The sequence below is a fragment of the Platichthys flesus genome, chromosome 5, assembly GCF_949316205.1.
Source record: "Platichthys flesus chromosome 5, fPlaFle2.1, whole genome shotgun sequence".
Classification (NCBI taxonomy): domain Eukaryota; kingdom Metazoa; phylum Chordata; class Actinopteri; order Pleuronectiformes; family Pleuronectidae; genus Platichthys; species Platichthys flesus.
In genome coordinates this window covers 3,448,180-3,520,268 of record NC_084949.1, presented here as the reverse complement: position 1 = coordinate 3,520,268, position 72,089 = coordinate 3,448,180, and positions in this window count along the sequence as shown.

Genomic DNA, 72,089 nt, shown 5'->3' with positions numbered 1-72,089 from the left:
GCAACGGCAGGATACAGTCCTACTGGCCATCTCTGGCATGCATGACTCCAGAAGTGTAGCACTCTCGCTCTGGACTGCTTTTTCATCCTCCTTTGACTCTTTGATGTTTCCAAATTCAGCTGTAGCTGGACCCCCAGGTCTGTCAGTTCTCCAGAGAACTGCAGAAGAAGCTGAAGCTAGAATGAGAGGTAAAAATAGCGGCCATCACACTCACAGACTGCGATTCCGGAAGTAGTGCAAGAGGCTGAAGCGGCCCGATATTCAAGGTGGATAAAGGAAAGGGACATGAAGGCTGAAACACAGGTCCACTGACATATACCTCGAGAAATGGTTATTTCACTGTATGCACACTAACATGCCAGCGGCAGGCATTGTACAGGGCCCTCATTCTTCATTTAAGTCACTCTTGTTTATCTTATAACTACTCATTTCCATCAGCAGGCTTTACAATCCCTACATCAAACAACCACTTCCATCTTCTGATGCTCATGTGTTCCTGATGACATGTTACTCCTAACTCTGCTGCAGAAATCTGGGAAATATAAATTCTGGCAAAAATAATTTTAATTTTGCTGAGTCGTGCACTTCTACAGAAGTCATTTAAAAATGTCTGTGAACAAAAGTTTACTAACTCAACTCACATAAAATAGATTGTCATGTAAATATAGAACACGCATAGGCTAAATTTTTGGCATAGACGCTCTGATCTCAAACACTCCCCAGTAAAAAATTAAGATATAAACACAAAGCAGAGAACAGCAGGGAATGGGGGAACAGCTGCAGACAGCTGGTTGGAGGGAGAACTTTTGGAATGCTACTGTATATGATGATGTAAGATGGTAGTAATGATGATGAAAGTCACAGATGATTTTTTTTCCCAAAGCACACACCTTTAAATTCTTTCTCCCGAATGAGGTTTTAGCTTCTTTGCTAACTTTCAGCCTCCAAGTTCATTTTTGTATTCTTATCCTTAATTTTTCTGTCATTTGATAAATGTTAGCTGTGTTTTTTTCAGCATACGTGCAGTAGGCTGACAAATGTGCATGACTAATGCCCCAAAAAATACAAAAATAAGGCCAGACCAACCCTTACCCTAACCCAGGGGTAGGCAACCTTTACTATCGAAAGAGCCATTTCGCCCCCTCTTCCCCCAAATTAAATCTGTCTGGAGCCGCACAACATATTTGATAAACCGGGTTATAAAGTTATATATAAATATATAGTTATACAATATATATAAAAACTATAGTTTGTTGCATTTATTAAATAATAGAACGACAATATAAAAAACTGTTGACATTTAACTGCTATTTTTACCTGTTACAAAATAGGAAAACACCAAACTCTTATGAGTTGGAGAACATAATACATGTGTGGGCCTACTTTGGAATAAATTAAACATAGAACTCAGCTTTTTTTGGTCATCTCCAGATTAGTACTTTTCAGCAGATGCTGTGTGCTTGCTCTGGAAATATCTTTCAACATTACATTTCTTATTGTTTGCTAATTCCTCGCCACATATCAAGCATACATGTAAGACAGCATCGGTGGCCGTGAAAGCAAATTAATCTGTCCACGCAGAATTAAACTCTATTTTCCTCCCAGATTTATCCATGATTAGTTTACCGAGGCCGGGGGTCGGAACTATAGATTAGCGACCTGCAGGGAAGAGCGCCGGGACATAATAGGATGTGACGCATATTTTAGTTGCTGAAATATTAAAACAAAACGTGAGAGCAGGTCAGACTGGAGGCCGACACATAAAGTGAAGCTCGGTACAAACCACCTGCAGCTTCTGCTCTGATCAAGAAGCTTAGGCCAGAGAAACTCGTTTTCACTGTTTCCACTGTTGAGAAGCAGCCGGTCAGTCACTGAGAGGCTGCTCCACGTGAACGAGCTCCGATCTCACTGTGTCTCTCTGAGCGAGTGAGCGGGGCTTAGGGCGGCGGGCGGAGCCCTATGAGGGGCCGTGAGGGACATTATTCAGAATATCCTCTCACACACACTACTGAAAAGCTCTCACAAACACATATGAAATGCTCTCACACACAGTACTGAAAAACTATACGCTCACACACACAACTGAAATGCTCTCACACACACTACTGAAAAACTATACTCTCTCACACACACTACTGAAATGCTCTCACACACACTACTGAAAAACTATACGCTCTCACACACACTACTGAAATGCTCTCACACACACTTCTGAAATGCTCTCGCACACACTACTGAAAAACTATACTCTCTCACACACACTACTGAAATGCTCTCGCACACACTACTGAAATGCTCTCACACACACTACTGAAAAGCTCTCACACACACTACTGAAATGCTCTCGCACACACTACTGAAATGCTCTCACACACACTACTGAAAAGCTCTCACACACACTACTGAAATGCTCTCACACACACTACTGAAATGCTCTCACACACACTACTGAAATGCTCTCACACACACTACTGAAATGCTCTCACACACACTACTGAAAAGCTCTCACACACACTACTGAAATGCTCTCGCACACACTACTGAAATGCTCTCACACACACTACTGAAAAGCTCTCACACACACTACTGAAATGCTCTCACACACACTACTGAAATGCTCTCACACACACTACTGAAAAGCTCTCACACACACTAGTGAAAAGCTCTCATACACAATAGTGAAATGTGCTCATATACACAACTGAAATGCTCTTGCATAGTATTGTGGAATATAACTGTGAATGATATTTGTTCACAAGTAATAATTACAGGTTTTGTTATTTTAACTTTCTTGTACTTTACTTACAGTTCAGTGAAGCGTAATTGTTTGCAGTGATAATTAAATGCTAGTGTGATAATAAATGACCATTTCAAATCATCCAAACCGATGGGCATTTAATTGAGTTCTTGTGATAATGTCGCCCCGACATGCTCCGCGGCAGGCACATGCACAGATACACCCCTAGTGATGCTCAAGCAGTGGCCCTATTGCCCTGGATGAGAAAAGTGCCCTTCTGCTGGAGCCCATTTTTTTCTTCATTCATCAATATTTAAGAATAAAAATGATTCTCTCTGTCATCAATTCCCCCTAAATGTGTTCTGATATCTGACAGGGCATTTATTTGAGTTCTTGTGAGAATGTCACCCCGACATGCTCCGCTGCACTCACAAGCCCCCAAAGCACATCACGAACTCTAACCCTAACATATTATTTGGTTATTCAGTGTGGCCTTGTTTTGTCTGTTTTTGGCTGTTATTCATTCAATTTGATAATTTGAGTTAGTTTGTTAACAAAACTAAATATATTAGTTGAAAATATCCTACTGTGTTTTTTATTTATTATTATTATTATTTTTAATTTCATAAATAATTTTGAGTGATGGGTGCCCTTTTTGGGGGGTTTGAGCCGCTGCCCCCCAAAATGTCTGTGCACGTTCCTGCTCCGCGGTGTTTCGGGTGCGGAGAGGAGGGACACACGGTGAGAGCCTGTCCGAGGCGGAGTGACCCTGCTCCGCCCGGTCCTGATAAAGCTACGAATGCTGGGGCCCCCGCTGGTCCTCCGGCTGGTCCTCCGGCACCGGAGCGACGCGACCGGCCAGCACCGCGTGGGGGTCGACCGGCTCCCAGAGGGTCCCACCCCCACGCGGTGCTGGCCGGTCGCGTTGCTCGTTGCGATCCGCCCCAGCGCTCGTAGCCTCATCAGGACCGGGCAGAGCCGGGTCACTCCGCTTCGGACCGTGTGTTCTTCCTCACCGCAACCGAAATGGAAACACTGCTACGCGGCGCTCACAAGCCCCCCCTCCTCACATAACTATCCTTGATCACCTTCCGTTTCAACTGAAATACCTTCCGTTTCAACTGAAATTTTCACATGTGTGTATGATAGCTTTTCATATGTGTGTGTGAGAGCATTTCATATGTGCGTGTGAGAGCTTTTCATATGTGTGTGTGAGAGCATTTCAGTAGTGTGTGTGAGAGCTTTTCACTAGTGTGTATGAGAGCTTTTCAGTAGTGTGTGTGAGAGCATTTCAGATGTGTGTGTGAGAGGATATTCTGAATAATGTCCCTCACGGCCCCTCATAGAGCCCCGGCTCTGTGTGTGTGTCGGCTATCTGGGAGCGCGCGCACACACACACACGTACACACACATTCACCCGCTCCTGGTATTTCATGATGGCCTGATACGATGATTATTTAAAAAATGAACGTGAACGTGGTTCACTCACGTTCATCATATGAAAGAACTGATTCGTTAAGTTCACCGTTCGCGAAAAATATACGCAATATGCACAGCACTGTACAGGAGCCACTGCAGAGGGGCTGAAGAGCCGCATGCGGCTCCGGAGCCGCAGGTTGCCGACCGCTGCCCTAACCCTATCCAATTCAGACTGGGGTAAAGAGAAGAACTTCACAAGTTCACAGATTTAATTCCTGATTTCAGCGATCCAGAGAAGAAAGTCTGTAGCTTATAACTGCATCAGGAGTGGCATTAAAAGACTGACTAAAACAATGCTGTTAAAATGGTGTCGTCTTTTAGCAGAATACACTTAGAAATATGTTATTATTCATATTGAAAGGTAAAGTACAGAATAATGAGTCCAGAATAATGTTAACACAATTATAATTTGTGTATTTATTTATAATTGCTCCTAAGTAATGAAATATACGATCCATTAGTGAAAAACTTGATCTGACTAATATCTCCTGAATCCTGCAACATGCTTTGACCACTTATACAATGTGTTAAATGTTAAAATGGAGCTGATCTGTATTTCTGAGTATCTTTTATGAATTGGCGTGGGGCTGCAGTGTACACCCAGACATTGGAGGTTCTCTAGTCTAGATCTTATTTTGTTGTTGAGAACAGCATGGTGTGTACTTTACCTCACTTTTCAAGCTCAGGAACATGCAGATATAAATCATCTTCTTGTATTTACTGCGATTTGTCATGCCCCACAGAGTCTGACCGAGCCTTTGCCTGAATCGTAAAACTTCTCTGAAAATTTGCTTATTACTTTGATTTAATTGCCTGTAACTCCAAAGTTTAGGTTCACCTACTTTGCTTAACATTCTCTTTATCAATGATAATGTTGCTCCATGTCTGTGTATGGATATGCAACTGGTTGCTAATACATTTACTAACTTAAAGGGAAAGATCACCAGAAAATTCAGCGTGTTACCATCGTTGTGTCCATTTTCGATCACTACTTCCGCTAGTGGACTTTTATATTATTCGTTATTTATTATCTATTTATATTTTAGTGCTGCCAGAACTGAGCCTGTTGAGTTGGCAACAGCTTCATCTACCAAGAAAGGTGAACTTGGCACATCAACACTGTAACAACAGGAAATTACTCTCCAGCTTGGCACGGATAAAAACATGATGAGACTCATGCAACCACACACACACTCTACTATCCCCATCTGTCTCTCAATCTTTCCCACTCTCCGTCTTCTTTCTCGCCATCGATTGCCTCCTCCCGGCTGTTCCCGTGGCTGTGGCGAGGTGTAGCGAGGACGAGTTTACTCGCCGTGCCAATCGCACGTGTTGAGTGATAAACGCTCAGCTGTGGTCTCCATCTTTTGTCTCTCTCAGTCTGAGTCATCGAGCCACGGCTGATTTGGTTGTTGACATTTGTGGATTGCCATAGCTTTAAGTTGTAAGGGACAGTTTGCACATGGCCAGTGCTGAGCTTACTGTTAAACAGTCTTGAATTAATTTATTTTCTGTTGTGCCCCAGCTCTCCAGTAACGAATAAGTTGTACAAACCTGCCATTTTGACATCTCCTCTGGTCCAATGTTGTTTCTCCCCTGCACTGCAGCGTCTGACACATCTTGAATTACCAGAGAAGCGAGCAGTTACCACACAACCGAGAAGGCAGGAGCAGCTCTCTCTGGAACGTCAGTAAATAACCCAAAGCTAAACCTTCATCCAACAATTCACTTACACACCTGCAACAGCAGAGGATGACCAATGTCTCTGTATGAGTGTGTGTTTATTTGTGTATGTGCGTGCATCGTTTCTATGCCTGCACATGCATGTTCATAAGGGCTCGGGAGAGAAAGAGGAGCAGCAGTGGCAGATATGTCAGTGGGTTCACACTGTGAAGATGAAAGACGCACACGGTGCTCTCATCTCAAAGTGTTCCTCGCCGTGGACGGGAGGGGGGGGGGGGCTGCCAGCAGAAAGAACTGAGCAGTCCTGGGAGTCCGGTGTTGCTTTTTTTTAGAACCCGTCGCTCCTTTGCCCTCAGATAGGTGGGATCTTAATAATATTTGACCTTTTGCAAAGATGGAGAGGCCTCTAATGTCATTCCTCTTCAGGAAACTCTCTGCCCGCCTCCAACAGAAAGAATCTTGTCGAACCTGAGGCGATGGGATCGGAGAAGAAAACCCTTTTTGGTTTGATTGTCTTGACTGCAACCACATGTACTCGCATCATGCACAGCACATAAATAACTACTCTTAGGAGTATGATTCATGCTGGAGCTTAAGTGTCATCAGCCCCCCACCCGTCCACCCCCACCTCCACTGAGTTCACATTTACAACCAGCTAAAATTGCTACCATCTTCACTTTATGGTGCTCATTGTAGAATTATGACCAGAGGCAGACCTGATTCTATACCTTCAGAGGCATAGATCTTTGAATCGTGACATCTTTATTTTAAGTATAGGTGGGAGTGAATTCTTAGATTAGATGTGTATGAGGAAAACTCACACTCCCCCTCCTCCAACACACCCCTTTTCAATGGAAACATGGCTAAAGGCTTCAGTGGACAATTTGTCAGAGGAGGATTCTGTCACATGGCCACCACAAGGGGGCACTGCGTGGACACGGTTCATCATATGCAAGAACCCAGAAAAATCCACCACATCTGCTCACATACATGTATTCCGCTACCAAGAGATGAGAGATAATGTTTAATTAAGGACCATGGAAAATCTGCTTTTTTTTAACTATACATTTCATTGAGATGAATCAACAATCAGAGCGCTACAGAGGCCTTAATGTCTCACATGAGGTGGGGGAGCATGCCAACACACCAGGCTTTTGATGTGCCGGCACATGATGTGCATTCTGATTTCACTTGAGTAGCTCTCTTCATGCTGCTGGATGATTGTTGTCTTTTCCTGTGAAGTGGAGGTACTAATTCATGAAAAAGGAGAAGGATGAGAGAGATAGAGAGCAAATATAGAGATGGTACAGACAGGGGAAGTTTGGAAACACAGAAAGCAAAAGGGAAAAAAATGAAATACCACTGCAAGAATGAAAACAAGCCATAGAAGTAATGCAGCCAGAGAGAAGGGAATCAATGTGCTAGCCCTAGTTCTCTTTACACAATAAATATCTATTACCCCATCCTCTTTCTCTATCCCCTTCATCCCTCTTTTGAAGGCCTGCCCTGCCCCTCCCATCTCAGCTGAAAGACGAACAGGTATGTCAGATGTGCCGGAAGATTTGAGACGGAAAATAACAAGAGACATCCACCCCAAAAAATGGTGTAACAAGATGGAGAGCCTGCTCAGGGAGACACTGAAACCCACATCAGAACACTGGAGAGAGGTGCAGAAGACACACACACCCACACCATAGCTGATATGGCACTAGCCTCCTCTTTGTTCCTTGTCCATCCCTTCCTGTCACAACCACAAGTGTCTCTGCGCTGGAGTCCCGCCTGACATCTTCTTGGGCTACTTCTGAAAAGGGTCAAAAACTCAAATGGGTCATGGTTAAAGGGCCATGCCAATTATTAACTATCACACTAGAGTAAAGTTGTGAGAGTCAGAATGTTCAACATATAGTTTAAGTCCATAGAAAAGGTCATTGCCAACTCAATAGTTACGACTTCTAGAGCTTGTCTTGTCTTGAGAGCCACTGAAAGTGCTTTAAGGTACAGTTCTGCCATTCACACACATTCATACAGTGCATCTATGTACAACACTGCGTCTTCAGGGGTTGTTTCCTGGTACTCAAGCTTCCTCCAACATTCCAAAGACCCTAAATTGCTCCAGCTAAACAAGATCAAAAATACTTTTTCAAGAGAGACCGGATAAAATAAAATATAACTGACTCTGATAACAATAGGAATGATGATTAACACCTTATTTATATAGCACAAAGAGGACAAATACAAATAATTATTTAAAAAAAAGACAAGAGGCATATGAGAACACTGTCTCATAAAGCAAAAGATTTGGTAAAAAGGCTTAAATCAAAGACAACAAATGTATACAAAATCTGAAATCAAAGACAACAGATACATAAGAACACTGGACTTCTAGTACTCCATATTTACATTATTTAAAAGGCAAGTTCGAAATAAAAGGATAAAAGAAAAAAAGTACTAAGTAATAATAAAGGTAATAGAAAAAAACAATCAAGGAAGAGCCATATGCAATTGTATGTTTTTAGATTATTTAAATTCTATGTTCGGTATGTATGTAGTGTATGTATATTGTAAATGCATTTTGTTGTATACGACAGATTATAGTAATTGCATATACAATATAACCCTAACCCTAACCCAATTATATACAAAAAAAACATACAGTTACTTATGCTTAGGTGGCGCTTAAGGGACAATACATTTGATTCAAATTCTGATGTTCACATTTGTAATCAGAACACAGACAAAAAGCTTTACCTCTATGTTATTTTATAGCCATCCAAATTAATTAGGCAAAAAGTAAACAAAGCAGATACGCAAATTCTTTCAAACTGATACTTTTATAACCCTATAACATTTTTTGAAGGAGATGGGAGTTAAATATATCTTGTTATTAAGTAGATATCAAAGTATGCTAATTGAGTTCCTAAAAATGACATTTCATTTACAATCTGTTGTGGGGTACTGGTGGGTGCAGCCATCGAGGCTGAAATGGTAACGAATCATTTCGGTCTAGTAGGACTCATGGCACTGGAGAGCTGCATGAATTCTGCCGAGGGCGTGTTATTGAAGCAGTCCACCTGCAAGAGCTGTACAGAGGCATCAGTGATCAGCACGCAGCACAACCTCATCACACACACACACACACGCACAGTGTGTCAATCCTCCTGTATGTGTAGAAGTGAAGGTGAGACTGTATCCTCAATCTAATTCTGCGCTCTTCAGTGATTTTATGTTGTGACTTTAATAGCAACCCGTGTTTAACTGTGCAGGCCATGACCTAGCTATTATTTCAGACAATCTGAATACTGACATTTATATGGGAATTTACAGTATCTGTTACAAGCGAAAAATTGACCATTAATGGACCATGTCCTCTGTATTCGACTGCCTTCACTTCTGCACCTGGATTTACTCCTCCTGCAGTCACGCTTCATGTATTCAAAAGTGTTTGGAGGATCTACTTCGTTGCTCCACAAGTCACGGTCCAAGAGAATAGTGCTCGTGCAGACAAGAGGTCAAGTAAGGACAACATCCTCAAACAGGCCTTTGAAATCCGGGGATGAAAGCAAGAAGCAATAGAGCAAAGAGACATTGACCCTAGACAAAGCTGACCAGGTTTAGGTCAAGACACGCAATCAAGCCTTCTCCAACAAAAGGAAATCAATACAACAGGATTATTGAGATTATAAAAACGAGTATGTTGTGGTTGCCCACCACAACACTGACGTTTTTTTTTTTTCATTTATTGAAATCAACATACTGGTGCAGCTATCCAAAGTACCAATTAACACACTTCAAACTCACTCACTTTGTCAGAGAACAAAGACAAATCTACATATCCCACAATCCTACCCTTTAAGAGAGTCAGGAGAGGTCTGCTTAATCTATTGTCTGAGTGACTGGACTGTGTCCGTACCTGACTACTGTGTTGGCCATCTGATGTTTTGATGGATGAGCTAAAAACACGCTGCCACATTAATATGCTTCCCCGAGGTGATGGATGGGAGCCCGGGAATTTGACGGGGAGGTCAACAGCCACGTTGCATTGCACGGCGACCAAAGGGAAAACGCGAAATGCCCATTTCTTATGACAACCCAGACGCTCATGCTTTCTGACACTGTATGCACTTAGCAATGTTCAGTGGTCTCTCTGTTGCTCACAAAGACGTGATCCCTTACTTGTTTCTCCCTTTTATCCCTTCATGTTGATCTATGCCCTGTCATACTTTAGATTTATGCTTTCATCCAGGTTTTTACTTTGACTCCTGACAGTTTTTTTATACTTGTCACCTTTTTACTCTTTCAAGAGATTTCTGTCTCCCAAAGCGTTCCTTTCTTTGACCATCCCCCCCCTCCCCCGTTGCATTTTTTCTGTTATGTATACTCTCATCATTTTCTGTGAGACATAAAAATAATAGGCTTTTTCTCACCACTCTAAGCTTTCTTTCAGACTTCATAGCCCACATCCCGCCACTAAATTAAATGGCATACTGGCACACTCGTCGTCATGCAAGAAAAATAGTAGTTATCAAAATGTCACAAAGCAAATTGTTTTGACTACAAAACCTACTCCCTGTCACCCTCCTTGGGCAGAGCTGAGGTTGACAGAAGCAGGCCCCAGAGACATGTTGAATACGCTATGAGCCTCACGCTGCTGAAGTTAGTGGTGTGAGATATATAAGCCTGTCACTTCCATTTACCTGTTCCCGCTTGAGCCCATATGAAGATCCTCCATGTTTCATTGTAAAGGTCACATGTCCTGCAGCTCCATGATGTAACTGTCACACTGCAACAAAACGTACCTGCCCGTGTTATTTCACGCCCAACAGCATGTGTCAAATTTCACATCACCCAATTTCGTCGCATCAATTGTTCATGAGGAACACATACAATTTGTTTACACAACACAAATGTGTCCATAGCAAAGGGACAATGTTACGCTGTCCAGGCTCCAGACCTCAGAATCGAAGCCCACATCTCAGATTTTTCTGACGTCTGTTTTCCCTGTAGGAAATGCAACCAAACTGATTAGAGCTTTGGTGGCAGGATTAGGAACGGGACTTCATCTAGCACAGCTCACAGACTGACAACAGAAAAGGCACCAAATTAGATTGACACTCATATAAAAAGCTATTCTAATTGTACTTTGATTGTAGATCAGCATCAAGAAATTCAATTTCAAGCCTTGACTACACTACTAGAGAACTTTTTTTAACAGATATTTCCCCCCATTCAAAAAAACAAAACTCTGTCCACACAAGGACGGAAAAATTACTATACAAATTCAAACAAGCCTGTCGGGCCAGTATGTGTCGATGGTGGCCAGCAGGAAGGATCTGTTAAATACCAAAGATATATATTCAGAATCAGAATCAGAATCAGAATTCTTTTTATTGCCATGTATATTTGCACATACAGGAAATTGCCTTGGTGTGATTGGTGCACTTTACAAACAACAAATTAAAAACAACAATAGCGAACAATATAACAATATAAAAAAAAAACAATATATACTGTTAAGGAGTTACGTGCGGTTTTAAGGTGTATTGTGAGCTTATTCTCTTTTAGCAGCATTAACTCAAAAACCAAAACAGCTGAAGGTCATCGTTTTATTTACTTATTTCTTTGCTCGCAGTCATTTGAAATCTGTTTCCTTTTTACTATGTGTACATGGACACAGATCTTGAAAATTTGAGCTTTATAAATCTCTGTTTTAGCGTCATTTAATGCTGTTTGCGTGTGGACCAGAGGTCGGAACACAGAGGAATATGTTAATTTAGCAAACTATCTGATGTGTGTACAGGTCATTTACCTTGAGGGGGAACAGCTCACTGCGAAAAGGTTCAAGGTTTGAATCTTGCACCCGAGCAGGGTCTCTCTGTGTTGAGTTTACCTGTTCTCCCTTTGTCTGCACAAATTTCCTCCTGGTACACCAGCAATCCTCCCACAGTTTAGAGAAATTCAGGTGCATTAGAAACTCTAAGGTGCCTATGGCCATTGTTTGTCTCTAAATATCAGCACTGTTTTGAATTGTTGTTGTATTTACCCTAGAATGGGACCTTTCTTTTAAAGTACTTAACATTTACATCAACTCTCTACGGAGGCCGCCATGTCTTTTACAGGAGACTGAACAGGACAAACTAACTACTTTTGAGGGTTTATGAAAACTGAAGGTTACCACAAGTTCTCTTTCACGTTTGGAAGTTGAGGGTGAGGTGAAGGGTATTCAGCTGGAATACGACACTTCACCACTAGATCTCATTAAATCTTACACACTGAACCTTGTGTGAAAAGGTTTTGCTCATTCTTTATTTCTTTAAGCGCAAATAAATTGCTCTAAATTGGTAACAATAACAACTAATCCAAAACAAAAATGGTTAACTTGAACTCACACTATTGAATTTAGAGCATCGCTTGCCAATTCAAGCTTATGATGGACAAGCAGATAAATATCTTAAACTAAGGGCAAATAAAAGCAGTTTTCCCTAACCACTTGAGCATGCAGTAAATCTTTGATTTCTCCTCATGCAGAAACACATAGAGAAATATATAGCTGGTGCTAAAGTACAGACCGATGGCCTACTTTTTATTGACAAGACATGGGCCCAAAAATGGTTTCTAAGTGGCTCTGACAGGCATGCTTTGATCCGGAGTACTGCTGCTTCTAAAACACAGCTCTTCAAAGTCCTAGCCATCTCCCCTCCTCATGAAGAAAAGGGCTCTAATTGCTCTTCAAGGCTCTCAGTGTAAGAAGGGAAAGGAAGGGTTATCCTGAAACAGACTGTCATGTGCTAAATATTGTATCGATTTTGTGTATAGGGAGATGACTGCGTATTCATTTTTGATTAACCTGGGCAGCGATGTGCCACACTCTGTCCGACTAAAGGAGACATGCTTGTGTGAGCAGCTTTGACATGGAGGAGAGAATAATGTTGTTCTAATGATGCAGCCTTCCTGACTATCACAATACAGGTGTTAAAATTCAATATTTCTTCAAGTATTTGCATTCTGTGAGCCATTTAAGGAAAAAGTGCAAAGAACACACCAAGACAGTGGATGAATCAAATGCCTCGTCTCTACTGTGCTGCGGCTCAGGAGGAAGATCAAATCATCCACTAACCAGATGGTCGGTGGCTCGTTCCCAGCTCCTCCAGTCGGCACAAAGTGTCCGTGAGCAAGACGCTGAACCCCAAATTACCCCAGACACTGTGTTAGTGGTGTGTGATTGATGTCTGTGCTACACATAATAACCCTGTATAAATGTGTTTGAATGGGTGATTGGCAAAATTCTGTGAAGTGCTTTGAGTGTTCATCAAGACTATAAGTGCTATATAAATACAGACCGTTTACCATTTAGTGCTATCTAGTGAAAATCACCACTGTCAGCATTAAATATACTCGTATAAATGGGTATGGTAATTTATATATATATATTTAATGTATATCTTTCTGAAGGGCTGGTTTGTGGTGACTCTACATGTAGCAATGCTGCAACTTTGTTGCACAGCATTGTTGCCTAATATTTCCAACATTACTACATCGCTTTTAATTAGTTTTGTGTAATCAGGTCACCACAAAATACTTGTAAACGATGACAGCACAGTGACTGATGTTAAAATAACAGTAAATTAGTTTTACTTCCTCAACTTTCAGACATGGACTGAACTCCAGATAATCCACTGAAATTATCCAGAGGGGCTGGAAGTGAGGACACCAATGTCCTGCCAGCCCTCTGGTAAAACCTCTTGATAAGGTCCGAATGAGTCGATGTGAGACAGAGCAGTTGATAATCTGGAGAATCACCATGAGTAAGTAGATGTTTCTCCACGAGTGCAAAACTGAAAAAACAACAGAGAGAATACAAAAATCTCAGGATGAAAAAAAGGGAGCTGCACACGGCGAAGTCACAGATGTAGATGACAACAGTGAGGAAACAACCAGACGCTGGTCTTGATGTGGTATAGACAAAAACATGTGATCTCCCCAGTGGAATTCATATGTTGTGACTAGCCTCCTGCCTGCTGCACCAGCCCTCACCTTGACGCTGTGGAGATCCTTTGTTGTCAACATGTCTGACCAGAGAATCTCCAGCTGTCAACTTCATGTGAGAAAGTCAGGACCCCAGAGTGAGCTCATGTCTGAAAACAGCTTTAGTAGCTCTTGAAGCTTCTTCATTTTAACAGATGTGTGTGTTGCTAGCTAAACTACCTTAAATGAAGGCTTTAAGTGTCACTCTCTCTTGGGGCTCCTCAACACTTCATTTCTACACTGCAATTTCCTCTGGAATATCAAACACAACTTACACTGACACCAACAGTTATGTTGTTCTACATTCTGTTTTATTTCTGTGATGTTTGAGGTCTCTGCATTTAAACATTTCAAATCACCTAAATCTGATTTGTAAAGCCCTATTCACAAATCATTTTGTTGCTGTATATGCTCAGTACCTGATCAGAGCTTTGGGACATCAGACGTGCAGCACATCAGAAAACTCAGACCTAGAAGCAGGTCAAGATTATCCTAAAGCTAAAAAATACCACAGCTGCACAAAGAGGAGGCCTATGCACATGGCAGGTCTTGCACTCTCACAGCCAAAGATAGCTCACAGCAAGGTGTCAAAAAGTCAATTTTAGCTTTCTTCTTAAGAATGAGATGGAACACAGGAACAGGAACACACGTGTCAATCACAAGAGCATAACAGATTCTCTTTCATATTTCCCCCTGTAATTGCCTAAACTTACTGACACAATAAATACTGACATATTGCTGAAAACCTCCATCTGGTACCACAGCAGCACAAGTACTGAAGAATTTACATAATTCAGATGATAGAAATTGTCGTTTAGCCCTCGAATGACTGGAGCACAATAGTGTTGCAGACTTTAAAAGTCATTCAGTTGAATTTAAAAGAAAGTGCTGAAATCTCCGGATATAAGTAATTGTGCCTAAGCTTCAGTAAATATGAATACAAATATTTGTCAGTGTGTGTGTGTGTGTTTCAGATTGCTGCGCACATCGATTTTCATTTTATATGAGAAGTTTTTAGGAGTTTGAATTTATATTAATGGCCCCTCATAAATACTGAGTGTTCTTAAAATGTAAGTCGCTTTGGACAAAAGCGTCAGCTAAATGACATGTAATGTAATGTAATGTAATATATTAGACATGGCAAGTGTCCCATGCAGTGACAGTTGGGGATGGTTATTAATTTAGTTTATTATTATCGATAGCCACACGCACACACACACACACACACACACACACACACACACACACACACACACACCCACACACTCATTGGCATAATGCATTTCCAGTCCCTTACCCTAGCTCTAACCATTCAAACTAAAGGCCTAACCTTACTATAAAACAAGTCTTAACCCTCAACAAGCCCTTTGAAGAAGTGAGGACTGGCAAAATGTCCTCACTTTCCAAAAATGTCCTCACTCTGCAGGGTCTAAGCTTAAAATGGTCCTCACGATGATATAGGTACAGGAACACATAAACACAAACACAAACACAAACACACACACACAAATCCTTGTATGAAAATAGCTTAGAATGCATGCCAGTCACCAGCAGAGGGTCTAAAGACATGCTCCATAAATTATAACATGCAGGGCGTTGAGTATAAAACATTTACATGTGTTGTCAACGAGGCAGAAAAACATGAGCAAGTAAGCTACTTGAGTTAAATATGGCAATTTATCAACGACGACTCCTGGCTGTACGGCAGCACTTTGTCTCGATTATTGGGTTCCAACGCAGACGGCTGGATGTGTTGCTACTGCAGACAGACGCTGATGATCCAAGTGGTAATGACAAAATATAGCATAGACCCTGCATTCATTCACAGTCATTTTCTCCGCCCGCCCTGCATTTGTCGACTTCATGGTTATCTCTCCGAGAGTCTCTGTGGAAGAGTGGAAAACAGATTTGGAAAGGCGCTTATCAAAGCAGCAGCCTGCAGAAAGGCTTTGTACTGCAGTGCACTGTGATCGCAGACAGCTGTACCGAGTCATTTACATTAATCGCTCCTGATGCAGTGCTGCTCTGCAGTCTCTAATGGGTATGACAATGTACGGCGAATAATTGTGATATTACTAAAAATGTTGCACCACCTTGCTGCCTAGCTTTCTTCCTCCTGTGTCATTTGTGTTTCTGTGGCAGTGATAGCGAACACCAGTTATTCTTTCTAAAGCTGCTGGTGCTCGTCTCTGTAGCTTTCAAGAGAGAAAAAGAAACTCAAAGTGTGCCTCCCCTATTTTAACCCAGTGCGGGTCAGAGTTGCTGTTTTATCATTTCCTTTTCCATCGTAAGATATTTCATTATAGCGCTGTAATTTTTCTCCCCTCTCTCCAGAAGTAGCATCAAAAGTCACTGTTCTTCTCAGCTTAGTGCTGAAATTTCACTTACATTTTCCTCGCTGCCTTCATGTTCAGCCCTCAGCCTATGTCACTGTGCATTACACTGCACATTTCTGATTAGTTTTAAGATGTCACTTTGGTCTCAAGTTGAAAAAAAGAAAGAAAAAAAATGTATTCTGCATTACAGTTAAGAATTTTAAACCCGCTGACATTATTCAGCTGGGCCACGGTAACTGCTGTCATAAAGTGCTGGGCAGGATTTCGAACCCCAGGCTCCAACTAATAGTCTTCTTTACCTCTGAGCACCTCTCAGAGTCACCCAAACACTTAAACAGACATGAACATTTTGCTTTTGTTGCTTAGAATCTGCCAGCAGTGCACAAAATGAAGCTTGATAAATCAATCCTAAACTGCAGCTGGGGCAGGCAACATAGTTAAAACAATAAAATTCTTCTCGGGCATTGCAGTACGGCTATTGATTTAAATCCAGCGTTCCTCCTTTAATCAATCATCTTTCGGCAGCATTCATTCCTTTTTCTTAATTTCCTGAGGTGACCACCTGTGGGGTGAAAGCAAACAGGATGTTCAACCCTTTTCTTTTTTCCAGAGCAGTGGGACAATAACAACTGTATCATCAGGGAGATTGACCTTCTATGAATGAGAAGAAAAATGTGAGTTTCTAACCTCATCCAGCTTGTAGACAAGCTGAGGGGTTGAGCTGAAACTGGAGAAAATATTAAAAATAGATTTTTTTCTACTCATGTCACTTGGTATCCAGAGCAGCAGCTACCGTTAAAGAAACATCCTTGGTTGTGAGCTCACACCATTTCAGGGGAAAACACACTCACAGTCAGTCCACCTCCTGGTTAATGATACCTGGGGGTGTTTTTCAATAACATAGGTTCTACAGTTGCTCGGCTCCGGAATCCCTCTCGAATAAGATCATCTGATTTTGTGAATGTTATCTTTGACTGGGGTGGAGTGAGCCTTGGCGCTCCTTGATTGGATTAGCGGACCCATGCACGCGGCGTGGTATAATGCAACCCAGAAACCTAATTTGATTTGGAAAGGATCGAGGAATGTAATTTTAAGTTTCTTATCTTGCCTTGTGTTAGAGGGGAGAGGTATTAAAAACCTCCCAGGTTATCTTGTGTGAATGCTGCATTGATCTCATACAGATTGAAAAGAGCCAAGGCTGTAAACAGAGCATTTAACACAAACCTCTAGCCATCCAACAACAATGGGAGCTGTAACATTTACATGCACACAATATATCCCCCTCAGTTGTTGACTAGAGACATAAGATAACAGACAGTCATCCTTATTTTAGCAATGGCAGCCCTCAGTCTACCTCTTTCTCTTCCTGACACATTCTTACATGCAGCGCCACTTGTCTGACACTTGTGTGCAAAAAGAAGTGGTGTTTCAATGTTAATCAAAAGGGCCAAATAGCCCAGGTTCTATAGCAGCATCACAGTCCGTTGGGGTCTTTCATGTGCAGGAACCTCTATGTGTTCAGATAAGGATGACGTGTTGTGCCATCCACAACTGAGGTGTAGCGTGTCAGCCTTTTAGTTTGCTGCCATTGTGCCAATTAGTTCCCCAGCAAGGAGGCAGGGATTTGACAGGCTAGTTGTTAAGTCAAATCATTCACGTTCCCTTCACTTCATTAAGTAAACAGGCTGGCAACTTTAAATGTCGGCCCTCAGTTTGAAAAATCTCCCAAGTCATGTTTCTTATTAGGTCGGGCCTGCTACGATTTCCATATCACATCCAACCCTGCTCACATACTCATCAAATGTGTCACACAAAGCAAGAGGGAAATATGAGCAACTATTGATGATTCTGGACGCTGTAGTTGAAGACTTACAAAAATAACAAACTGTACGACTACGAAGAGTATATAACTGCACATAATATGTCATCAATCAACATTGTTAATTGGTTTTAACATAAGCTAGATCATTGGTTTTCACATTTTTTTGCCATAGTGTTATATCACACTGAGCCTCTCACAGCTCATCTGTGCCCCCCAGTGTTTTCCCCTCTTCCCTTGTTTGTCTCCCCTCGCCAGTTGTGTGCCATCTCCCCCTGATGACTCTGCGGTGGTACGGCCAGGGACAGCTCACCACCTCACAAATCACCGGTAGGATATCTACCCTGGTTGTTCTCTCAGTCATCGCCACTTCGCCTTCAACGCTACAGTGGTAGTCGCTCGTTCTTGGCCACTCTGAATTGTGTATTTAGAGTATTACTCCCCGTAATCCGCGTTTATCTCAAAGTGTTTCTACTTTTGCCTCAAGGAATCACTCTCCGGTTCTCCTGCCTTCCCTCCTCGCCGACCGGATCCTGCAAATAAAAGCGTTCGCGCTCCGCTTCCTCCTCACCTCCTTGTGCCACCTTTGATCGGACAATGAACACCCATAAACTTTTCATTCTGTGTAGTGCTTTGTGTCTGCGCTGGGGTTTAAAGACACTCTTAAACACCACAGAACCTCTGTTGCAATCATGCAGTGATGGTTTGTTGAGGTTTAGGAAAAGGATTGGGATTTGGTTTAAAATAAGCACTTCCTTGAGGCTAGAGCAGTGCCTCCCAAATTCTTCAACCTGAAACCTCAAAATAATGGCGCCATTGTGACAGTCACTATACTTTGAGCTACTTCTCAAAAAGATATTTATTTACCTATTTGATTACACATGTTGCGATGTGGCCCTGTTACGGTTGATTTTTCTATTTTATCTTCTGTAACAATAACAGCCGCTATGTGCTATTTCAATGTCACCACAGCCCATCAAATGAAAACAAGGGTTATATTATATTGTATATATTATTGTAGGGTTTACTACAATTAATAATAATAATACATTTTCTTACTCAGTCTTCAGCTCCAAACAACAGTGGCTTCAGTGACATCACGCAAGGCAAATAAACTGATTTCCTTTGGAGCCACACAATTCTGGTTAAACAACTAATCCACATACCTTTGTTGGAGCTTCTCTCATTATGTAATCTATGACACACTTGTGAAATCAATGCTGTGACACACATGTAAAGGCTTCAGCAGCACAGGGTTAAACAGGCACAGAGAAAGTTTCAGTGCCCATGTTCGGGTTAACATTAACTTTAGGAGGATGTCATTTGTCATGTCCGGTGTTTACTTTTTTCACTGACAGACAAAAAATGAAGATCAAAGCTGCATCGATCAAAGCTTTTGGAGGAGATACGGGACAAGATGAGCAGCTGAGATGAAAAGAAAGAGGGGAGTTGATGGAGATGAGAGAGGAAGAGCAACAGCTTGGGCCCCAACCTGTGTACAGAGAGGCAACATGTCTGTCCGGATAACCTTCAAACAACTGAGGCCTACTTCATACACATGTTGGGCAAGAGTCCCTACAGAACTAACCATGTGGTAGGATCCACACACAATGGGTCGTAAAAGCGGGGCCTTTGAGCCAAGATTAAGCCAGCTAAAGTCTCCCTCTAAGATCCAGCATGGAGATTGTATCTTCTGGTGTTAACTTAATCCCTGGGGTCTCCCCAGAAACCCCTGCTCTGCTCCTGGCCCCTCCCACTCTCCTTTGACCTCTGACACTCAATTGGCTAAAAGCCAGCATCATCCCATGACCAGCACCTCAAGGAGGCAGAACCTCTCAGGTAGAATAAAACCACTGAGACATCAATGCTCGCTGCCATTTTTACCCTGCTCTGAAGACATCATGAGGCCCCTTCGGGGCCTCCCAGCTGTTTTAGTTGCTAAAGGGGGTAACCTTAACTTCTAGTTTATCAGCCATTTTTACCCTGCTCTGAAGACATCATGAGGCCCCTTTGGGGCCTCCCAGCTGTTTTAGTTGCTAAAGGGGGTAACCTTAACTTCTAGTTTATCAGCCATTTTTACCCTGCTCTGAAGACGTCAACAGACCCCTCCGGGTCTTTCCAGATGATTTAGTTGCTAAAGGGGGCAACCAGAGTTATTTTCTTTCATTTCTTTCATTTTCTTTTATGTTAAGTCTGATCTTACTTTGATAGAGACTATTTTTGTTTTTTTAACTTGAAAAGGCCGTGCACAGGAACTCACTCGCTCGCTGGCCGAGCTCAGAGACTTTCTTTCCAAATCCACAGCTGCGTCAACCGCTGCTCATCCCTGCAGAAGAGACGAAGCCGAATCCCGTTCCAAGAGCAAGAGACTTCGCTCTTTTCGGTCCAGCGCTGACCTCCGTTGCAACCACGAGACCCACCGGAGCACCGCTTAAGAGACCAGGACACTGATTTGTTTTCCAGGAATCCGCCCGTTCGCACGCATCCTGAGGTTTAACGACAGATTCACTGGACTTCCGGGAAATCCGCGCCCCACGCGCAAGCAACACCGTGGAGGTCACAGTAAGAGGCTTTATTGTCTGGGCAGAGACTAGTTTAAATACTTAGCGTGTCATTTGTTTGATTGTATGTTTGTTTGTAGATCGCTGATCTGTTTTTAGCCGTGCTACACGGCGGGCCGAGACGACACATCCGGTTCCTTTGTTTACTGTGTTTTTGAGAAGAGCGCGGTACAGAGCCGGCGCTTCCTTTTTGCGTGTTACCGTCAGAGATATTGTGCGGAGATTTACATCTGTTAAAAGATAAATCTCACGTAACTAGACTGCCTGCTTTGCTAGTAGTTGTAGTTGTCTCTGACGATGTTTCTCTCTCTCTCTCTCTCTCTCTCTCTCTCTCTCTCTCTCTCTCTCTCTCTCTCTCTCTCCTCCTAAACCTGTTTTTACACACGTCCCGACCTACATTTATACATTTCATGTTACATGGAGAAATCTAGATTTAACGAGCATTTATACATCTCGACGCCATTCGGCGCCAAAACCACGAGATAAGAAATCTCTTTGTCTTAAAGATCCCCTTTGTTAAGGTCAGTGACCGGCAGCCATTTTGCTTTTCGCAACGTGGCTTCACTAAGGTAACCTCCATCTTGAAAGTACGTGAATGTAACATCACTTTGAATTCGGCCAGAGGACGTCACCACGTCTCGACGCCATAGCCACTCCCCTTTCTCTTTCTTACACACACACACACACACACACACACACACACACAGACAGGCAGACACACACGACCACACACACACATAGATACTCCGTATTACATGTGTGACAATTGTGATAAGTGCTGCTGCTGTTACCATCTTTGAAATATTGGAGTTTGTTAAATGAAGAATCATTGAAATAACATTAACTTTATTTCCCCTTTTTAATAAATACTTTTGTAATTAAAGTATTTGTATTTCTGTGATTATTTGTGCATATGTATGTGTATACAGCTGGATTACTATAGCCTGTGTTCGAACTTAAAACCCTTCATTGTTTATTATATAATCATTAATACTAAATATTGAGATTATTAATATAACCTATATCATTGAGACTGATATTTAAAGATTGAATTGTTGGTCCCTGTAACCAGGGTGGTGCCCCGCGACAATAAGCAATGATTACAGATTTGTATTATTCTTAATTGATAATTTTATTGTTTTCATTAATTATTTTAACTATTATGAATGGATAACCGTATCATTTCTAATTAAAGGTGTTACTATTCTTAATTAATAGCTTTATCATTTTTTGATTATTTTTAAGAAATAATTGTTATTTTAATAATCATATTTCATGATTATTAATAATTAGCCAACGTCAATTCTACTCCTACTATTGCACAACATAAATGGATCCCCGTGTGAGGGCGGAACGCTGCACCTAATTAACATAAATGGTGCAGCCCGTGTGAGGCAATCTAACTCCAGCTGTATCATAATACTGTGTACAATAATCCAGATTCATTTTCCCCAGAAATAAAAACATTTTTTTTTTTTGAAAAATTCATTTTTTTTCCCCCTCTCATTTTGAATTGATCATGATTCGTTGTTAAAGAAGAAAGAAATTTTCGAAATTTCTTCTTTGCAAAGTTTTATTTTTAATACATTTGAACCTTTACCAAACCGGTATACCAGTGCCTGGTGTATCCATGGTTGGCTGCAGATTGCAAGCGGTGTCTGTGTTCTCGATGCACAATAATCATAAATAATTTTAAGAAAAAGAAAGATAATTTTGGAAATTAATTTCTCTTAGAAAGTTTTTTTTTAATCCCGTTGCACCTGTCCCAAGCAGGTATACTAGTGCCTTGTGTATACGTGATTGGTTGCTTATAGCATATCAGTGGTTGTGTCATTTCAATGCACAATAATTATGATTAATTTTTGAAGAGAGAAATAGGTATAGAAGTAATTTCTCTTTGAATTTTCTTTATTCTTAATTCCCTTTGCTAAAACAGACTTTTGTGTAATTATGGTTGGTTGCTAACTGCGTTTCAGTAGTTTGTAATTTTTATAGGAGATTTTCTGCATGTTTTTTAATTTTAAGGAAACAAACTAGATTTGAGAGACTTGTTTTGTTGAGATTTGTTGGTTAACCAACTAGGTCTTAAGGATTGAGCCATCGAGCTATCCTTCAGTGACACTATATAGACACAGGGTGAAGCTCACCTCTGCATCTTGTTGTGTAGTTTTAATTAAGTGTTTTACCCACTTTTTCTAAGCAGGCGTGAGCAGTCCACCAGGTGCCTTTTCGCACTCAGAAGATGAGTAGCATGTAACACCATGTGGCAACTGCTCCCTCAGGACCAGACGTCCTATAAGAGACTGTAGCAGTCTGATAAATTTTTCTAATGATGCGGTGAGTGAGTTGAGTGAGTATGATTTAAGTACCTGCGATCATAAGATTAAAGAACTGTCCATTCACCTGATCAACCCCACTGGCCCGCATCCAAAAATACCCCATGCTCTGGGTCAACTGACACTCCTCTACCAGCAGAGAGCCGAGCTGCAGGCCCAAGAACATGCGAAGGAGCTCCAGGCCATGCAAGCAGCATGTCGAGCGGAGCAGGAGAAAAACTCCCACCTGCGGCATATCATCGAGACCCGCACAGAACAGGACCAGGCGGTGCCGGAGCACGAAACTCTGCACGCGAAGGTCAAAGGTCAGCAGAAAGGGGGGCACAGTCAGACAGAGTTGCCCCCCCCCTCGAGCTGATATCCCTGATGACAGGGCCAGGAGCTGACGTCATTTCCGGTGGAGCCAGCGGAACAGAGACACTGAGAGAAAAGCTGCGAGCACAGCTACGCAACCCTCATGCAGAGGCAGTGTTTCCCCCAGTAAATCTGTCAGTCAAGGTGGTAAGCAGGTGGTGGTGCTGTTGGCGCGGCGCGTAGCGGCGCGGCGAAAATTTTTGGGGGTATTTTGCTCAAAGATGCCAGTACGCATGAATGAAATAAACAACTGTTTATTTCAATATAAATAAACAACAGTAGGTACAAATGTTGTGGAAAACATGCAGACACTACAAAATAGGGTTTAAGCCGGTTTTTAAGAAAAATCAAGCTGCCTCTGAAGATGACAGTTTGTGATGTCGGATTCCGTTCAAATTAACCGCCTATTCATTGTGGACGGCAAGAAAAAAAAAGTTTTCGCGCATGCGCACCTGATTCTGTATGATTTAACATGTACGCAAATAAGCATCATTCTTTGTGCCTTTTTTACGTAAATGGTATGCCACATAAGCCTTTACGTTACATATCATTCATGGACCAATTAAAATCGAGATATTACTAGACATTTACGCAGCTTAAGGCCAATGTATGCTACTCCGAGTCCGTTGCGGACTGACGGACGGACGGAGCGGACGGACCCTTTTTGATTTATAGTTCTACGAGCCTTTTTGTTGTGAAAACAATTCACCGCCAGAACAGTAGATGGCGCAACTGAAGTCGAGCTTAGAGAAGCCTACCTCATGAGGTATATAGAAGAAGTCCACGCTGGTTTATTTACGTCCTCCCGGCTCCTCACACACAGTGAACGATGGCAGCTAACAGAAAAAGGATGTTGATGACGCGACAGTTTTTGCTGAATAAAGTGACACCCAGCGGGTCATAATGCTTATGTTATCGTGTCTTAACGCAGCGGTTCCCCGGTCTTGTTTCCAAACTGCGTTGCTAATTCAACAGCTGCAACAGCTTGAAGCTACACGGAGGCAGCTAGCTTCCCCCCAGCTTCCACACACAGTCAGCAGGGACACCCGATACTAACTACTACCGTTAGTTAGTATCGATCTAAAGTGTTTGCTTCTAACCTGACGGTGTTTGAGAAAGTGTGTCATGAGCCGTGGGATTAAAGTCAGCGGGTTTTTGCGCTGTTCCCACCGCAGTTAGCATGGTGGTTAGCCCGCTAGCCACGTTATGAAAGTTCGTTATAACAGTATGTGACCGTACACACGTGCCGTAAGTGCTCTAACCAGCCACCGTCAGCTGGACAACGCTGCTGGCTTAACACACTTGTCACACGAATTATAGAGTCGTAGTTGTGATTTTGGTTTATTGTGATGTAGGGAATGGAACAGGAAGTTTCCATTCCGAAATGCTGGCGTTAGCGGACCAATCACCAATATTTTTTTCAGTACATTGGTAGTCAAGGCGGGGCCCTAGTCTTGTTAAGGCGGCCGCCTTAACAAGATAGTGCTGGGGGAAACCCTGAGAGGAAGCTTTGCTCTGGAGAGCCAGACACACCCAGCAGTCGACCGCTCCAACCCCCTCGACACAAAAGGGGGGGGGGGGGGCTGGACTCAACCCCTAGACGTGCAGTGACCTGGGACCGTTATGAGGCACTCCAAATGCCTTTCCAGCGGACACACAGCATCCACTCCAGCCAGAAGGAACACGTCCTGCACGGAGCCATGCTGATCCACACCACAACGACAGAAGGAATCCGTCCTGGAGGGCTGAAGGAGATTCCCAGTCTGCCACTCAGGCAGGGGCGCACCATGACTCACGGTCGCGTCCTGGATGGTCCTCCACTCCCGGTGCAAGAGATGGTGGCCACAAAGATGAACACTGTGGCACACACGAGTCAGAAGACCCTGATGACTCAGCACCCCCTCAAAGAGAGGAAATCTGCACCCGGCAGCTAGAGCCCCTTAAAAAAAAAAAAAGACATTTATCGCTTCGACCCAGACAACCGAGGGTTCAACGAAGACGACACCGTGGTTCTGGCAGTTCAAATCCAACTAAATGTGGACCCGGCGCTGGAAGATGACAACTTTCCCCGCTAAGATGAACCCCAGCAAAGAGAACCAGGAACAGCGACCCTTCCAGCAGGGCGCCCCACAAAACCAAGGGGGTGAGGATTTCAACCAGCCCCACAAACAGTTTCGACCTCAGCACCTGAATCCCTCTCAACAGAGAAGCAGGGGCTGGAACAGACGGAAACCCTATCAGTACCAGGAGTATAGATGTGGTGACCGAAATCCAACACATGGGATGCATCCTGGGACAGAGGAGTAAATACGGAGATGTGTGGATGAAGCAATGAGAAGACATTGTGCCACGTGTTCCTCCAGGCTCCACTGAGAGACCAGACACTGAACCCCGTTGGCGAAACAAGGAGCAGACGCCCTCCTTCTCCACTCCCAAAGATGACTTCAATGACGGGGAAGGACCAAGGCGCTGCCAGAAACCCCCTCTCACCTCCACATCTGAAAAGGGGGGGAAGAAATCCCAATTTTAAAACAAAAACCGCTCAAACCACTCACTCCATCAGTAGCTGCATGCTTTAGACCCTCTGTCAGTAAATTGTATAACATAGTTCAGGTAGTGAACCTCCTTAGACCTCGTTGAGGATTTTGAAGTCGTTACCACTACGGTTGTGCAGCCCTCACGGGTACACTTGGCAATTCAGTCTTGGCAGTGAAATTCCAATATCTGTAGATCTGAAAACCTAGAAATAGGATTTATCATAAATTCACAGATTAGCGAACAACAGAACGTGACTTGCCGTTCTAAATGTTTTGGTTTGACAGGATAACACATGTTTACCTCAAAACACCAGCACCTACTCAAACATTTTCTTCTGTTTGTGTTTCCACTTTTCTTTCATTTCACTCTTCACCGAAATTCATTTGGTATTTTAACAATAACTGCTGATAAGCATTATGTGAAATTGAAAATGTGTGCCGTGTTTTAGAATATATGTTAGTTAGCCTGTCTGCCCAGACAATTACCTCTCTCTGTTTAGACTCATGCCTCGAAGACATTTATGCCTCTCTGCCTCATAATGAACTAACTTTCAATGCTTCAACTCCACTCAAGGATTACCTCTCATGGATTATCACTGGACTCTCGACCATAGTTTGCCCTGGAGACCGGGGTCACAGCCCACTCTCCAGACCAAAAGGGGGACTGTTGGGCAAGAGTCCCTACAGAACTAACCATGTGGTAGGATCCACACACAATGGGTCGTAAAAGCGGGGCCTTTGAGCCAAGATTAAGCCAGCTAAAGTCTCCCTCTAAGATCCAGCATGGAGATTGTATCTTCTGGTGTTAACTTAATCCCTGGGGTCTCCCCAGAAACCCCTGCTCTGCTCCTGGCCCCTCCCACTCTCCTTTGACCTCTGACACTCAATTGGCTAAAAGCCAGCATCATCCCATGACCAGCACCTCAAGGAGGCAGAACCTCTCAGGTAGAATAAAACCACTGAGACATCAATGCTCGCTGCCATTTTTACCCTGCTCTGAAGACATCATGAGGCCCCTTCGGGGCCTCCCAGCTGTTTTAGTTGCTAAAGGGGGTAACCTTAACTTCTAGTTTATCAGCCATTTTTACCCTGCTCTGAAGACATCATGAGGCCCCTTTGGGGCCTCCCAGCTGTTTTAGTTGCTAAAGGGGGTAACCTTAACTTCTAGTTTATCAGCCATTTTTACCCTGCTCTGAAGACGTCAACAGACCCCTCCGGGTCTTTCCAGATGATTTAGTTGCTAAAGGGGGCAACCAGAGTTATTTTCTTTCATTTCTTTCATTTTCTTTTATGTTAAGTCTGATCTTACTTTGATAGAGACTATTTTTGTTTTTTTAACTTGAAAAGGCCGTGCACAGGAACTCACTCGCTCGCTGGCCGAGCTCAGAGACTTTCTTTCCAAATCCACAGCTGCGTCAACCGCTGCTCATCCCTGCAGAAGAGACGAAGCCGAATCCCGTTCCAAGAGCAAGAGACTTCGCTCTTTTCGGTCCAGCGCTGACCTCCGTTGCAACCACGAGACCCACCGGAGCACCGCTTAAGAGACCAGGACACTGATTTGTTTTCCAGGAATCCGCCCGTTCGCACGCATCCTGAGGTTTAACGACAGATTCACTGGACTTCCGGGAAATCCGCGCCCCACGCGCAAGCAACACCGCGGAGGTCACAGTAAGAGGCTTTATTGTCTGGGCAGAGACTAGTTTAAATACTTAGCGTGTCATTTGTTTGATTGTATGTTTGTTTGTAGATCGCTGATCTGTTTTTAGCCGTGCTACACGGCGGGCCGAGACGACACATCCGGTTCCTTTGTTTACTGTGTTTTTGAGAAGAGCGCGGTACAGAGCCGGCGCTTCCTTTTTGCGTGTTACCGTCAGAGATATTGTGCGGAGATTTACATCTGTTAAAAGATAAATCTCACGTAACTAGACTGCCTGCTTTGCTAGTAGTTGTCTCTGACGATGTTTCCTGATCTCTCTCTCTCTCTCTCTCTCTCTCTCTCTCTCTCTCTCTCTCTCTCTCTCTCTCTCTCTCTCTCTCTCTCCTCCTAAACCTGTTTTTACACACGTCCCGACCTACATTTATACATTTCATGTTACATGGAGAAATCTAGATTTAACGAGCATTTATACATCTCGGCGCCAAAACCACGAGATAAGAAATCTCTTTGTCTTAAAGATCCCCTTTGTTAAGGTCAGTGACCGGCAGCCATTTTGCTTTTCGCAACGTGGCTTCACTAAGGTAACCTCCATCTTGAAAGTACGTGAATGTAACATCACTTTGAATTCGGCCAGAGGACGTCACCACGTCTCGACGCCATAGCCACTCCCCTTTCTCTTTCTTACACACACACACACACACACAGACAGGCAGACACACACGACCACACACACACATAGATACTCCGTATTACATGTGTGACAATTGTGATAAGTGCTGCTGCTGTTACCATCTTTGAAATATTGGAGTTTGTTAAATGAAGAATCATTGAAATAACAGTTTTACAGCTGGATTACTATAGCCTGTGTTCGAACTTAAAACCCTTCATTGTTTATTATATAATCATTAATACTAAATATTGAGATTATTAATATAACCATTGAGACTGATATTTAAAGATTGAATTGTTGGTCCCTGTAACCAGGGTGGTGCCCCGCGACAATAAGCAATGATTACAGATTTGTATTATTCTTAATTGATAATTTTATTGTTTTCATTAATTATTTTAACTATTATTAATGGATAACCGTATCATTTCTAATTAAAGGTGTTACTATTCTTAATTAATAGCTTTATCATTTTTTGATTATTTTTAAGAAATAATTGTTATTTTAATAATCATATTTCATGATTATTAATAATTAGCCAACGTCAATTCTACTCCTACTATTGCACAACACACAGTATGAATTTAATAACAGTGGAACCTATAGTCTTAGTTAACCCAGGTAAATTAACCCTAACCCCACAACAAATATAGTTTTATTATATTGTTTATGATATGAATATAATGTTGTACTAAATATACTTTGCCTATCTTTATTTTGAAAAACATTTCTATGAATTCTATATCTACTATTTGCATAAACGTCTGTCTGTCTGTGTGCGGAATGCATGTGTAAGGAACAGTTCATCTTATCAACTTCATCTAACAACACATTTAATATTAATATAAATCAAATAGACAGCCGAACCAGTATCAATAACACAACTCTTGAGAAGCTTTTCTGATGACATTAGTAGGTGTTGTGAATGTCTTTCATCCTTGCTGTTACTTTCCTAGAGCCATCCATTTATTTTGTGAAGCAAAAGTTAGTAACCCTTCTGTTTCTCTACTGTTAATCTGCTGTTTATTTGTTTAAGCTTCCACGTGACCCTTAAAACCCTGTTTTGGGCCTCTCAGACCTGCCAATCGGGGCTGACAATATTAGCGTACTGCACTGATTTTAGGCAAAACAGGAAAAGTATGACTTCAGCAGGCTTTCATGTCACCAAGCGCCATTTCAGAAGAAGAGGTCTGATACAGTATATATCAAAGTCCTTTTTGATTCTCTTTTTTGGTTTCATCATCATTTTATATCAAGTCTTTGAGGCTGAGGATCATCTCCCACTTTTCTCGCAGTGTCCCCCACTGACAAGCACAGCTACCTTGTCACATGTTTTCACAGCTTTTTGACCATGAATGAGCTGTAATTTTTTAATGAGAGTCTCAGTGTACCCTGGCTCGACCCCACTTCAGACCTCTCTTCTGCTACACGTGCAACACTATCTCCACTTATATCTCTACTAGTTGACTTGGTCCACTCACTATATCATACTGCTAGCTTGTCTGACTGACTGACCAACTGATCAAATTGCATTCTGTCCTTTTCTTTCTTGTCAAGGTTAAATTGTAGATATATCGGTAGATGAAACTCATGACCATATTTTTGTCAAAATCAGTTTCTCATTGCCTGCTGGAAGCTGAAGATCGATGCCTATATGCAGAAAAACCCTAATATATAGATTTAAGCCTGAGGCAAATTATCAAATAGATTGAGTCAAAAACTGTGAGCAAAATGTTTGACTAATGTCAATATTCCTTCCATATCTATGAGGCAGACTGTGTCATCTGAGGACTTGGATTTATTAGCATTTTTAAAAAAACAAGACTCAGACTTTGCTGCAACACTTGTAGCTCTATGCAGGCTGCACTTAGGTGTGCTCACAGTGACAATGCAGATAAATTGAAGCTAAGCTGACGTAACACTTAAAATGTTTATTTTCTTAGTTCGGTGTTGTTGCATGTTAACATTTGTTTATTACCACAAGTGTCCTGAGGTATTTGGATATTTACTGAATAATTGGGAAAAATATAATTCTGAGCTGATGAAGGATTGGATTCTATGTCGTGCCGGCTGATCGCATTGGGAATGACGGATCCTTTGTCGCGTTTCACGTCAGATAATGGTGATGGACCACGACCGAGGTGGCAGCTGATGATGGATCCTAACTGGCGGCAGTGGACAATGACTGTGGACTATAGTGGCATCCGATCATGATGGTGGATCCTAATCTTGCTGGTTGCTGACCATAGACTATGATTGCAGCAGGACTGCTTGATATATGGTATTGAAGTTATCCTTCAAAATGTTTACCCTCATCATTGGTGCTAAAACCTTTAACGTTGATGATGTTTTCCTCTACACTTGACATCTATTACACTTCTCTCCATCCTGGGAGAGGGATCCCTCACATGTGGCTCTCTCTGAGGTTTTTCCTTTTTTTTCCCCTATTAAAAGGGTTTTTTAGTAGTTTTTCCTTACTCTTGTTGAGGGTTAAGGACAGAGGATGTCTCACAATGTTAAAGCCCTATGAGACTAATTGTGATTTGTGAATATGGGCTACACAAATAAAATTTGATTGATTGATTGATTGATGATGGTGCTAGATGTGCGATTTAACTTTATTTCTCTTACATCCATAACTTATGTTACAGCAAACTTGGAAGTAAAATGCTGAACTCCAAAGATCAGGATGCAGTTAACATTTTTATAAAAAATACACAACAACCATAAATGTTAAACTTAAGGAAAGATAAGCTGATTATGCATTTGTATCAAAGTGTTGGTTAAATTTGTGCAGATATATCCTCCAATCAGGATCACTGAGTGCACCGCCATGTGAGGAACTTACAATTTAAACCTTAATTGTCAACTTACTGCTGCAACATAAGGGCATGACCGAAAACAGAGTGAGTTAGACTTTGGGGACAATGAATATTAACACAATAGTCTATGGCTGCCTATCTAAAGGTTGTTGGAAAGTTGACTTTTTACTAAAAGCCAAAAGGCCAACCTATTGGTCGTGCTAGAGATTAGATCGAATATCAGCATCATCTTCATTGGAAGCATCCTTCATTGCATTGCATTGGAGTGGTGGCTGTGGCTGAGGGATAGAGCGGTTCGATCCCCAGTCTGACCCATCTGCATGCCGAAGTGTCCTTGGGCAAGATGCTGAACCCCCACTAGAATAACAAAGTGCTGCGAATAGTTGCACTGAGGGAATGGGTGAATGTAAATCTGTACTGTAAAGCGCTTTGAATGGTCATCAATACTAGAAAAGCGCTATATAAATACAAGACCATTTACCATTACCATCCTCCGGAAACCATGACCTATAACTGTATGGACAACATTTCATTAAATTCCAGCTGTTGCTGTATTTCAGTAGAAACCTAGAGTCAAACTTGTGGTGACACTAGAGGTGAGAAATAAATGACCAATTCAGAAGGACTTTTGGGACCATGATTGCTGTACAAAATTTCAAAGCAATACATGGCTTAGCTTGTTTCAATCAACAACCCGGCCCACTTAGAACAGCTACACCAACAAAACTCCTATAGATCCTCACTCTGGCTGTACTAATGTCATTGGTATAACAACTTAAATCTGGTTGATTATTCCATCTGAGCATTAGCAGAGCTTTGTGATAACACTAACTGTCCCTATATGTTGTGAGGCACACGGTAGGTTTGCAATAAAAGCTACAAAGATCCATGATAGAACATTCTGCAAACAGATGGACTGGGACCTGACGTTACCCCTGATATTACCGGTTCTAAGCTCAGCACTGTATTACTGTGCTTTCTAGATGTATGTGAGGTTTCCTTAATGCTGTACATTTGTTTTCAGGAGATTGCTTTCTTTGTATTTAGCCTAAAGATACAGCTAAGATAACATTCTGTGCTCTCTGCAAAATAGTTCACTGGTATACAGTAGCTGTTCACTAAAGTCCTACATTACCTTTTTATTAGAGCGTTATTATTAAATTACAGGATTAATTCGTGTCTGTTAACGTATTTAACGCATGTGCAGAAGGACCTTCCAATATACCCACAATTCCGCCCACTCTGCACTAGTCTCCGCTCTAATACAGTCAGACGGCAGCTGCCATTCAAACAAACAAACAACATGGATAATTCTGATGAACCTGAGAACCTTCTGGACGGGAAGATCGTGTTCCAAAAAAACAAAGATCGAATATCAATAAAACCAAGGTGATAGGTACATTCTGTGGGAAGACGTTATCGTTTCACAAGCATGTGTTAGTCGACGAGGGGCGTTCAAGTGGAATGCGCCAAACCAGCTTCACTCGCAGGACACATTGGGCAAAAGAAGCAGTCAGCTTTACTGTCAGAGAATGTGAACAAGTTACTTTGCCTCACCAACTGGCTAAAACACGACTAGCTAAGAGGACGTTTAGAGGCATTAGATTGTGTCATGGTGTGGTTAATGGTTGTTTGACAAAAAATATAAAAAATTCCAACCATCCAATAAAAAAGAATGGCTAAGAAGCTCAAATAATTTCTGTTTGATTTAAAAAGAAAAGAAAAAAAGTTCTATTCAACCATACAATGGCTAAGAAGCCCGAATTCTTTTTAGGATGAAGATTATATTAATGTTCCATATGGAATAGCTAAATAATTGCTGAGTTGCAGCACCATTGTTTTGTTTATTTATGAATATAAATAGAAACATGTTAAATGTATATATCCGTCTTTTGTCATAAATTTACCAAGAAAATTGGTAATGTGATTAATCATGATTAATCCATAGAAACCTGTGAACAATTTGATTAAAAATTGTAATCATTTCACAGCCCTACTTTTTCTGTCTGTCCAGAATTATACTAGTTCTTTGTTAGTGGATTCTGAATTCTATTCTACAAAACTTCAGTTACCTTCAGTAAGGAAAGGTTCAACAATGTCTCCCAAAATGACGGTCTAGCTTGAAAACAACTTTTATTGACCCCTGGTTAGGTGAGGATGAGGTTGGGTGAAGAGAAAGTATCCAACTTGCCCCAAAATGTTTTTGTTTTTTTATTGGACAGTGGACAGTGGACAGTAAGGAGCTGTACTAAAATGAGACGACAAATAAATCATATCATATCATGGATGCACAATGGCAGGAGTTTCATGATATAATTTTGTTTGTTTGTTAGTTTGTCAGCAGAATGACACAAAAACTACTGGACACATTTCCATCAAAGTTGGTGGAAGGGAGGGACATTCTTTTTAATTTCTTTTACAGTCTGCTATTCACCAATTTCCCAGAGAAAGCATTTTGAGTAAAATAACATATCAGGGAACTGATGTCAATGAGTGTGTGCAGGTTGCTGCAGCTTGAATACATTTACAGGGACTCAATGCCATTCGAGTTCATTCTCATAGAAGTTTCTCGCTGAGCATATGAATGAGGGTATAGTCTTCTGCTTGCTGGTGATTTCCCATTAGATCTCTGTCGACATGATGGAGATAAAATACTTTTAATCATATGGCTCTTAAGAGTTTTAAAATCGTATTGGATTGAATTAATCAATAATTCATGATAAAGAAGAGTAATGTCATGCCTTGTGTGACCAGCCCCTCCACCCTCACCTGGACACTAGGTGTCCCTGGGCTGCCTTCCCCTGAGCTGTTGGTGGAGGTGACATCAGCTGCATCAGTGCACACCTGGGCCCGGTGTGCTCTGGGGGGTTGGTTGGTCTGTCTGACTCCCAAAAGCTGCATCGGTTTTAGTTTTTTTGCTTACCAACACACTTCACTCACCCACACATGCTTTTTTCATGACTGACCTACTGATTCATACATGTTGTGTTGTTTACATCGTGTTTTGTTAAAATAAATGTCTGTATTTGTAACAGTCAAGTTGTGTCATCTCCTTACTGGTCACAATCTTTAAATTTTCTGTTTAGTCCTCCCTTTAAGGGGACATATTATGAAGATTCCACTTTTGTAGTGCTTCTACACATTAATTTGGGTATCTGGCATGTCTACCATCCCAAAAACTCTGGAAAAAAACAACTCCCATGATTTGTTGTGGTTCCTCTATGTCAGAAATGATACGCTAGATGGCTTCGAATGGGGTTACGACCGAAAAATACTTCATGTTCCAACCATGCCCATGTAGGGAGTCTCGCTACATGGCCTTGGACCACTCCCCACCATCATCTCACCGGATCCGGGCAGAAACGCGCTCCACCCTCTCCCTGGGGCCGAAGCCTGGCTGCGAGAGCCCCAGCGCAGCCCCCCCAGTGCAAGCTAAGGCTAGCTTGCAGTGTAAGCTTGCTGCTTCTACCCGTCAGACATCTAAGTGGCCGCATAAAAATGCCGATCGTGGGGGAGGGGGGCGGGGCACTCAAAACAGGTCAATCTGAGGGGGGCTGTTTTAGACAGGGTAAAAGGGTGCTGTTTTAAATGATCCTTGTGGTATTTTGACCAGAATATGTTACAGACATTTAATTAAGACCCCAAGGAACCATATCAACTGTGGTAAAATGGGAATACGATGGGTCCTTTAAATGTTGTGGCCTTAAACGAGCTGGTCATAACACGGCATCAAGGTTAAAGTTACCGGAATGATCCGGAGTCATGATCTGGCCTCATAGATAAATAACTGAATACATGTGAGTTTGTGTGAAGAGTGACAGAGAAATAACAATAAAGTTCAATAAATTCGTGATGTTTCCAAATTTAACGAGTAATCTTTGATTCAAATATTGACCAAATTAATCACCATTATCATTTATGTCATAACTGAGCAGACGTAGTACCCAGTACAATAAGCAGTGTTTGTTTTTGTGCTTTACTCTCTATCCATCCTGAAAAGCAGGCTGAGCCAATCATATCATTTCTGACAGTTTTCTGTTTTTCGACCTGGACCCAAAATGCAGTCACAGACAAAAGGGATGGATTAATAAAAGGTATAATGTTATTTGTGGAAGTGCTAGGAAGGGACAGGCAGATGAATGGATGAAGGTTGGCGTCAGAGTTTGATGCAGCGAAATGAGAGTAATAAAGAGAATTCAAGAAAGTGTTATAATATTTTATGAATTTCTATGTTCTGCCTCTGAATGTGTTGTTTGAATAAATGGGAAATGTAATTGAATGTAATTCAATTCAGCATAGAGACCTTGGCATAATTCACAAAACTTGGCCAAAATACTTAAAACCATAATTTCACAAATGCATGGACTGACATATTCACAATAAGTATTCATTGACATGCTGATATCACCTCTTTATGCGCACAATACACTTCCATGCATGTTCACAGTAATGTCCATCAAAGACACAATCGTTTTCCCCTAAACGTGTTTTGTGTGTATGTCCAGTATGTATGTTTAACAGAGTGAGACACAGTCAGCTAACCAAACTGGAAGGTGTGTGGATCCAACCGTTCCCTGGCTGCAGTGTGTAGACACCTGAGGCCTGAACAGATGGATTTAGTGGGGTGCACCGGAAGGATTTTGTGGAACATGCAGTCCTGATGTTCGCCGCTATCTGACCACCACCGTGGAGCTTGTCACAGATAAGACCAGAGGAACCAGGGATGAATACATTTGAGAGATTTGTCTATTTGATGATGATCTGGACTGTAAAATGTTAATCTCTTATGTTTTCTAGTTTTTATTTTCCTGGTTTGAGCTGTCGTTCAGCAGGCCACAATTCTAAAAAAGCAATTATGATATGTCTGACTGAGCACATCGCTGAAAGTGCCTCCAACTAACAAAAATGAGTTCTAGTCAAACTGGAGGGAATAACAAACTCGCAATAATACAAGCTAGTGTGTGAATCCTTATGAATTCATTGTTCACTGTACATCCATCATTTATTCAGAGATAGTGAGGCCCAGCAAGGAAGCTGCCACCACTGACAGAGAAAATATGTAATGAATCAAATGATTCCTCTCAGTGGTCCATAGAAGCTTGCAGAGTGGTAGTAGTGAAAAATAATTAGTGAACTGTGGATCTCCAGTTGGGCTTGTGCTGTGTCCGGGTCTGCATCCCAATGTGGAGAGCATAGGCCTTATGCCACACAGTTCAAGTCATTAGCAGCGGATGTCACAGTTGTACCAGGGGCGTTGTGGCCTAGTGGTTAGAGTGGTGGTTCTCCAACAAGAAGGTTGGCGGTTCAAACCCCACCCTCTCCCATCTGCATGCCAAGGTGTCCATGGCAAGATACTGAACCCCTAAAATGGCCCCTCATAAATGTTGAGTGTACTAATTGTAAGTCAAATGACATGTAATGTAACATGTAAAGAAGACAGTTGTAAAAATAATATCAAAATCTACATGAGGTGAAGCACAGTATAGGAGAAATTAATTAGAATGGTAACATATTGAACGGTTTTAAGGTTTTAAGTCCACATAGTTCAAATGTCTCCACTTCAATAACTGTGATAAGAATGCACACAGTTGACTTCTTCTCTGGAGTCCTTGTGCTTTCTCGTTTGCATATCCAGGATCGCTGCTGCGGCCACATTGTGAATCGTGATGGTGGATTGTAGATTGTCTCCATGGACCATAGATCGTGAGGGTGGAAAGCGAATCAAAGATCATGATGGTAGATTGTGATCCTGGTGGCAGCTGATTGATGGGGGATTGTGGACAATAATGGTGGATTGTGGACAATGATGGTGGATCGTGGCGACAGCTGATCATGGACTATGATAAGAACAAGACTGCTTGATAAACAAGTTGTCTCCTCACATATTCTACCATTACTGACAATAACTCTTCCATTTCATTGCCATTGCTGCTCCTTGTTCTTATGTATGAATACATTTAACATTGACACAACTTTCTGTTGTGTTAAAAACTGTTTCTCCTAAATAGTTTTGTAAATATATTAATTTTGTTCATGTTGTCAGTAACATGAGGCATCTATTGCACTTCTGTCCGTCCTGGGAGAGGGATCCCTCACATGTGGTGTTTTTTTCACCTTTTGTTGAGGGTTAAGAACAGAGGATGTCACACCTTGTTAAGTCCTATGAGACAAATTGTGATTTGTGAATATGGGCTATACAAAATACAATTTTATTGATTTATATACATCCAGTAAGTGTTGAAATTTCACATTGAATAGAAAAATGTCTAAATGTTTGTGGCACTCACTGGAAAGTCAAGAGGTCAGTAAAGTCAACATTCTCTTGGAACCATGAAAGCCTTTATCCAACTTCTTTTGAACTGCTGTTTGTTGCACTTTATGAAAAGACTTGATTCATCAAAATTTAGAGAAAGTTAAAGGAACAGTTGTTCAGAAATACCATTTCAAATTAAAATTGTTAATCTAATGTGATTAGGAGTCATCCCCCGGGAACCATGAATATCTGTATTCAAGTTTGTGTCCATACATCTGGTAGATGTTGAGATTCTTTGCTTGATAACTGAATACTTTGACCTGTTGGTTGCGCTATAAGAAAAGGCTTATAAGTTCTGTATGCAATTTTGCTCTTCCACAGAAACAGGTTACTTTCGGTCTCAGTATAAGGAGGATGAAAAAAATTACGGAGATATGTGTAAAATTGTCCTTTATACAAAATCGATCAGATAATCAAATTTAAAGAATTGTATGTTTTTTGTTCTTAATTTTGTCCTTAATTTATCAATAAACAAAACACAGCTAACTATATATGTATTACAATTAGGGTTATTTAAACACAAACATACACAAACAGTGGATCTACTAAACGCTCAAATTAAGCTGGACAGTGCAGCCCTGGGGGGAGGAATAGAAACTCCCAGCACATGGACGACATTAGGATTCACTGCTCAGAGTAAAGCAATTTACAGTAGCACATCTTGAGCCTTAATCACACTCATTTATAATTTATGCATGGATTATTTCTAAGCACAAATTACATTAGCAAATATCAAATGACATTTAGAATCAGTTACCCTTATTGTTTACCTGACACAGTTATGTAGAGCATATAATGATACGACCCGTTTTTGTCAAATGCAGTCGTAAATTATCATGAGAGTTTTCAAGCCCACTGTGACACAATGAGTTCCACTAGATATTATCACTAATCATTATTAAATGTTGAATGTACATTAGCTGTAATTATTTGGGTGTAATTACATGTGAATCTAATTATGACTTTCGTTACATTAATTTTGAAAAATGCATGACTTCCCTTTTTTTGCATCCCTCTGTGGTTGACCAAACAGCCATTCAAAATCAGCCCGGAGTGAGTAAATACCCACATATTCAGGGTCATAGAGAATTTGCTCTGTGTTATGAATTTGATTTCCTTCAGCATTCTGTAGCCTGCTGTTGTAGCTGATAACATTCAGTTACCAGATTCAAACCTGACAGATTCAAACAACAAGTCGTGTTTCACGCCCTGCCACACTATTGCAGAGCAGAGATTTAAAGATCTGGACCGGAAGCTTATTAATATCAGGGCTAGCTCTGGTAACTTTGCAGAGGAGAGCATAATCTTCCTTTCTTCTTTCAACATCTCGAGAAAATACAATAGTATCCAGGCTACAAAGATAGAGGTGTCACAGAAATTCAAGCTTTTACATTTGACATGTGGTAATGTCACGGAAGAGTGGAGGTTCTAAGTGTCGGAGCAACTCAACAAACCACCTTTCCTTTCTATGCAAATAATACATAATAATGAATAATATATAATAATAAGTTCAAAATGTAAATTGTTCCAGCCTTCTCTCTCCACAATTCACCTCCTTTCTCACACCATAGTATGGAGCAATGACTTAAAACCTTTTACTGTCTGTTAAAACATACTTATAGATCATATGTATGTATATATATAGATCGCTGTATGTGAAATTATATAAATTTGTCACAAAGGTAGCATTTTTTTTACCTTTTATGACACTGGGATGGGCCGCCATGTCTTTTGAATGGGCTACTAATATATGCAGCCACAACAACAACAAAATAAAACAATTATTATCATTTCCTTCCAGACGGAAAGTTGGGTCAAAGAGGTCAATTAGGCTGTTGCTCCGGCAGCTTTAGCCCGGCTCTGTGCACGTCCTTGGTCTCATGGGCGAGGCCTGTTTAGAACTTTAATATAACAAGTGAATTCTGTCTGGTGAGAAGCAATACGCTTTTGGCTGCTTCCACACAATCTCTCCCAGACCTTTTCATTGTCTTCTGTGTGGTCTTATAGGTTTGCCGGGGAACTTGTGTCCACCCGTCAGCTTTCACCCAGCATGCTCCAGGGTTCACTTGCACTCACACACATGTACCACACCGCGATCCACAGGAAGGCAATGGCTTTTCTTCACCTCCAGGCACCACTGCTTGTGCCCCTAGCAACTGATTAGCAGGGTGGTTCCCCGCTGTTCTGCTATCTCTACAGCCTCTCAGGAAGAGGGAGCATAAAAACAGCATCCAACCAACCAACCATGCACCAACCTGTATCTCCCAGCTCCCCGACCCAGCCCACACTGAGGTTTCTGAATTAATAAGTGTGCAGCGAGCTGTAGGAACATTTGCTGTTGGCCCTGCAGAAAGGTGGGCTTCATGTCTCTAATAACAACTAGACATTTACATGACAGGTTCAATAAGCAGAACAGGAAGGAAGTGAGTCATTTTCTTTGTGTCAGGCAGACAGTGTGCCCTGCAAGGCATTGTAGCAGCTGATATTTCAGGAGTCCGTAGTTATTTTAGAAGACACTGACGTCTAAACAGTCAGGCTGCAAACTACGATGAAGTGAAGGTAAAGCAATCCCCAAAAGACTGCTGAGCTTAACTCATTTTAAACAATAAAGCTTTAAGAAATAACTCTTATTTCCATGGTTTGGTCTTTTAGAATGACATTACATCTGATACTAGCTCTTGGTGGGGAAAAAGATTATTAAAAAAGTTATTTTTGGAACCTGTAATAACAGCATTGCCTCATCTTCTAGCCCATTTAATTTAGTAACACAACGAAACACAAGAATGTTAGCACGCTTAGTACCAAACTGAAATACTGCACTGATTCAACATCAGTGGATTCATCGTCTGGGTAAAATGAAAATGGGTAGTTGATATTTAAATCTGGCCCGTTAGATTGACTATTTTCTTTTAGTCACAGCTGGAAGACATTAGTAAATTGGAATAGTGGGTCAATGGTTATCCTGCCAAATGGAAGGGTGTAGGTTCAAAATCGATGTATCTTATTGTTAGTAAGTCAATTCCATAGAACTTTATTTTAGAGTTATTACACTTCTAGTACTGTGCATTAACAGGATTGTAATCAAATTATGTCCACTGAATAGGAATTGCAATAAATGTGCATTTTGATCTACTTTTATCTTTCGTTCTTCTGATGGCTGGACAAAAGAATTATAATAATTCAACTACAGAAATTGGAGCCCCATCATCTTCTTGTAGTTGTCCATTCTGCGACAGATATTCAATTAATTTAAGATAATGTGTTGTCAAAACTAACAGTTATGATTGCATTTGATTGCTTGAAAGTATAATTCATATCAGAAAAAAAAAGCGGAGATTGTAATATCAGAAAAAAACATTATTTAACATTGCTTATAATTTATTGTACTATTGCCAATGTCAAAACATGATCTGACGACTCATTACAAACCATCACCATTGTTTCAATATAGAGCACAAACATCATCTTTAACAACAATAAATATGCCAGTGTTTGTATTTGTCATAAGAGACAGGAGTATTCTAATCCCACGACTGAGGTGCCATTATAAATGAGAACCAGGGAGAAGAAAACTAAAATGAGACTATTTCATGTAATTTTGCACTACGAAAGACCCAGCCTAATCTCTTTTTTATGATTTCCATATTTAATCCCAGTTTTCACACTACTAGGGCACCTCAAACAGTTTAAGTCTTACACTCACCAGAGGAAAAGACAAATCCATCCCATCTCATTGTCTGGTGCGTCTCTGCGTTCTTATCCTGTCATTATCTGCCTTTATATTTCTCTCTCTCATCTCACTTGTCTCTCTAAGACTTTTACACGCTGTACACGCTGAGCTAACAAGGCCTATAAGTGCCATTCAGTTCTATTCTGTCTCGCTCATGAATTCTTTCTCTGAACCTCGCTTACTTTGTGAGAGGCAACTCTACTTATCCATGATTAAACAGACTCAATCCCGATGTTCAGTATGGAGACAATGTCATACGGAGCTGTAACATTTGAGATGAAATATGCTTTTTTTGTCTTTTTAATTTTTGTTGTCTTCTCAAAGTCTAAGGTCCACACTACATTATATTTTTCTAGACACCTACTCACCTACAGTGTGCAGTACAGGGGTTTTACTATTTAAGTTGCATGACACGTATGTATTTTTAATGTATGACCCTTTAAAGGGATATTGATGTCCTGACTTAACATTAAAGAAATATGACTCTCGTCTTCTAAAAACCTCTCAACCAATTTGTCAGGTGTCAGCTCCCGGCTCCTGTCAACCTCTCATATTTCACTCTTCATTTAACGATTACCTCCCCACCAGCCCTCTGACAGGATGTCAATGGCTATTGCTGGAGACGATAGCGAAGTCTTTCTCTCCCCCTACCTGCTTACACTTAAAATACCCTGTCATACTTTTATCTTTGTCTCTGTACTTATTCATCTGAATAATCATTTTAGAATCCTCTCTCTGTCTGAGTGTCTGTCTGTGTGGGACGCATATCCCAAGGACTGTTGGTCTCATCAAAGTCACAGCAGCATGTGTATTATTAAGGGCCCAGAGAAGTGCAGCGTTGAATTTGGTGCAATTGGGACACACAATACATTCAATATTAATAAACTTATAATGAACAGACGATCAGTGCTCTGTAGCAGTGGCGGCTGGAACTCATCAATGTGAGTGACATTGTCGATCATGAAGATTCACAACAACGGCTAAGTCAACTGATGTTCATTTCCGGTCCTGAGTGCTGAGCCATGTGTTGAACTTTGAATAAACAGATGAACAGCTCTCTGTGCAGCCGCACTTCTGTGGAGTAAGTCCAGCAGCATTACTCCTGCATTATTCCTCAGCAAGTGTTGCCCCTCACAGGTTTTCCACATTTGGCCTCTAAACCTTGTAAACATCCGTGTTCCATTCTGACCCTGAATGTGAATTTTTTTTTTCTGTTTACCAAGTAACTTGCATGTTTTGAGATTTAAAAAGAGAGCTCTGCTTCTCTTTGAACTGGTGATTCCATGAATAGAACACTTCACACAAAATCTCCACAATCCTCATTAAGTGAATTTCACACCCATGTGCATAATTTGTTGCAGTGCACTAACTATGTTTTCACATTCCAGCTTGATTTTGTTTAAACGCATCTCAAATGAGGTATGTCTTTATCTCTCAGTGGCCACCTGAATGAAGTGACACAATGAAAGCACTATAGCTGCACAGTTGTTGTGGTTAGTCCACCTGAATGAGGGATTCAGTCGTCTCTCTTTGAAGTGAAAGCCGGTTCTTTGCTGAACCTTTGAGTCGGAGCTTCTCTCTGTGGTTCTGCTTTAATTACCTACACGAGTACACGTTTCCCTTTCTCTAAAGTCGAGCAGTGGTATATGTTGCACTTGTTATATGAGGTCCTAATAATAAAACCAGTGCCAATTAACCCTTATGATGCCCATTCTTCATCCAAAGAGACCCTTAGCTGTGCTTCTCTGCCTCCTCATCCCCACCTAAAAAAAGAATTCATTAACCTTTTAAGAAATGAGGTGCCAGGCCTTTATGGTTATAGGTTTGGGGGTGGTTACAGTTGCTCATTTAATTTCTGTACCTTCACGTATTAAACAGTGTGAAAACCTTCTCATCCTAACAGTTAAAGGGGAATGAAATGTGTGTGAACTACTTGGCACTAGGCATTCATGGCATTCATGTTAACCAGTAACCATGTGCTACAAATTTAAGTGCTTTTGTAGAAAAATTTGGCAAAAGTAAAGGCAAACGAATGTGTTTTCATGTGCTAATGGAATGTGAATATCAGAATTCATTCCAATAAGTAGTCAGTGGCTAATTCTCTGTTTGGGTGCCAGTAAACGCTGGGAGACCAGGAGACCATGAAAAAACATGATGTAAATGTGACATTTGTGTTTGTTTCATGTATTCATTTGAGAAAGGTTACAGTCTGCTTATCAGTGCACACAGACCTGGTGCTTCATCTGACTTTACTTCTTGCTTTCTTCAGTGTTGCAGAATCTTGAGTTACAAATCAGTCCCATGTTTCACATTCCATGTTATTGTTTCTACACTGAACACTTGACCGAGAGTGTCTTCAAAGGGATTTTGTGACAGACCTGCAAATAACTTTTTTTAAAGCATCCCTGATCTTTTCCTATAAACTTAGGCACATTGTAAAAGCCGTGATTGTGAAGGGCCATAACCTCAACAAAGTAGTCAGCTTCCCACCTGGAATTTAATTGTTTTGTATTCAGATTGTTTCTAGATATGATTTTCACATGATGAATTTACACCTGCTATTAATACATCTCCAGTGTCCACAATGAGGTCTGAATGCTCTGTCCAGCTGTCATCATATCCTCAAAATCATAATTTGTGCTGTTAAAAAAATTTTAAACATAAAAAATATAGATATACAAGAAGATTGATGCCATTTACTGGTCACAATGTGTCAAGAGGTGGTTTGTTCAATCAGATCACAATCCGTCCTAAATGTGCTTTAAGTGTATTAACTATCAACACTATCAGATTAAAAAAAATTAATTTTAAAGCCAGAATAAATGTATGTATTAGTGTTACCTAACCAAATAATTTAATATTGGGTTAAAGGACTGCAGGATAATGCTTTGCTAGTCCTACTGGCTATACCCTAAAGCGCTTTACACCACAGGCCACATCCACCCATTCCCTTACGATGCTTCTACATATTCTATGTCAGTTATCTGTTGACTCACTGATGGCACCGCCCTTAACCAAACCCCAAATCTGTCCGGAATCTTCTTTTAAAATGAATCTTTGTATTTTTGATTATTATTAATAAATAAAGTAATGTAGAGAGTGTAGAAAGTAAATATTTTCTTATGTTTAAAACCAGTGAACCTCCACCTACATGGAGGACAAGAGAAGAAGACACAGGTCTCTCTTCTTTTTTTGTATCATTTCCCTCTCAGTAGGTTGGGCCCTGACACAGACCACAGCCCGCTCTGGGAGCACAGCCAACCCAAGGGACACCTGATCTGGGCACTAACGAAGATCTTTAGCCATTTCAACTACATCAGTATGGCAGTCTCTCACCACCAGCCTGCCCTCGCTGCCTCCTTAAGATGAATGAGAGGACAGGGGTTGGGGCTTATTAGACACAAGAAAATTACCTCACTTTTCTCTCCTGCTCTTTGATTCCTCGCCTTCTGTCTCATAATTCTTCTCACAGTCTTCCTTCTTTCATCAGGAGCCCTCATTTTTTCTATCTTAACATGAACAGGAATGAGAATCAAAGTGGTACGCATATTCACTCCAGGAAGCAGCCCAGTACTGACTCTCACAGCCACTGGCATCTGTGCAGTTACAAAATCTCTCATGGAAATGTAGTGTTTTGGTAGAATGAGTAATAATTTACTCCATAAAGATAATCCAGGCTGGAGATTATATCTATGACAAACTCAGCAGCACTGCCCTGCATTTCTAAGGCCACTTCTATCTCATATATGACGTGTTTAATAAAGAGTACTCTGGTGTGAACCCTGCATTTGCGTGTGAGGGTCCATCCTCTTCTTTCTCTCTGTGTCCTGCTACAGAGGAAACCGCAGCTAATGAAGCAGCAGGAGGAGGAAACAAGGCTGTGCATTGACAGCCAGAAGGCAGAGAAGCGAAACCACGCACGATCTTAGCCGATGCTGATGCTGAGCTGAGCCGACAAAAGAAAGAACCAGACCAGGTAAAGTAGCAGACCAAGTGGGGAACAGAGACAGTAAGACTCACAGGGAGAGAGATGTGGAATAAGGGAGGACAGAGAGAGAGGGAGTGGGGGTAAAGAAGGGGGTTGTTAAAGGGGTCTTTCCTTGCTTCCCTGAGCTAACTGGCTGCACTCACTGCTACAGGGATGAAAGAGACCGAAGTCTGGGTCCACTCCAAGCTCATTAAACACAGAGCCAGCTTCTCCCACTGAAGCCTAAAGGTCCCTGTGACCTTACTAACCCTAAACCAGGCAAAATGCAGCTGTCTCAATGCACCCCCCCCCCCCCCCCCCCCCGAGTTTCTGTGATACACTGGGAGTAGCATTTGCTATGCAGAATGAAAGAGTCAACAGGTGACCAAATAGACCCTGACCAAACTGACACAATAGGCTGTGAGGGAGAGATAAATGCTGTTTGTGATGCTACTTGTCACTGTAACAGCCTTCCTTCAGGGACTGTGTCCCTCACTGCATGTCTTCCCTGTGGTGCTGGCGATGGACACAAACTTCAAACAGCCACAACAACAAACTGTCATGCAGCGATCTTTTTAAGCAGGGCCAAAAATAAGGACGTTGATAAGGCCATTCATTTTTTTATTCCCTCCTAAGGGGTGACTCACTGTTTTATAGGATAATGACTCTTGACGTGAAACAATGACAACAGCAGCGGAGTTACATAAAGATAAGAGGCCGTCTCTTACAGAGATACTGAGCTATGGTGTCATAGCATGATTTCTTACAAACCCGTTGAACCTGCTGGATGTAAGATGTGGTACTCAGACTCAAAGGGTTGCACCCCGTACACTCAGACACACATCGTTTCTCATTCCCCATTGTAATATCCATCACAGATAGAATCCAAGAAGTATTGTATAATAAATAACCTGTTCAATAATTATTATTGTGTGTTTAGAGCCCTGTGTGGTATCTGTTCAATGTCTGCTTGGACTAACTCATTGCTGCAACCCTTAAAATATAAGTGGCTCTGAGGTAGAGAAGGTTGTCCACTTACAAGAAGGGTCTAGGTTTGATCCCAGCTCTGCATTTCAAAGTGTCCTTAGACAAAATACCGACCCCAACATCGAGCTGTGTGATAGAAAAAGTGCTGCTTTTAGGAGCGCTGCGTGTCGGTGGTCGATAAGCTTTATATAAATTCAGTCCAGTCACCATTTACAGCAGATGGAGTCCATGTTTCAATGTTTTCTTGAGTATCAAATGTTATCAAGCAGATGTTGTCCATATATTGCATTTTAAAGTAATTAAAGGTCCTGCTACCAGGACCTGAAGATGAAGAAAAGATTTTAATGTTGCAGACATTAAGTAAAGACGAATTTGTGTGGTCCCACAACCCCTAGACAAACTGTCCCGGAAAATACGATTTAAGTCCACATTGCAGGAGCAGCGTCAGGGTCTGGCATAGCACTGCTGTGAGGCAATTGCTAATGTCAGCATGCTAACAGGCTCACAATGACCAACTATACCAAACCCCTCTGAAGCTTGACAGATTAACAGCCATCCCACTGATAAAAACAAAATTAATTTGAAAGATATTCAAAAAACTGTTCTTATATGAAAATGATTGAGAACATCTATGTCACCCAAGTATACATAACAATATGTAGTAAAATAGCATAACCGTGAGACAACAGTAAACTTTTACCCACTAACATGCAGTATATACCAGTGTTTAACGAAATTTTTTTTTTTTAATGTATAAATAAATAACCCTGATTACAGAACAAACCTATTGCCTATGTTGGTCTCAAACAATATTTGCTATTTCAATGTCTCACTATAGTAAAATTATCCATAATTACATGTTAGAACTTATGTGAAACATTGTAAGCATTTAATAACAATATTTTTATTTATTTAATTATTTATTAAATATTCTTTAAAAATGCAATTTGACACAGAATACATGTGAAAGTGGAGCAAATGCTAAAATTGCTAATCAAGCGGAGGTAGAAGAAATGCACATCAGCAAAAAATGTCTGAGAAGTTCATCCACTCACCAGAAGGTTAGTAGTATGATCCTTGCCTCCTTCCAGTCTACATTCTGAAGTTCGCTTCGGCAGGACTCATACAGCTGAACATGATGGCCCACCGCTTGCTCGCTGCCTGTCCTCCTCTGGTGAGTCTTATTGTAGTTGACCGGGGCCCACATATGTTGAGCCCCACATATGTAAAAGGAGGGCAGGTTTTGAGGCGTACAGGTGGCAAGTCCGCCCTGCGTTGTTTTTCCAACTTTCCAAGCAGCTTGCAGAAGTTTACGCACTGAATTTATTAATTTCTTGCCTCCCAAGGTCCACAGTCCTGCTGCCCTGATTACTCCTTCAGAGAGCCCTTGTCTTTCATCTGCTCATGGGGTTGTTGTGTGAGCAGTAGGGAGATGTGGCCATCTTTGGGCAAAAAGTTATTTTCTGCAGTTGCTTTAGTTGGCCTCCAATGCAAATAAGATTGTCCTCCAGGGATGGTCTGAGTTCCAGCAATGGGCTGTTTTTGAATATTGCTTTGTTGGCTTGGAGGACTGACGGTTATTTAGCAAAAGATGCCTTTTGTCTTGCTTCAAGAATCACATTATTCGTTTGGGCTATTTCATGAGAGGTAATTCACATCTGTGACAGCCTTTGCATTTGCTGTTTTTGTTTGAGTGTTTGTGGGATCTTGCCAAGTGCATAAGGAATGCAAATCCTCTAACCAGGGAGGTGGAGAAGCGTTGGAAGCGATCAAAGGTAAGTATTGGTTCGTCCAGGTAAGTAGCACGTTTGTACTAGTGATCAGACTTCTGAATCTTGTTCATGATTAATACACTCAAATGCCTCTTTGTCTATGTTTTCTCTGCAGGTGACAGATGCAGGAAGGAAGGACCGGTGAAGAGGTCAGCGCCAGGTGGGATGCAGGTTAGGATCTTGATGCATGGTCTTCAGGGTTTTCCTCTGTACCTACATAGTGCCATTGTTCGTGCTTTGAGGACTGATAGATACGTTGAACTCTATTGTGGACAAACTTATAGAACCATCTGGACTCATTACAGGTACAGCCAAGTCCTACATTGCTGTCCATTTAGAACTTGGTGGCATCCAACTGTAGCCTCGCTCATCCTGGATGAGATCTGCCATCTCCACTGCTAAAACAGCGGCGCACAGCTCAATCGTGGGGATTGTAGGCTCGGATTGGGGTGCCAGCTTCGCCTTACCCATAACGAATCCTACTTTAGCTAGCCCATCTTCCTGAACAGCTTTCAGGTACACCACAGCACTGATGGTTTTGGTTGATGCATCCGATAACACACAATTCCGTGTGCACTGCTTTAGTGAGTTAGGTTGTTGGGTATGTGGAACATGTTGTTGATTATCCTCAGTCCAAGCCAAATATATACATTAATGTGCTGAACGATGTTTTTAAGCAGTTAAAGAAAACTCAAGGCCATTTAGAAAAGATAAAGTTCTGAGGCATTATAAGCCAGTGACCTTATGCAAGCACCCCTGGAAAAGTTGGTGCGAATTAGAGAAGCCATGAAAAGTGCGCTGGAAACGGGAACTGCTGTCTTTATCGGGTCACCTTATCATTCCCCAAGGCAGATCATTCATCTCTAGATTATTGGACCTCTCAAAAACTGGACAAACTGCATGATTTTGTCAATCTAGATGAAGGATGCACTAGTTCTGCTAGTGAATGTTTTATCGCTTTTCCAACAGTTGTTAACACACTATTCAGATCTAAGAGTTACTTAATAGTAACGGCCCGCAGCTTCACTTTGGATTATGTTGGCATTCGATCGTGTGATGGTGGATGCTGATCATGGTGGCCGCTGACCGTGGACTATGATTACAACCAGACTGCTTGATATACAATATGTCTACTCAGATACCATTACTGACAATAATTCATCAATTAATTTACCTTCCATTTAGCTACAAACTGTTTCTTTTAATCAATGCTTTAAATACCTTGATCTTTCTGATGCTCTCCTTTACACGTGGCATCTATTGCATTCCCGACCCTCCTGGGAGAGGGATCCCTCACATGTGGCTCTCTTTGAGATTTCTACATTATTTTTACCCTGTTAAACACATTTTTTTTTTTGTCGTTTTTCTATACTATTCTGTGGTGCCTCTAAACTATGCTTCTGTTGTGTGGCCTCCTCCTTATGTTGCACCTTTCTGACCTCCTGCTGCCCTATGAAGGCCTGGATAATAGCAGTTGGGTTCTCTTAGCGTTGGCTCTCAACCCTCTTCCCCCTCAGTGCCTCTGGCCTCATCAGAACCTTCACCCCTTCTCTTCTTCGTCCTTATTGTACACCTCTTCATCTGGTCCAATGTGTGCATCTTTAGAGTCTACCTTATTTCCTCATGAAGTGCAAAGTGTCTTTGGGCAAAAGAGTGAACTGACCGTGTATAAATGGATTGTTTCATTATGACACTTTCACAGAACCAACAGTTGTTAACTACAATAACTCTATAGCTATATTATCACAAACCAACAGATTAGATAATTAGGCTGGTAAAGAATATATAATGGAGCTTCAGCATTCTTCCAATTTACTAACATTTGTAAGTAGTTTTGCTCCCATAATTGCCCCATATGCGAGTGCAATTATCATGATTCTCAGGAGGAGAAGCTGAGATAAATACCGTAAAACAGTGTCTATAGAGGCTGGAGAAAATTACTGTTTAGTAAACAGAAAAACAGGAAAGAGCACAGGGGAGACAAAATATAGATAAAGTTGTCAATGACTTGATTGAACGACAGAGAGCCCCTCTCTTCAACATTCAGCCCCAACCCACAGTGGATTCATTTAAATCAAAACTCTATCATCCCTTCTACTTCTGGGTTATTTCTGTAGCAGGAGGCAATGCTATATAACCTTTCAGACTGCAGTCAGTCCCCAGCCGTTTCGATAAATAATCAATGAGCTTGAATTATGCACTAATAAAAAGGCTTCTCATTTTGGATTATTTTATTATTTAAGTTTAGATCTTTCCTGGTTTCTCGAGGGAGAGCCACACTTGATACATTCAGATTCAGATAAAGCACCGGCTTTATGGTATTTGGCATATGGTTTTATTTTTTTTCCAATTCAAATGATGATGAGGACTTTAAAATTACTTTGGGCTCAAGGCTATACCTCGTAATTCTCAAACCAGCTTCTCCATTTAGCCAAAAATTAATTAATAATGGACAACTGCCCCGTGCTTCCACACCTCCAGGGGCCCAAAATGACTTTTTGGTTATTTAATCATTAAATGTTTGCTAATAAACATGCACCATCAAGCACATTTAAAAACTGAAAATGTTTTGCCCTCAATTAAATTGGATCAAAGATCAAGTTTTTTCAAGCAATTTAGATAATTGACTTGGCATTTCTTTCACCTTTTATATCCTTAAAGCTGCACTTAATCAAACAACAATGTGCAATATGAAAGCTATCGCTCCAATGTTCATTTGACTCTGCAGTCCCCCTTCCAGCTCAGTGTTTTGGTTTATGCCTTGCAACACTATTATTTTTCTCAACTGTAAGCCTTTTATATTAGTATTCTCATGAATTGATATATTTCATATATTCACTCTCAGAGTAAGCTTTAGAAGGCATTATCTGGTTCTTTAGTGTGTTCTCCAGTTGGTCAGTGACTCCACTCTGCCTTATGTCTGATATTTGTCAGAAAGCATTCTGTGCTTTTTATTTATTTGGGTTTGTGTTTTGAACAGTTGCCTAATGCATCACATGGAGAAACGCTCATGAGAGCTGTGAAAATGCTAAAATTGAGGGGCTAAAAAACCCAAAACATTTAATTGAGTCACGGCAGCAAAGGGATAATAACAGGCTGCTTTTCTTTGAAACCAGTAAACTATAGTTTTTCTATGGAAAACTAGCAGTTCATGCTCATCACCTTTAATGAGAAAGGTCCATACATGGATTTAAAAACACAACAAGGTCAACTAGATGTTTTGTCTCTTCGATTATATCTTCGAAATATGCATCAGTTATTATCGTAAGCTTTTCCTCATTAGAACCTGCCTCTTTTAACATATTTGGTCGTCATCTGAAGTTGACTCATAGGAATATGACATTGAATGAAATAGAGGAAATTCCCAATCCCTGGAGCCCCCTAAGCATCTCCCCTCTTTGTACATTCCATCACAACCAGAGTGTGATATCAGTGTTTGTGTCCACACGCACGCATGCACTCACACACACACACACACACACACACACACACACACACACACACACACACACACACACACATACATACACACACACACACACACACACACACGCACACACACACACACACTACCCCCTCAAGCCCACTCTCCACATCTCTCCCAGCTAGCATCAACACTAATGGTGGAGCTAGCAGACATAAAGAACACACCATATGCTGCTCCCACTAAATGGCTCATTATGTGCCAGGCGACTATCTCTCTGCCTGAATGGAAATGTGGAAACAACATAGACAGCCAGATGCATTCTGAACACTTACACATGTGCAAACAAAGAAATACCCATGCATATATAAACAGGGTCACTCATGCAGAAACAAAATCTACGATAAACAAACACTATGTACATGCATACACTTTTGCTACATTATTGCATGTATTACAGTTTTTCACAATTGTTAACACACGTTTTTTAAAACAATAATGGCTTTCTTAAAACTGCACACAGAAAACTGAAAACCTCACACACAATATGCTTAACCTGACACTCCCTTTGCAAGATGATTCTTTGCCATCAAGTCTCTTAACTGTTCACAAAATGGAACTCGTGTTTTTATTTGGTACACACAGCCATATTTTCAAATGACACACACATACCATTCATTGAGTACACACAACTAAGCATTTGCTGCACACTACCAAGCATTTACAGCACACTGAAGTGCAAAATTGAAAACACAATCATCAAAATGGAACACACCATAGGAATGACAATGACTCTGGAGAATGAGCCATTTCTCCCTTTGTAAAATGTCTCAGTATAGGCCTAGTCAAACAAAAACAGGACACAAATATGCAGCAAAAAATTATTTATTTCGGTACACACAGAGAACAGTACAGTACTGTAAACCGGCTTGCTCAACCTTATGGAGGACCATACAAGACTTATGTATAAATAAATAAATGTATAAATAAATACGGAAATAAATAAATAAATACAGAAATGTATAAATAAATGTCTTAAATATATTTCCACATTTATTTATTTCCACATTTCCACATATGCTAATTAGAAAGGCAGGCGCAGGATGGGTCACAGGAGTGTAATGATCCAGCCCTTCTGCTTCTGCATCTCAATGCTGACTCGTGTCCAGAATAATCCAGGCCCCAGAGCTCCGCCCCCCACATCGCCACACACTCGCTCGGAGACACAAGCAGTGACTGAGATCTGAGCTCGTCACGTGAAGCAGCCGCTCAGTGACTTTGTAGAACAGTGAAAACAGTGGAACCACAGAGCTTCTCTGGTCACATCTGCTCAGAGATCAGCGGCTTCGTAGTCAGATCAGCAACTGCAGGTGTTTTTTACCGAGCTGGAGTTTCTGTTTCCTCCTCCTCTCGGCTCGCTCATTGTTCTCAGTAGAACACAGCAACAGCTACTGGATACCAGTCAGCATTGAGAGGCAGAAGTAGAAGGGCTGGATCAATACACTCCTGTGACCAATCCTGCATGAGTCTGCGCTTAGGCCCGCCTTTCTAATTAGGAAATAAATAAATGTGGAAATAAATAAATGTGGAAATGTATCTAAGACATTTCTTTATACATTTCTTTATTTATTTCTGTATTCATTTATACATTTATTTATTTATACTTACAGTTTTTTTGGATTGCTTACACACAAAAATTTTAAGTAGTACACTATTAGCAAAACCTTACATTAAAGAAGCAAAACATCAGCCCATATTTGCACAACTATAAGCACATTGTCAACCTCACACTTGTTGCAAAACTCTACACACAGTGATTTGCAAAACACTAAACACACTTAACATACATTACACACAAAAAAGCACTGACTGTCAAATTACCACACCATCCAACCAATTGGTTCAACACAGTCATCAGGTGTGCAAACACTCGTTTGCTTACAGTTTTTCACAATTGTTAACACACGTTTTTCAAAACAATAACGGCTTTCTCAAAACTGCACACAGAAAACTGAAAACCTCACACACAAAATGTTAAACCTGACACTCCCTTTGCAAGATGACTTTTTGCCATCAAATCTCTTACCTGTTCACAAAATGGAACTCGTGTTTTCATTTGGTACACACAGTCATATTTTCAAATGACACACACATACCATTCATTGAGAACACACAACTAAGCATTTGCTTGCACACTACCAAGCATTTACAGCACACTGAAGTGCAAAACTGAAAACACAATCATCAAATGAAACACACCATATGAATGAGAGTGACTCTGGAGAATGAGCCATTTCTCCTTTTGTAAATGTCCCAGTGTAGGCCCACTTTTTTCATAGACAAACATAAAACAGCACACAAATATTCAGCATAAAAAGGTTTATTTCGGTACACACAGAGAACAGTACAGTACTGTAAACCGGCCTGCTCAACCCTCCCCCCTTCACAAAAATTACAGTTTTTCACAATTGTTAACACACGTTTTTCAAAACAATAAAGGCTTTCTCAAAACTGCACACAGAAAACTGAAAACCTCAAACACAAGTGCTGACAGGCCTCGACACTCACGTCACCACAAGCCTCCTCCATGGCCTGGAGCAGTGGGACCCGGTCCTGTGGGTTCCGTTCATATACCTTCCACCTCCAAACTGAAAATAATTCCTCAATGGGATTCAGGAAAGGAGAATAAGGCGGAAGGTATAGAACAGAGAAATGTGGGTGGTCCTGGAACCACTAACGCACTTGATCAGCCCGGTGGAAGCTCACATTGTCCCAGATGACAACGTGATCAGTCCGCTGTGGGTCATCTATCTGGCCAGGTGGTACCAGAAGGTCATGCAGGCCATCCAGGAAGACGAGGAGACGGGCAGCGTTATAGGCCCCTAGGTGGGCATGACGGTTCAAGATCCCATGGTGATTCATTGCAGCACACATTGTGATGTTCCCACCACGCTGGCCGGGGGCCTCAACAATGGCCCGGTGGCCAATGAGGTTTCTGCCCCGTCGCCTCCTCTTCACCAGGTTGAATCCCACCTCATCAATAAAGATGTACTGGTACAACACATGAGCTGTGTCATGCTCCTGGATCCGCTGACACAGACAGCATGAGAATGCAAGTTACAGTATGGACACAGAGAGGTCAACACAGTGGGCTACAGTGAGACACTGTAGAAAAGGAACAATATTGGATTACAGGTAAAATACATGCATGTGTCAGTGCTGAATATTGGTACTTACAAGCACAAACTCTCGCCGTAACTCCTTCATGCCTGTGTTCCGTTCTAATGGGACCCTGAACACTTGTTTCATCCGTATGGCAGTCCTATGAAGAATACGGTCCAATGTAGAGAGGCTGACGGTCTGGACGTTTCTAAATGTAGCATGGTCAGCCAGGATCCTAGTTTTTATTTATCTGAGTGTGATTGAGTTGTTCTCACGAACCATATCTGCAATTTCAGTCTCCTGTTCGGCTGTGAAAATGAGGTGAAATTGCTCAACAGACCTTAATGTTTAGAGATTTGAGTATTTGTGTGTTGTAGGTTGATGATTTGAGATTTGACTTGAGAAGTGTGTGCAACAACTGAACATTGTGTGTAGTGTTTTGACAACAAGGTGATGTGTAATTGAAGTCAGAGTGTAAAGAATGAAAGTCAGAGTCTAATGCAGATAAGGGAGTGTGAAGTAGTGCCAAATTGGGTCGAGTGATTGGTACATGAAGTGAAGGTTGTGCAAATTGTGCAGAATTTTTGCTTTTTGTGTGTTAACAATTATGAAAAACTGTAATTGTAGACACACCAATCAGGTATATAAGCACTATAAAAAGCAGCAGGTGAGTTCACCGTTCTTCAAGCACAATGGAAAGAGTCAGAGAAAGAGTAGGACGAGGAGGATGAGGAGGACGAGGAGGACGAGTAGGAGGACGAGGAGAACGAGGAGAACGAGGAGGACGAGGAGAACAAGGAGAACGAGGAGGACGAGGAGAACGAGGAGGAGGAGGAGGAAGGGGAGGAAGAGGAAGAGGAAGACAAGAAGGTGCTCAAAGAGGACCGAATCTGACAAATGAGATCCGCACAACACTGGTGGACCACGTTGTCAACCACGGCCTGATGCTGAGGGAGGCTGGAATGCGAGTACAGCCAAATCTAAGCCTATATACAGTGGCAAGTGTGATGAGAACATTTCGACTGAAAAATAGGTATTGTAAAAATATCATATCAAAAACATCTGCACGGTTTCAGTAACTGCTTACAGTACTGTATTCTATGCACTATCAGCACCTCTGTTAAGTGAGTGTGAAGTAGTGCCAAATTGGGTCGAGTGATTGGTACATGAAGTGAAGGTTGTGCAAATTGTGCAAAATTTTCGCTTTTTGTGTGTTAACAACTGAGAAAAACTGTGAGCAATCGAAAAAAACTGTAAGTCATGTATGGTCCTCCATACAACCCCCCTCCCCCTTCACAAAAATGAATTAGGCATCACGCCTCCAGTTCCTGTCTGGCCAGAGGGCCTCATCCACATCACAGGCAATGTTCTCCCTGTCCAAGCAGCGTTGGAAGAAACGCCTCGAGTGGCGCAATAAGCCCTGACAGGCCTCGACACTCACGTCGCCACAAGCCTCCTCCATGGCCTGGAGCAGTGGGACCCGATCCTGTTGGTTCTGTTCATATACCTTCCACCTCCAAGCTGAAAATAATTCCTCAATGGGATTCAGGAAAGGAGAAAAAGGTGGAAGGTATAGAAAGGAAAAATGTGGGTGGTCCTGGAACCACTGACGCACTTGAGCAGCCCGGTGGAAGCTCACATTGTCCCAGATGACAACGTGATCCATCCGCTGTGGGTCATCTATCTGGCCAGGTGGTGCCAGCAGGTCATGCAGGCCATCCAGGAGGACAAGGAGACGGGTAGCGTTATAGGGCCCTAGGCCTCCTCTTCCTCTCCATCCTCCTTCTTGTCCTCCCCTTCTTCCTCTACCTCTCCTCCTCCTCCTCCTCCTCTCACTCTTACCCCTCTTCTTCTCTGGTTGTTGATATCTTCCAAGTTCTCCATTGTTCATCAAAAAAAAAAAAGGCTCAAAGTGTGTGCAACAACGGAACATTGTGTGTAGTGTTTTGACAACAATGTGATGTGTAATTGACATCAGAGTGTAAAGAAGGAAAATCAGAGTCTAATGCAGACAAGGGAGTGTGAAGTAGTGCCAAATTGGGTCGAGCGAATGGTACATGAAGTGAAGGTTATGCAAATTGTGCCAAATTTTTGCTTTTTGTCCTTTAACAACTGAGAAACACTGTAAGTATGGCTGGTCCTTGTGGTCCATGTTTACCATATTGCTGTGCCAGTCTCTGTGACTTATGTCACTCTATCCCCCCTGAGTACTGTGTAACTTTATGTTGGGCTCTGGCCTCCTCTACATTTCTTTGTACCATCATGTCCATTATACACACAACTACTCTTTCAATGGGCTTTGCAGCTGAAGGGATCTGGTGGAGGGTCTGCATGTGCGTGAAAAATTGATGGGATGTTGAAGCACTTGGTGTCTTTCTTTATAAAATGGAGATAAAGAGATTGATATCAATCTGTCTGTGGGTAATGTTGTTGTTGAGGCATTGTCTCTCAATTTAGCTTTAGTTTTGCTCTGCAGCAACACCAGGGATATCTGACTGTTTATCTGATAAATGTTCTGCTACATATAGCCGCAGCACACTAACTTTGTGTGTTTCATTTGGAGGTAGTATATGGGTTATCATTGCGTACTTTCTTAATTAATGTGGCTGATGAGTCTGAGAAAACACTGATGTAACAGTCACAAAACCAGAAGAGGTTGAAATGACAGTTGCTAAAATGTAGGTGGTCCAAACAAAAACTTAATGAAGCATTGCATGAGTTCATGCAGGACAGAGAGTCATATGCACAGCTGTAATAAGCTGTCAGCTACTGATCGTTTCAGGTTTATGGGTGCTCTTCAGTTACCGACCAATCACAGCCCATTCTCTCAACAAAGAGTTCCATTTAAATACGACCTCCTCCTCAGTGATCCCTGCTCAACTACACTGCCACTCATCCCCTGCTGCTGTTGAGGTTTGCTAGAGAGGGGGCAGATCTAATGTGAAGTGGTAGGTTGTTCCACAAATCTGGTGCCGCCACTGCCAAGGCAGGTATATCCAGGAGGAGCTGAGTGGCTGATCTCAGCTCCCTAACTGTATTGTGGCTATGGAGAAGTTCGGCTAAATAAGGAGTTACCAGTCCGTTAAGAGATTTAAAATTTAACAATAACAATTTAAAATTGAACCTGTGATGACCAGGTAACCACTGGAGGAAGCACAACACAGGTGAGATATGGTCTCTTTCTTTCATCCTAGTCAGGGGGCAAGCAGCAGCATTTTGGACGAGCCGCAGGCGTTTAATAGACAAGGGGTTTTCAACCAGGGGGCCCCCTGGTGGTCCACGACGGCATTGCAGGGGGTCCGCGAAACTCGCTTTGATATTTCAACACATTTCTTGATTACTTTTGAATATCGTGAAAAATATTTAAAATAAGAAAAATATGTCTAAAATAATATAAAGGTGATGAGGGGTACCTTTAAATCAGAAACTGCCAGTAGTTTTCCCCCGTGCATGTGTGTTAAAGGTAGATGTAGAAGAGCGGTTGAGCTAGGTAGAAAAACTCTCAGGAGGTCTTTGAGATGTAGTGTGTATGATGGATATTTTTATTTTCCCAAAAAGAAGGCCCAAAAGGGCAGAATTAATAATGAAAATATTTAATAAAACAAAGAACGAAAAACAAATACTTTGTATTAAGAAAAATGAATTGGCATAATAGCCAAAACAATTAATTGCAATAACAGTCAACTTTAAAACAATCGCTGGTTGAGAAACAATTTCTTAGGAGAGCTCTAGACACACACACACACACAGAAGTACAACTCACGCAGTATGTGGGATTTGCTGCTGGTGATCATGAGGTTAAACTTAAGTAGGCCTAAATTGTTTTTGTGATATTGTATGATTATCATTTGTGACATATTCTGCATTACTTTGTCATCTTCCCTATTCAGTTGTAGCTCCAGTTTATGTTGATTGTTATTGATCACCGTTACTTTAACGTTCTTCAACATGTCAGCTACATGTCTGTACATTTAAGTCATGAACGTTATATATTGCCGTACATATGGTTCTGAGATGCAGCACAACTACAAAATGCATTTTAATTTAGTTTTCAATTTGCACTGAAAATCAACCGTTTTTGTGGGGGTTTTTTTTACACATTTTTGTAGATTTGTTTTTAAATAAAACCAACATGGAAAACCAAATGTTAAGACATCCTTCTATCCACATGCACGCACGCACACACACACACACACACACAAACACACACACGAGTAGGCACGCGTGCTTAGGCACATCAGTGGGCCGCGGATTACTTTCTAGTCCCTGTAATAGACGATTGGTCTATGCCCACATACAGAGAATGCAATAATCAAGACAGAATGTTGTAAAGGCATTGATCACCCTCTCTAGGTCTTTTGATTTGAGATAGGCCGTTGCCTTGGCTATATGTCTTAGTTGAAGAAAGCTACACCTGACTACTGAGGAAATTTGCTTTTTGAATTTAAAACCCTGTCAAAATGAACCCCAAGACTCTCTATAGTGGAGTGAATATTAGGATTCAGAAGGCCAAGGGTGCCCACATTTATTAGTTCAGAGTGTCCAAATACAATAACCTCAGTCTTATTTTCATTTCATTTAAGGAAGTTTGAATTCATCCATGATTTGAGGTCATTTAAGCAGTCAAGCAGGGGCTGCAGTGAAGTCTTAATTTTAAGGTGCAGGGGCAAGTATATTTGAATGTCATCTGCAGTGAAAAGAGACATACTTTTCAAAATTGATGCTAGAAGAGTAGTCACCCTAGTGGAGGGAGAAAATCATACCTGATAAGTATGACTGAAACCAACTGAGTGCTACACTTTTCATCCCTACAGAGTTTTCCGGGCATGATAACAGGATTGTGTGATCGACGGTGTTGAGAGCGGCCGTCAGGTCTAGTAGCACCAGGACAGCAGAGTCTCCTGAATCAACAGTTAAAATCAAATCCTTTAAAACTCTTAAAAGAGCTGTCTCAGGTCTGTGACAAGGTTTAATCCAGACTAGAACTTTTCATACACATTATTTTTGATTAGAAATGTCTGCAACTTGCTGAAAACTACCTTCTCTAGGATTTGGGACAATAAAGGCAGAAACGGGCCTGAAGTTAGAGTACAGATGGGTCAACAATTTATTTCTTTAGCAAGGTCTGTACAAAAGCATGTTTAAAAGGCAGCTGGGACACAACCAGAGAGAAGACAGGTGTTTATCAATGATAGAATGCATGGGCCAACAGTGTCAAAGATTTTCCTTAAGACGAGCTGGGATGCTATCAGAGGGGCAATTTGTGGGTCGCAGATGGTTGACCACCTCGGATGGGAGGAGATTGATATGGGGTCAAACCTACCCAAGAAAACCCGGTGCATGGGAGGGAAAGGGAGGTCATGGTCAGTGGGTATAGTTAAAGATGAGAGACATTTTTCAACAAAGAATTCAAGAAAAGATTCACGGAGAGAGGTGTAGACAGAATAGGATTCGTATTACAGGGTTTTATGAGAGTATTAAACATATTAAAAAGTACCTGAGGCATGTGATAGTTATTGGAGACCAACTAACCCTCAGTTTGTGCAGATTTAACAGCTTTCTGGAAATCAGGTAGAAGGCTCTATAAGATTTCATATGACACTCTGAGTTTGTCCTTTTTCCACATTCTCTCTGCTTGGCAACTTGCACGTCGAAGGGCACGGGTAGAGTTGTTTAACCATGGCTCCAAAAGTGCTTTAGTGCGTTTCATCCTCAAAGGAGCAACAGAGTCCAAAGTGCTCATGCAGGTTGAGTTTAAAAGCGACATAAGCTTATCAGCACTGAGAATATCTAATTGAATTATAAAGCACAGAGTCTTTAATAATAGCAGAGAAATGCAACAGTTTGACTATCAGTTATACGGCAGCAGCGTGCAGGAGGAGAAGGCTTGACTAAAGAGCAAGGGACTGTAATTGTAAATAAAACAGGCATATGATCTGATATACATGTATCACATATTTCATTGACATGAACGTGTAGGCCATAAGACAACCCAAGGTCTATTGTGTGCTACTTCTCATCTGTGGGTCCATAAATACTATGGCTGAGTTTAAAGCCGCTTTGGAGTCTACAGACACATCTGTATGTGAAGTCTATCCAGATCTTAGATCCGAGCTGGACACCCATCCAGCCATAGTTTCCTAAATAACAATATCTTATGGAGGAACTTAAGGTCTATGTATTTCAATAAGGAGAGACTTGATTTCCAATTTACCAATATTTATTTATTTACAAACACACAAAAGAATGTTTATGTTTTACAGTCTCTGGCATTTTAGACCCCTGTGAGATGTCATCAGGTTTAGAAGGGGGTGGAGCAGAACATCAAACAGGAATACCCCCCGGGGTCTAGACACTGGTGGTGGTTTTATCTGTTGAACGTATGTTTACAAGGCACATCTTATGCTCCTTTGTCCTATTGGACTCGCTGAGTGTGACATCCTCTGCCCTCAACCCTCACAAGGGTAAGGAAAAACTACAAAAACCTTGACAGGGAAAAAACTTAGAAACCTCAGGAAGAGCCGCATGCGAGGGATCCCTCTTCCAGGATGGACAGAAGTGCAATGGATGCCACGAGCAATGTGTATATTGTCAGGCCGTCATGTCGATTTTTAGTCTGCAATCAGCTGCCACCATGATGGGGTGCCGCAATAATCCTCAATCCGTTGACATGATCAGTTGAGGTCGGGATCCGGATGAGATGAATATCCTCAGACTGGAGGAGAATGGGGTGGAGGAGGGGTTGCACGAGTCGCTGAATGATGGGTGACTGAGGAAGAGAGGAGAAGGGATTTTTAAAGTTTGGCAGCTGCTGAATGACTGGCTGACTGAGACCGCGCCCGACCTGGTTGGATATTGAGGTACACCCCCAATCAGCTGATCACTGTGCAGGTAAGGACCTCCATTTGGCGCTCCTGAAATTAGGAACGCCCACAATCAGCTGATCGTCTGCCGGTTTAAGTCTTCCTTCCTGAACTTGCGCTGAGCTTCATGCTTCTTCGTTTTGACTGACAAGGACAGATAGGACCGCCCTCTTCGCCGTGGAACACCCTCTCTTGGCACCTCGGAGAGCTCTTCGTGCACCTCTGATTTTTCTAACTACACATGTCGGAGAGCCTAGGGATAGCCCTTGGCTGTGATTGGTCCGCTAACAACAGCATTTCGGAACGACATAATTTCTGGACCTCAAACTTCCTGTTTCATTCCCTATATCACAATAAACCCAAACACAACTATGATTCTACGATAAATGTGACAAGTGTGTTAAGCCAGCGGAGTTGTCCGGCCGACGGTGACTGGTTAGAGCCCTCACGGCATGTGTGTACGGTCACATACGGTTACAACAAACTTTCATAACGGCGCCATGCTAACTGCGGTGGTAACAGCGCAAAAACCCACTGTCACGACTTTAATTCCACGGTTATCATGACACTGTTTCTCAAACACCGTGAGGTTAGAAGCAAACACTTGGTAGGATTTAGTATCGGTAGTCCCTGCTAACTGTGTGTGGAAGCTTTCATCAAAAGCAGTACTTTACATCCTACAATTGAATCAAAGACTTGATTGGTCCATGGTCGATCTGACCCTTATTAGTAGACACTTCACAGGGCATCAGTGTCAGGGTTTGTGGAGCAGGTGGACTCAATATGCAGAGGCAGATGTTTCAACAAAAGGTGTCCTTTTAATGGCAAAAATCGACTAAACAGGAAATACAACTAGAATAAGATATCATAAAACACTAGGGGAAAACACTAGGAAGTCACCAGAGATGGCGATGACGCAGAGGACTGACAAGCAAAAGAGACAAGACATTAATGCCAACGAAACGACAAGATAAAGGGAAAGCCCAGAGACTTATATGCACAGGGAAGGCAGGGGCAATTGAGCACAGGGGGAACACTCTCAATAAAGAGGCAAGAATAGACAGTCTGGAGTCATAACCATAACAATCAGGCCCTTTCCTGCGTCTTATGTGTGTCGTTTTGTCACACTGTAAGCCTCTTCCCAAAAACTGTGACTCGGAAGCCATCTGAACCTGGACAATCTTCCAATTTCCTTCATAAAACTGAGGAATGGAGCATTGGCAAGGTGACCCCTCTTAAAATCTTCAGACCCCACTTTGTATACATTTCAACGAGAATGTATGTAATTCATCTGTGCTTGCAGTTACTCTTCTCTTGAAAAATAAGTGAATAAACCATCTAAAACTGAAATGTATTCAGAGCTTGGAAAAGCTCTAAAGAAGCTCCCAGATCGTTGTATTGTTATTATTTAATCAACCAGCTTCTGGTTTAAGTGTTCACATATCTTTAATAATCTCCTATCAGCTTTGAAGGAACCAGCAACAGTCGAAAAGTTATTAACTAATGATGTGGAGAAGGGTTACATGATGAGGCCATTTGAGGATCTTCCATTTCCCAAATTTCACGTTAATCCTATCGGTAGGGGAGAGCGGGGTAATGTGAGACATCAGGGAATGTGAGACACCCCCTGTTTCTAGGCAACGGTACACATTTGTGGTCATGTGACCATTATGTTTGAGACAAATGCTGTGGGGTAAAGTGAGACATGAAGCACAAGTTAAGTTTAGTCTTAAACATATTATAGTGCAATATTACATTACATATGTTTTATTTTTTAATGTCATAAACATTGTAGAAAAGCCATCATGCCAAGAAACTACACCAGGAAGACAACCTGGGGCCAAACACCCCTCTCAGAGATGGAGAGTGCAGCCCCTGAGGTCATGCAAGGAAAGAAGTCCTTATGAAAAGCTGGAAGGGATAGAAATATTGATAAGACAACCCTCAAAAGATTCATAAAGAAAAAAGTGAAAGGAAAAGGGAAATCAGTAGCCGGGGGTGCAGTAGCTGAGGTAAAGAGAATATTCACAGATGAGATGGAGGAGGAGCTTGCCAAACACTTGAAACAACTAGCTGACCAGTTTCATGGCCTTGCTCCAGTTAAGTGCCGTGAACTGGCATTTGAATAGGCACAGAAAAACAATATCCCTATCCCTGCCAATTGGACAGAGAAACAATGTGCAGGTAAGCTAGGGTGTGCAAGAGATCACATGAATCATAATAATTATAAATGTGCTTAATTGACCATCCCCATGATTCTGTTACTAGTCCGATATTAGTTTTGGAATGTGTGGTTGTCAATCTAGCTCTCAGGATTTTAACTATTACAACATGTGTTGTTATGGTAGTTTCAAAGTGGAAAAAGTAAGTGGATCACTTTACCCCCTTGATTTCTCTGGTCTGTCACTTAGCTGGGGTAAAGCTAGCTACAAGACCACTTTTTTAAAAACAATCATATTTTCACTGCCCTTTGTCCTGAATACATTCTGATCATTTCTATTGCTAGGAAACATCCTGAATTAATGGGAAATGTGTACATTTTACTGATATATATAATTTTAGCTCGCCTAGAGAGGAGCAAATGTAAAATATGTCTCACATTACCTCGCTCTCCCCTATAGCAACTCTGAAATACTTAATATTTATGTTTGATTATAGATTTGTCAGCCCCCCATGTTGATAGTGCTCTCAGCATTTATTGCTTCAAACTTCTTTTGCAGTTCTCCTTATACTTTGCTAACTGTTGATAACGAAATTCCGGTAATCAAGCTAGGTGGCAAAGGCCGACACAATAGACGCCTTCAAGGTCATGCGACCTGTAGAATCTACAGTGCATCTCTCATAGCGTCAGATCACATAAACAAAACAGAAATTTTGAAAATAGTTTCTTCTCCCTGTTTGTTTCATCTTGGCCTGATAACAGGATCAGACCAGGGGCCCCTCTGATAAACATTTTTTTCTGAAGGTACCATTGCGCATTCTGTCAAATAAACAATTGTGGCCGCAGTTATTTCAATTTTTTTCTCAAGCTTGTGAAGGTAGAATTAATACAGATATATAGAAATGTTGGAAACTGAGGGAAAGGCTTCCAGACTGAGATATTGATTAAACTTTGAGTCGGGAGGCTATCAGTGATACAGCAGGCCAGCCTACCTCAATGAATCAATCACATACAGTGCATACATTTACTGTGCTGCATGCTGCCTGCTCAGCAAACACACACACACACACACACACACACAGATACATTGTTTTCAGTGAAATCAATGTATTCAGCTCCTTTTTTTCCCTTTATCTTGTAGACTCATACATCCTCTTAAGAGCTTTTTTTTGCATCTTTGATTAAGCCCCATTATATTTTCGATCTGTCTTCTCTTCAGTGACTTGATTGTGTGACGATGTATTTAATGTGATCAGTGACAAGGTTGAGGCCTTATGCAAGGACATAGTATATCATTTAATTATCCTATGCTAATGACATCAAGGAGATGCCACGAGATTGATTCTCACAGCTTGATTCTCTGTCAGTATTTGCCTAATGAGCTTTCCATTATCACCATTTGTTCTCCTCCAAATGAAAGTGTAATGTCTCTTGCCGATCTGACTTTAAGTGTGAGATTATATGTCTCTTGTTCACCGCTCAATTGCTCAGCATATGGCTGGCCTGACTTTGTCAATGCATCATTGGAGAGAAGGAGGAGGCACAGCAGAAAACAACCCTGCATTGAAAAACACACAGAGGCACAGACAAGTGTTTAAAATGCCAGGGCAGTAATACAAGCATCTGCAAAGCAATTGATTGGGCCACCACTGCTGTCTGAATCGCAATTTCATCCATTTACCTATGTTTCAGCCTGGGGCACGATGATGAAGAAAGAGAACAGTTACAGAGTGGTGAGCTCCCAAACACATTACCCTGCCTCACCTCTCCCATTCTAAACAGTCCAATTTACATCTTACTCCAGTGAACTCAGAAATTCAATCAGATTTTCTTTTCAAAATCACCACAACAGCTTGTTACACCTTTCGCCATAACAACACTGGGCTCACCAAGATATTCTTTTTACCAAAGCTGCCTGACAGGAGCTCTGAGCAGTGAGAGAGCCACACAGGTTAACGCATGAGGAAGAGAAAGGTTATCGTAACAATTATTATTCAAACATCCACCAAAGCTTCCTGGCTCAATTTGACCTAACACAGTCATAGAAGTTGTGTACAAACACAGCTTTCAGGTTTTTTCTTAAAATAAAAAAAAATTCCACCCTGAGGGAAACTTACTTGGACCACTCTCCTCTCGGATGTACACACATTACAAAGCGACTCAACACCAAGCTGGAGTAGACTGTGACACTGCCTGATTAAAACCTTCACATGTCCAGCTCCACCAAACACACTCAGGACAGTGATTGGACGTATTTTTATGTGTTTGTGTTGAAATGATGAACAATGCTCCATAATTTTGTTTCTCATTAGAAGAAATAGAATAATGGCAGTTCATATCATTTGGTTTAAATTCAGATACATTTTTGTAAATTACTATCACAAATCACAGAGCTGATAAAATATAAATGATCGTTGATGTTGTCTAGACCTTGTTATGGGTCTGTCAGCTTTACTTCTTTCTGTATCAGAAAAAAATCCACAAAATCCTGCTCAGAAAAAATATATTTTTAGACGCGATGGTGCTGTGATCACGGAAATGACATGGACAGAGGAAGGAAATGCCTGCTGCCTGCTGCATAACGTGAAATGCTGACATCTCCTCCTCAGCGACTCCTGATTGTGGGCACCATTTCGCCACTCGGAAACAATAATAGCTGTTGAATCATTCCGTTTTTGTCATCAGGAATATAAATATGGCAAGACTGTATTCATATTGTGTATATTATATAGACCAATGTATATATCATGTCATCATGTGTGCTGCATTTATTTGTTAAATTTATTTTATTCATTTAATCATTTATCAGTATAGAAACAAATCAATATAAACGCCAGTATTGGCAGCTTTTGGATTTGTCACCCGAGCTCATAGATTAATGACCCACACAGAGACTCCGAATATTCCCCAGGACCTTTGCGAAACAGTAAAGGTTACGTGCATGTCAGGATCAGGTTTTAACGTCTCTTACAACCACCGCACATCCAGGATTAGCTGATTTCAAAGATTCAGTATCTAAATGGCTGATTTCCAGGATACAACAACCTGTCAACCAACTAATTTACGGCAAGAAAGTACTCGCACACGCACCCCTGCAGAAGGTCAGATAAAATACGCAAATCAATCAATCAATCACATTTTATTTGTATAACCCATTTTCACAAATCAAAATTTGTCTCATGTGTGATATCCTCTACCCCAGTGGTTCTCAACCTTTTTTCAGTGACGTACCCCCTTTGAAGAAAAAATTCAGCTGGTACAGGAGTACCCCCTGACCAGCACAAAGCATTTTTGGTTGAAAGAAAGATGTAATGTGATTTATTAATCCTTGTAACTAGACACATTCAAATTTAAAACTCCATCAATTTCCATAACATTGCTCATTTGTAGTGGTCTCTCTTGAACTATTTTGAAATAAAAAGATATAAAAATAACTAGACTTTTATTATTATCTCAATATAAATAAAGATTTGTGCACATCAAAATAATTATCAACTTAAAGTGACCTCTTTTGGGATCATAATAAAGATATGTTCTCAAACTGAACTCATGAACTTAATTATAGCTAAACACTTCTTCCCAAAAAATTAATCATTAACTTAGTTTTAAATAAAAGATTAGCTAAAAACATATTTTTTTTTATATTTATCATCTTAAAATATCTCCTTTAAGGATCGAAAAGAATACTGACAGGTAGCTTGTTTCCGCTTGCTTCTGGGAGGCTTTTCACATCGTGTCTTGAGATGACCTGAATTCAGAAAAAACTCAGGTGGCTTAGCAACATGACTTTCATGTTTTGTCTGGAGATACCGCTGAAGATGTGGTGGCTTAATGCCACTGTTGGCTAATCTCTCCCCACAGAAAAAAACAAAAAGTGTAAATAACCCAATCTATGTTAATGTTAATATTGGTGAAGTGTCTTTCTGTTATTTTATTGTGAAATATTTGTTCGCTTTAAGGTCATTCAATTTCATTTCCGCTTTTGTATTACATGCTTTTATTTTGAAAGGGTACTGGTAGAGACCCGGACTTCTTGTCATGAATCATTAACTTCACAACGGAAAACTTTTACGTTTTAGCGCCCCTTCGAAGAGGCACAAGCTCTCACGGTGTTGTTTAGGGAAGGCTCTCTGCTCTGGTTTCGCCTTCTTTGGCGCTTTACCCTCCGTGTTTCAGCAGTATTGCTGCTGCACTTCAACTCGACTCCATTGTTGAAGTTTTCAAGGCAGGTGATGACAGGCGATGACAGGTGGCGTGTGCCAGGTTGGGTCAAACCATCGGTATGGGGGAGATTCTGTTTTTTTAGGATAATTAAATTGAAAAGCCTACTGAATATAAAATTTAGTTCATAAACTTACACTTATATTATATTGAATATTTGTTAAGTAACAATTTTTCAAGGATTTTTGAATGGATGCTAATTTTAAATATAAAAAAAAAAAAATTGAGGAGTTTCTCCTTAAAATCTGGGTTTTTGTTTGTGCTGCTCGTTTATCTGATCTTTTAGGATCCTCATGTCCAACCACTTTAATCTTTAAACTTTGTATATCTATTTATAATAACCAAGATCCAAAAGGTAAATTGTATCAAATTGTAGCTTGAAAATTTATAAACTTTTTAATTTTTTTACTTCCCTCAGAAAACAATGCGCAAATGGGGGGGGGAGGCTAGCTGCTTCCGTGTAGCTTCAAGTCGTGGAATTAGCAAAGCAGTTCGGAAACAAGACCGGGGGACCGCTGCGCTAAGGAACGATAACATAAGCATTTTGACACACTGGGTGTCTCTTTATTTTATTTAGTTACCATCGTACACTGTGTGTGTGACAAGCCGGGAGCAATTAAATAATGAACGTGGACTTCTTCCGACAACTCATGAGGTAAGTTCCTAAGCTCATCTTCCATTGCGCCACCTACTGTTCTGGCGCCCAATTGTTTTCAGCAGCGGAGAACTATAAATCAAAAAGTGTCCGTCCGATCTGTCCGTCCGTAACGGACTCGGAGATGCATACATTGGCCTTAATTCATCAAACTATGTGATAAAAGTTTGGTCATTTTCATTTGGAAAACGTTCATATTGTAACCTTGAATCTTTGATGTGTAAAATCACTTATGCATTGTCAAGGCTCCAGGATAGTTGAGATCATGCTTTGTTTTCTCCCTCAGGTTTCTTTAATATTTGTCTTCCTGTTTTATTTTGTCGTATTTGCCACTTGTGTCGTTTCAGGTACCCCCCCCCCCCCCCACCTCTGTCCTGCCCACCTGTGTTTCCCGCTACTGTGATTACCTGCTCCTCCCTAATGTGTTGCATCCGTGTTCAATTGTCTCCCCTCTTTTGTGTATTTAAACCCTGTGTTCCCCTTCTTCTCTGCCATAAGGTTTGTTCCCTTTGAGTCAGAATTCCAGCATTATTGTTCCTGTGTACACGCTTGTGTTACGACCTGTTTTCTGTACGTGGAATTCGGATTACCTCTGCTTTATTACTTGGACTGCCTTTTTATGTACTGAACCCTGCCTGATTCAGTAAGTCCTTTGTACTTACCCGTTAGCCTGTTGAATCCTATTTCTGTCTGTGTGATACGCTTCATATTCTATCATCAAACATCTGGTTGGCTCCATAAAGATATTCCCATGGATATTTTTCTTTTAAATCTTATTTTATCTAATCTCATCTCACCTTTTATGTTGTGAAGTTAAGGACTGCTGATGTACAACCGCACTGGTGATAGCAGCACATTACTCAATCAATCATATTTTATTTGCATAGGCCATACTTGGTTTATCTCATAGGTCTTATATACATGTACACCTGGACCTTGTAGTGAAGTTGTTGGCTATAAAACCAAAACATCTAGCTCACAGCCTAAAATGCATAATAAAATTGAGGGGCACTGAAGAGTGATGATTGGTAGTGATTGCCCCGAAACGACAAGTGAACCTTTTGACACACACTCATTTTATCCATTGTTAATAAAGTGCAGCTTTAAAGTTATAGAGAGTTTAATCAGTAATGTAGTAATGTAATTTATCTTTTTCTCAGGTAAAAGTGACTCTCATCATAGTTTGAAAACCAACAGAGTGAGTTTATCTCCCTGTGTGAGACTGGTGCAGACCGAAGCTGCTTCCCATCATCAGGCAACCTTCACAGCTTGACGTGGCCCCTTGCAGTTCTGCTCATGGCTTTTGCCGGCCCTGTTGCCAGACTTGCAGCAGATTGCATCAATGCCACCAGATCCACTTCTGCCAAAACCGTTCAGTTTGTCAGTTGTTATTGCGCACTGCCCAGCGTCAAAACACGTTAATCTTGACATATTTTGCTGTCCTGTGAGGTGGATGTTCCCAAACACAGCCTCCCCCTGTATACAAGGGGCTTGGTATGAGAGCTGGCGAAGATTCTCGCCCTCCCTCGCCACCTCTGCCATATCTGATTTGCCTCAGTAATTTAATCATATGAGTGTTCAGAGCTGAGATTGGAAAACACAAGCAACAACATCGCTGATGTAAGCCCAGGTGAGATCGGGCCATGCGATTTGTTAGTACAATGCGAAGGTAGAATTGCCGAGCTGATACTGTCTTTAAGTATCAGAAAACCGAGACAGCGAAAGACAGGAAGGCACAAGAAGGACTGACAGGAGTCTGTGTGTGTGCGAAAGGTACCAGTGTAGCAACAGGAAACTGTTGATAGATTGCCGTGTGGGATGGGAATTGGAGTGGAGCCTTATTTTGACTACCTCTAGAGAAATAATGGAAAGGGAAGGATAGCAGCAAATGAATCATGATGCCCTCTCATCCTCTTCTAGCACCCACAAACACACACACAATCACTTCTACATATACACAAACCACAGCCACCCATCAGCACACTTCCTGTTTTAGAGAACATCTTAGAGAAAGGATGCAAGGGACGCAAACTCCATTTCACTCGATCCTCTTTGAGCAGGTTGGATCATTCTAATGGAAGAATGGTTGGTAAGAGACGGGACGTTTTTTTTGTGTAATTTAGCAAGCGCAAAAGTAGGAAAAACAACTAAATAGGTTATCTAACTAGATTTATCTGGTATTCAGAGGGCTCTGGCAGACTGATGGTTACAGCAACTTTCAAAGTTCGATTGAGGGTGGATCTCTATCTCTCCCTCACCCAGGTTTGCCTCTCCACTGTCAAATTAAGCCAAAGCACACACACTACTTTGCCTCTTTTTTTTTTTACTATGCACTTATTTCCAGTCTGCAGGTGACAAAACTGTCAGCCGACCTTGCTGAGAATACTGAGATGCTGAGCAGACACCCCTACTGCTGTTTATTGCTGTTTCACCCGTTCTCGCCCATCACAGAAAAGATCTGAGTTCCAGCTCCTGTTAGTGTTCTCCAGATTTGTTCTGCCGTTCACGTTACCATTTGGTGATGTTTGTGGATGGGAGGCCAGTGAGAGGTCATGTTCTTCTCTCTGCACTCCTATTGGTTTACTGGGGCACCTACATGTAGGGGGCACTGAGAACTGCACATTCTAAACTAAGAGAAAAGAGGAGAAAGACTAAAAGCAAATACATAAGTTTTGTAAAGGTGCAAATCTAAATCAGCACCACATTTGGCTATCATAAGAATCAGGACTTTAAATATTGAGTGATTTCTTTTCCAAAGAACTACTCACAGACTTGGAGGTAGTTGCCTCTTTGTAGGAGGGGTTCATTGTTGTGGACGATGTTAGATCTTTGTGATATCGGAAGATTCATAGTTTCACAATATGATTGGTTCAAGATTTTGGATCCATTTTGTTTTCTTGTAGTATGTAACATCATCAATGTAATATTTTCTTCTCAATTAGGAATGTATTCTTGTAAGATTACAAATTTATTCTCACTATATCATGATTTTATACTTGTAAGATGTTCCTTTTTCTGCGACATGGCCCTGACACTCACTCTTAAATACATAACGTCCTTGTAGGAGGTTGTAATACACAGGGAGTCCGACCAGGAGAGACAGACAACTGGCAATGAGCAGGAAAACTGAAAAATCCAAGAAAATAGCAAGAGTCAAACACAAAGAAGTTAAACAATGTGAGAGAGAGAGAGCATGTATACAATGGGGCTACTTTGTCAATCTTGCAAGGTAACAATGGAAATGGTTGGCTGTGTGAGGGGGTTTCTGGGTAAGAAATATAAACTAATCAGGTAACAGGCGACTGAAGTGTCAAGCTGAAGGACCAGTAACTGCAACGTCAGGGAATGTTGGTGACATGTCAAAACACAACAGAATATGAAACGAGCAGAGCTAGTGAAATGATCTTTTCCAGGCACAACTCAGAAAACTGACATTTGGTTACAATTCAGTCGTATATTCTGTTGTTCTTTTTACCCAAAACAGCTTGTCAATTATGTCTGCTTTTAATAGTTTGTGGGGACTGCACTAGCTGGTTACAATAGTCTTCTACACAGTACCACAAGTCCCATAGTTAAAAGAAGATATGTAGTACAGTTAAAATACAACTTCACAGTAAACCCACATTTTAAGTGTGATATATTACCCAGCTGCTGTCAGGAACCTGTATGTATGTTGCCTCTTGCAGTTGATGTCACAGTCAGAAAATAGCCCAGAGGTTTCAATGACAAGTGGTTGACAGGATCATGCAGACCTCGCAGACTGCTGTGTGTGACAGGTGAAACAGAAACATATAAGCAGGCTAAATGAGATGAGCTGTTTTATC